Source organism: Haliotis asinina, chromosome 1, assembly GCF_037392515.1.
Source record: "Haliotis asinina isolate JCU_RB_2024 chromosome 1, JCU_Hal_asi_v2, whole genome shotgun sequence".
NCBI lineage: Eukaryota > Metazoa > Mollusca > Gastropoda > Lepetellida > Haliotidae > Haliotis > Haliotis asinina.
Genome location: NC_090280.1, coordinates 14,677,748 through 14,749,836, shown reverse-complemented (window position 1 = coordinate 14,749,836; position 72,089 = coordinate 14,677,748). Strand labels below are relative to the sequence as shown.

Here is a 72,089-nt window from a genome sequence, read left to right as displayed (position 1 = left end):
TAACGTGCACTCCTCCTCATTGGCTAACTATAACGTGCACTCCTCCTCAATGGCTCACTATAACGTGCACTCCTCCTCATTGACTAACTATAACGTGCACTCCTCCTCATTGGCTCACTATAAAGTGCACTCCTCCTCATTGGATCACTATAAAGTGCACTCCTCCTCATTGGCTCACTATAAAGTGCACTCCTCCTCATTGGCTAACTATAACGTGCACTCCTCCTCATTGGCTAACTATAACGTGCACTCCTCCTCATTGACTAACTACAACGTGCACTCCTCCTCATTGACTAACTATAACGTGCACTCCTCCTCATTGGCTCACTATAAAGTGCACTCCTCCTCATTGGCTCACTATAACGTGCACTCCTCCTCATTGACTAACTATAACGTGCACTCCTCCTCATTGGCTCACTATAACGTGCACTCCTCCTCATTGGCTCACTATAAAGTGCACTCCTCCTCATTGGCTAACTATAACGTGCACTCCTCCTCATTGGCTCACAATAAAGTGCCCTCCTCCTCATTGGCTCACTATAACGTGCACTCCTCCTCATTGGCTCACTATAAAGTGCACTCCTCCTCATTGGCTCACTATAAAGTGCACTCCTCCTCATTGGCTAACTATGAAGTGCACTCCTCCTCATTGGCTCACTATAAAGTGCACTCCTCCTCATTGGCTCACTATAACGTGCACTCCTCCTCATTGGCTCACTATAAAGTGCACTCCTCCTCATTGGCTCACTATAAAGTGCACTCCTCCTCATTGACTAACTATAACGTGCACTCCTCCTCATTGGCTCACTATAACGTGCACTCCTCCTCATTGGCTAACTATAACGTGCACTCCTCCTCAATGGCTCACTATAACGTGCACTCCTCCTCATTGACTAACTATAACGTGCACTCCTCCTCATTGGCTCACTATAAAGTGCACTCCTCCTCATTGGCTCACTATAAAGTGCACTCCTCCTCATTGGCTCACTATAAAGTGCACTCCTCCTCATTGGCTAACTATAACGTGCACTCCTCCTCATTGGCTAACTATAACGTGCACTCCTCCTCATTGACTAACTATAACGTGCACTCCTCCTCATTGACTAACTATAACGTGCACTCCTCCTCATTGGCTCACTATAAAGTGCACTCCTCCTCATTGGCTCACTATAACGTGCACTCCTCCTCATTGACTAACTATAACGTGCACTCCTCCTCATTGGCTCACTATAACGTGCACTACTCCTCATTGGCTCACTATAAAGTGCACTCCTCCTCATTGGCTAACTATAACGTGCACTCCTCCTCATTGGCTCACTATAACGTGCACTCCTCCTCATTGGCTCACTATAAAGTGCACTCCTCCTCATTGGCTCACTATAACGTGCACTCCTCCCCATTGACTAACTATAACGTGCACTCCTCCTCATTGCCTAACTATAACGTGCACTCCTCCTCATTGGCTATCTATAAAGTGCACTCCTCCTCATTGGCTCACTATAAAGTGCACTCCTCCTCATTGGCTCACTATAAAGTGCACTCCTCCTCATTGGCTAACTATAACGTGCACTCCTCCTCATTGACTAACTATAACGTGCACTCCTCCTCATTGACTAACTATAACGTGCACTCCTCCTCATTGGCTCACTATAAAGTGCACTCCTCCTCATTGGCTCACTATAACGTGCACTCCTCCTCATTGACTAACTATAACGTGCACTCCTCCTCATTGGCTCACTATAACGTGCACTACTCCTCATTGGCTCACTATAAAGTGCACTCCTCCTCATTGGCTAACTATAACGTGCACTCCTCCTCATTGGCTCACTATAACGTGCACTCCTCCTCATTGGCTCACTATAAAGTGCACTCCTCCTCATTGGCTCACTATAACGTGCACTCCTCCCCATTGACTAACTATAACGTGCACTCCTCCTCATTGCCTAACTATAACGTGCACTCCTCCTCATTGGCTATCTATAAAGTGCACTCCTCCTCATTGGCTCACTATAAAGTGCACTCCTCCTCATTGGCTCACTATAAAGTGCACTCCTCCTCATTGGCTCACTATAAAGTGCACTCCTCCTCATTGGCTAACTATAACGTGCACTCCTCCTCATTGGCTAACTATAACGTGCACTCCTCCTCATTGGCTCACTATAAAGTGCACTCCTCCTCATTGGCTCACTATAAAGTGCACTCCTCCTCATTGGCTCACTATAACGTGCACTCCTCCTCATTGACTAACTATAACGTGCACTCCTCCTCATTGGCTCACTATAAAGTGCACTCCTCCTCATTGGCTCACTATAAAGTGCACTCCTCCTCATTGACTAACTATAACGTGCACTCCTCCTCATTGACTAACTATAACGTGCACTCCTCCTCATTGGCTAACTATAACGTGCACTCCTCCTCATTGGCTCACTATAACGTGCACTCCTCCTCATTGGCTAACTATAACGTGCACTCCTCCTCATTGGCTCACTATAACGTGCACTCCTCCTCATTGGCTCACTATAACGTGCACTCCTCCTCATTGGCTAACTATAACGTGCCCTCCTCCTCATTGGCTCACTATAACGTGCACTCCTCCTCATTGGCTCACTATAACGTGCACTCCTCCTCATTGGCTAACTATAACGTGCACTCCTCCTCATTGGCTCACTATAAAGTGCACTCCTCCTCATTGGCTCACTATAACGTGCACTCCTCCTCATTGGCTAACTATAACGTGCACTCCTCCTCATTGGCTAACTATAACGTGCACTCCTCCTCATTGGCTCACTATAACGTGCACTCCTCCTCATTGGCTCACTATAACGTGCACTCCTCCTCATTGGCTAACTATAACGTGCACTCCTCCTCATTGGCTCACTATAACGTGCACTCCTCCTCATTGGCTCACTATAACGTGCACTCCTCCTCATTGGCTAACTATAACGTGCACTCCTCCTCATTGGCTCACTATAAAGTGCACTCCTCCTCATTGGCTCACTATAAAGTGCACTCCTCCTCATTGACTAACTATAAAGTGCACTCCTCCTCATTGGCTCACTATAAAGTGCACTCCTCCTCATTGGCTAACTATAACGTGCACTCCTCCTCATTGGCTAACTATAACGTGCACTCCTCCTCATTGGCTCACTATAAAGTGCACTCCTCCTCATTGGCTCACTATAACGTGCACTCCTCCTCATTGACTAACTATAACGTGCACTCCTCCTCATTGGCTCACTATAGAGAGCACTCCTCCTCATTGGCTCACTATAAAGTGCACTCCTCACATCGTGGTGTGGGAAACAAGGTCCTCTCCTCCACAGGTAGCTGCCTCCCTCCTCACAACTTACCATCAACCCCCTGTCAGTAACAGAGGACCATTGGTACTGCTGATTCAGTATTAGTGACCAGATGTAACCGACCTCCCATACTGTAACCGACCTCCCATACTGTAACCGACCTCCCATACTGTAGCCGACCTCCCATACTGTAGCCGACCTCCCATACTGTAACCGACCTCTCATACTGTAACCGAATGGCTTGGCAAAAAGGCCCCTGTCAGTAACAGAGGACCATTGGTACTGCTGATTCAGTATTAGTGACCAGATGTATCCGACCTCCCATACTGTAACCGACCTCCCATACTGTAACCGACCTCCCATACTGTAACCGACCTCCCATACTGTAACCGACCTCCCATACTGTAGCCGACCTCCCATACTGTAGCCGACCTCCCATACTGTATCCGACCTCCCATACTGTAACCGACCTCCCATACTGTAACCGACCTCCCATACTGTAACCGACCTCCCATACTGTAACCGAATGGCTTGGCAAAAAGGCCCCTGTCAGTAACAGAGGACCATTGGCACTGCTGATTCAGTATTAGTGACCAGATGTAACCGACCTCCCATACTGTAACCGACCTCCCATACTGTAACCGACCTCCCATGCTGTAACCGACCTCCCATACTGTAGCCGACCTCCCATACTGTAACCGACCTCCCATACTGTAGCCGACCTCCCATACTGTAACCGACCTCCCATACTGTAACCGACCTCCCATACTGTAACCGACCTCCCATACTGTAACCGAATGGCTTGGCAAAAAGGCCCCTGTCAGTAACAGAGGACCATTGGCACTGCTGATTCAGTATTAGTGACCAGATATAACCGACCTCCCATACTGTAACCGACCTCCCATACTGTAACCGACCTCCCATACTGTAACCGACCTCCCATACTGTAACCGAATGGCTTGGCAAAAAGGCCCCTGTCAGTAACAGAGGACCATTGGCACTGCTGATTCAGTATTAGTGACCAGATGTAACCGACCTCCTATACTGTAACCGAATGGCTTGGCAAAAAGGCATTGATCAACTCATTCATCTCTTACTGACGTGACTAAATCTAAATACCTATACTTTGAATGTATTGATTACATTTTTTTTCATTCTTAAAGTGATTGTATCACTCACTCACTAACTAATATGTTTTAGCGTCCAGAGGTCATGTGTCTGTTTTCAGTGTCGGAACCGTTCACGAAATTCTCATAAAATAGTTATAAGCACATCTGGATATGAAGTACCGAGACAGAAGTAAATAAAATATGACAATTTTGTTACCTATTTCCTGTGAAAATTCCACAAAGATAATTCAGATTCAGAACAAAAGGTTCCTACCGCTGTACAGTGTGAGGTTGTCACTGCAGACGCCGTGTGTGTCGTCCAGGTCTACGTCCACTACCTCGACGTATACTCGGGCACCTGTCGTCATGGGATACAGTCTCCAGCTGCAGGACGCTCCACTACAAGAGGAGGGAGTTCATGGCTGATGCTGCACGTATTTGTACTTCCGGTGTGTTGTTAATGTACTATTAGGCAACACTTACACAGTGGGTCAGGTCCATAATTAATCTCTGAATCACTGCCACCACATGTTTTCCAAGTCAGTAGTCAATCACCCTGTCATCAGGCTACCAGCTAATTCCTGTATCATCAGGGCAATAGTCAATTCCTGTATCATCGGGCCAATAGTTAATTCCTGTATTACCAGGTCAGTAATTAATTTCTGTATCATCAGGTCAATAGTGAATTCCTGTATCATCAAGTCAGTAGTTAATTCCTGTATAATCAGGTCAACAATTAATTCCTGTATCATCGTGTCAGTAGTTAATTCCTGTATTACCAGGTCAGTAGACTAAGTTAATTTCTGCATCATCAGGTCAATAGTGAATTCCTGTATCATCAAGTCAGTAGTTAATTCCTGTATAATCAGGTCAACAATTAATTCCTGTATCATCAAGTCAGTAGTTAATTCCTGTATTACCAGGTCAGTAGTTAATTTCTGTATCATCAGGTCAATAGTGAATTCCTGTATCATCAAGTCAGTAGTTAATTCCTGTATAATCAGGTCAACAATTAATTCCTGTATCATCGTGTCAGTAGTTATTTGCTGTATAATCAGGTCAGTAGTTATTTTCTATATAATCAGGTCAGTAGTTAATTTCTGTATCAATATGTTAATAGTTAGTTCCTGTATTATCAGATCAATAGTTAATTTCTCTGTCGTGAGGTTAATAGTAATTCCCGTATCATTGGGTACAACATATATCTCTATTTCATCAGAAATAATCAATGTCTTTATCATTTAGGCCACAGTTAATTTCTGCTATATGGTTTGGACAATAATAATTTTCTGTATTATAACAAATCGTTAGATATCTGGTTCGAACTGCACACCAACTCCGAGCAGACACTCTGTCAACTATACCACGGGGTCCGTGTTACAGACAGTAATCTCTTGCTGTTTTACTCACTTGTCGTAGCTGCTGGGATAGTTTGTGGAGAAGATGCTGGCCTGTTGGACCGTGGCTGCCAACTCCACATGGCCCGCACAGCCGTCCACTGAAATAAGCATAACACATTGGTTTCCTTACGTTTCTGATTCGTGACGTCAATCGCTAGTGACAAATTCAAGTGTATAATTTAACATAGCATTTTTCCCGTGTGATGAAAGAAGCTGTTTCTAACACGTACAGTCACACATATACACACAACATCGTGGCTGTTTCACCCTCAAGTCTCGTAGCTTTAAAAATAAAACGGCAAAACACTCAACAGAACGGGTGTGTTTTGGATAAATACTGAATGCTACAAACATACGTTAATTTACGTGTAACCTCCAGTTGGCGTTCTTGGGATTTTAACAGTTTTCATTCTGTATGCTTCAGCATCCATACATCTTGGACCTATACTTGCACCAGTTCTTGACAGCCCACGGCTGGTCTAGTGGTTAAAGTGAGTGAGTGATTTTAGTTTTACACTGCACTCAGCACTAATCAGCTATATGGAGGCGACCCAAGTGGTGAAAGTGTGCGCTCATGCTCATTCCCCATATAGGTACATAGTGTGAAGCCCATTTACTGTGTCCCAAGTCTTAATATTGCGAGAATATTGCTGAAAGCGGCGTAAAATGACACTCACTCCAAAAGACACTCACTAGACAAAACGCTACGCATAACACTGCAGAGATTCAATGTTTTGGCTGCCTTCGTTATTCATAACAGCGCGGTTGGAATAGACTTCTTATCGTGTTTCATCCACGTTCTTTGTTCAGGAATCAGTGATGCATACTGCAGGTTTCAACATGGGTATCATATACTCCTGTATTATAAAGCCATAGTTTAGAATCAGAGACCATCACTGAAGGTGGGGCGTTCTCTGACAACACCCCTGTACACCTTGGTATCTTGAATGACGCCAGGAACACATCCTGGGTTTTATTGTGAGAATTTCTAAACACTCGATCAATCAATGACAGAAACCCGATCTGCACCTGTGTATAAATACACTGTAACGCTCCATAGAGCCCTGGTTAACTGGTGTATACATTAAACTTTTGTAGCAACACAGGCACATGTAACTGGCTATAGGCATTTGATTACAGAAACATGACAAACAATAGGTATATTTGCTACTGATGTACAGTGACGTCATCCAATCATTCAGTGAACCATCGATAGTAAGGATCCAAGATTTTACGACAGAGTGTGAGTGAGTATAGTTTTACGAAGCCGTTAGTTATATTTCAACACCAGAAATGGGCTTCACACACTGAACCCTTGTGGAGAATCGAACCCGGGTCTTCGGCATGACGAGCGAAAGCGTTAACCACAAGGATACCCCACCTTCCCTTAAATCAAGACAGTGACGTGGTGGGTGTTCAGCGTTTTGGTGGATCGCACCACCTGTGTTAGAAAGTAACATTACAGGATGTCGTGCACTAATACGGAGTATGGAAATAGGTTGGTGGGGAACGCATTCAAACCCATACCACCTCGAGTTACAATAATTTCAGTACTGCCTAACGTTGCTATATTTATTCGACTGTAACCATTACCCGTGTGTATGTTGGTCCCGGGCATAGCGTACCGACTGAGTAAACTTTCAAAGGCACACAAGACACAAAAGATCATAAAGTCTTTCACATGCGAATACCAGTTCATAAACAACCTACCTGCCGGCTTTACGTAAATGCACACGAAAACCAGGGACCATACCACCTTCTGGAAACGCATGCTGCAGGCGAATAAGATCGCTCGTGATATAACGGAGTATGTACACCTACCTCTCCGAGTCACCATACATACATGGGCTGTGTTGTGGTCTTGCTTCATCTACCCTGGGTGGGCGGGTAATGTCTTTAACCCTTTCAGTTTCAAACAAACAGAATGCGAATGCCAGTAAACAGAAAAACATTGTGGAAGTTGTCGACAGTCGTTTGTTTCGTTCTTTGTCGCGCTGTTGATGATGCAGTTGCTGTTATGCTGTTGTTTTGTTGTAATTACTGGTGTTGTTGTCGTAGTTGGTGTTGTTGAAGTTACCGATGTCGTTATAGTTCCTGTTGTTGCTGGTGTTGGTGGTTGTGGCGGTTATGGTGATTGTGATGGTGATTGTCACCTTTGTGTCACAAGGCTGCTGGGTGGAAGTTAAAATATTGTTAACGTTTTTCACGTAAAATTACAATTTACAGTTATTCGTCCACGTTAAAGTAATTAAATATCCCAAAATCATTGTTTGCGCAGCGCATGTAGGGCGAAAGTGTTAACACTGACGTCGTGTGCTTCGGATCCTTGTATTTATCTTTAAATATAAAAGCAACAGTCCCCGGCGATTCAGCATTTGTCCGACACCTCTGACCTGTGTACTATCTGTCCCGCCCTCACTCAATAGAGTCATTGACAGAATTTGTCAACACTGGACGAGATGTCTATACCTCCACAGGCGTTATGAATACATCAACGTTTGGTCAGAGTTAAACGTTCCTTTCAGACCTTTGACAGCCAACTTTTTATGAGTCAAGTTAAGTGTTTATTTCTAGTACGAAGGCCTCAGGCCCATATACAATGCAGAGTATACAGCTGTATATACTATGTATGTTATATATTTTATGGTACTCATATACTGTCTATGTGATATCTATCTATTATCTAAAGTTGTACATGTATTTTCTCTTAATTTATATGCATGCCATAGGAATTTACTTAAGCTTTTTAAAACTACTACATTATCCGTTGATAGAAGGGATCTAAATTTGTACATATTCGGATTTTGATAATACACAGAAGGGAGGTACTTAATTCGTAGCGTGCTATATAATGTGCAAATGAATACAAAATGGTACTCGTCTTCAGCAGCTAAATTACAATGTGAACATAAACGCTGCGATTTATCTATTCCTAACCATCTCCCTTCGTTACATTTTAATCTTAATAAACCACATCTAAACTTAACAAATATATTCCTTAGTCGTTTGTCAATAGTACAATCTAGATATTTCTCAAAAGCTAAAATGCTTTTATATTCACGATATAAACAATATCTGGAGCTATTATTCAGAGTACAAGTCCAAGACTGGAAAAACATATTAATAGCAACATTTTTAAAGGCATTAATAAATGAGGATATATCTCCTACAGATTGGAACATCCACACATAACCAAACCCATGTGAGAACAGGATCTTACGAATATACGATGCATAAGTCGTGTAACCACAGTTAGAATAATATAATTGCATTTCATATACCTTGAGAGGTATCCGGTTTTCATGCATAACTAAATGACATTCCTAGTTGTTTGGTCGGGTCAGTAACTATATGTACACACACAACGTCGCTATTCTTTAGGACAATTTTCTGCGTTTTGTGAAATTTATAGCAGTGATCTTGGACATCCAGAATTTTACTTTGACCCCAGAACTTGCACATGCTAAACGACCCATTATACTGCCAGGCACACCTAGTCTGGTGGTATTCGCTTATATAGTAATGAACCCCCTAAAGTCTGTCGTGTATGAATGGATTTTGTTTTACGACTCAACAACGATTTTCCAGCTGTTTCACTGCGAGATGTCTGGAAACGTTACTGTTTTCAGCTGATGGCTGACAATACTCAAAAGGGAGGTTACGATGAGGCTTGATAGACGATGAACTGTCTTTCCGAGAGTTAACAGTGTAGTGTTAATGTGTTATCGGGGCGGCACACTGACTCGATTCGTAATGACGGAATACATAAATAACGATACTCCAATTTAGTGACCACTCGATCTTTATTCTCAGCTCCCTGGGAAGTATACAACCCATGTTGCCTCTGAGACGCTTGATGGTTAACAGGACATATTTACTGGAGGGTACAGGGGTACATTGCGAAAACACTGAAGCCTCTTCAAGGTGGTATCTCGTGTAATACGTGACACTCTCTCGGACACTTCCATCCGCCAAGCTGCTCATCCAATCCATCAGTTCTCTGCTATTGATTCTTTTAAGGCCTTATTGTTAAGCCGTCACGTCGAAGGCCAGGGTTCGATTCCAAACATATTGCTAAAAGAGGCGGAAAACCCAACTCACTCACTCAGTCAGTCATCTGTCATATCACCCGAGCTTTGTGCATCATCTGTCCACCACAAATCAGCAATACTTAGCTGGTGTCCTCTACTACAGTGTGGGAAACCGGAAACTAATGGTCTTCTTTCTGTTACATTTCTATAACGACTCTTTCTTCTTTCTTCGATCAACTGCTTTCAATAAAAAGAGTTACTTTTGTGCACAGAACCACAAATGAAATCATTTTGTGAAACGAGGCCCATGCAGTAAGCACATCGTGTTCCGTTACTATACTATTCCTGTGTTACAGTATAGGGACCAACCTTGTGTGGCTCAGTTTTTGTGCAGATCTTTAATTTCTGGATTCATTCATTCATTTATTCATTCGTTCATTCGTTCGTTCGTTCACCCATCCATCTGTCCATCTTTCCTTTCTTTCCTTTCTTTCTTCCTTTGTTTAATACATCTCTCAACAATATCGCAGAAAGACTGCGATCTTTTAGTAATTGCCAAGACATGTTGCAGTTGACAGCTTACTCACGCAATAGAGATACAATGGCATTTGTCAACCACGTCAGCTGGCCTGACCTTCCGATCCCGTTACCTCACGAAACCCTGGTTGTTGAAAACCGGTTGCAGTCGGGGTCTAAACGGGGCTAACCTCTTTCTCGCTCACCTGCTTACTCCACTGTGCAGGTTTAAGAGCGACACGTGGCGTGTGACTGACGGCTACTTGCGGTTGCGATGTCACCTACAACGTATGTCTCTGTTTATATCACATCTTACATTAACACACCTAATAAACATGCGTGGGTTCAGCGATTGTGCTTTTACTAGGAGAAAACACGTTTGTTGTGATCAAACGTTTACACGATCTATGTACTAGATCACAAGTCATTGATTGTTTGATTCCCTATCAATCTGTTGTAAAAGAAACACTCAGATAGTCACACAATTCGCCGAATATCTAATTAAGTATCACGATTAATTCTCTTTCATTCATTTAGCGAGCGGCAGGATAATTTTGTCAATACCGCTAAACTATGGCGCTAACTGTTCGGCAGCCAGTATCCAACAATATCGTATTTATTAATTTGATACAAATCAGTGAGATAATTGTTTAAGAAGCAACCATGTTGTCATGCATAGAAACAGACATCTTCAATGGGTGAGGCACAAAGGTAGGAGGACACAAACGCGTACTGGTCGTGCACCAGAACGGTACCGGGAATGACAGCATCAGAGCATTGAGAATTTTAGTTGCTCATGTCACAACCATCCTCGTGTAAAATGATTGTGTCAAAGCTGATAGTCACAATTATAAGTGGGACTGCTGCTTGTTGAAATGTTTCACGTCACCAGTGTCTTGACCTTCTCATTCACGACTTAGTAACGTCACCAGTGTCTTGACCTTCTCATTCACGACTTAGTAACGTCACCAGTGTCTTGACCTTCTCGTTCACGACTTTAGTAACGTCACCAGTGTTTTGACCTTCTCGTTGACGAAAACACAGCCTGCCACGTACTGTTACCCGACCAAGGGATTCATTTACATTCTATTCAACGTCCTTTACTTTAAATGTTGTGTTTAATCGTCCAACGTCAATTTGGCGATAAACAAAACTAACGAGTTCTCATAGCAATAGTATGGGCGAAAATCCTAAGTCCATGCAACCGCAGATTTTCTCAAAGAGGAAAACGTTTATAACCAGGCTCCATCTCGGATTTTCATCCCGTATCAAAATTACACTTAGCGATATAACTGGAATTTCCACTGTTCTACGAAATCTAGATATGTAGTTATTTTACACGAATGGGGTGCGTACATGTGATTGTATGAAATAATTGTACTACGGCCGATGGCCTACACACACCAGAATATAGAGAGCCCACCATTCAAATAATCACTGAAGCAAACCCAGTCACTTCAGTTCGGGAAGAAACAGGAAAGGTATTCCATGACTGTCCACCAAGTTCAACGGCTGCGAAATGCTTGATTCTCAACGACAGCTCCTGTTATTTCAGATGGGGCAGAAATGTGAAATAAACTCATAGATACAATATTAGAAAGTCAGAAAAATCTTATTAAAAGTGATGGCTCTCAAGAAATCATACTTAATTACAGTGTAAGTAGAAAATGCATGCTGTTTAATGAGAGTTAAATGTATTGTAAATCAATACATGTATGGTATCCGTTAACATGCGCCGAGGATGACGTTGTACACGCTGTCATATTTACATGTTTACAGTCAAGTGTAATCAGCAGCATCTTAATGTGGATAATTCTTGGCGATTACTAAAACAATACCACGTGCCATGTATGATATCCTATTAAACCAAACCCACCCGTTATGTGACTATGTTTATACACTGGATACTCAGTCAGGTTACAAAGCTTGCCCACAGTTGTTACTGGGTGAATATTACTGACTATAATGATGTTAGTAGTAGTAGTACTTTATATTGCCATTGTTATTTGTACTGCCGCTTAATAGTACAACTGACAGTTGTCTGTCATTTTGATTAGTCTCCAATAATTCAGATTGGTCTGTTAACCAAGATAATGAGAGAAAAACTGTTGTAGTAATATGAATTTGTTGGGTTTTGTCTTTTGAACTTTTTTTACGAACATACGTCTGTGTGAATCTGGCTGCTTATTGTGGTGATCACGAAGTCGACAATTAACAGCGAGCACACAGTACGTATATCCGAATATCTACGATGTGTTTGGCACGTCATTGATAGGTTACAACTGATCCTCGGTAACTCAATACTTGCCGTACGAGGCGACTAACGGAATCGGATGGTCAGGCTGACTTGTCAAAGTATCTCTGTTGCACGGACCGATGCTCATGCTGTTGAACACTGGATTATCTGGTCCAGCCTCGGCTATGTACAGACCGCAGTCATATAGGTGGAATATTGTTGAGTCTGGCACTAGACAATACACCATGCAACTAGTGAACGCTGTTACTACACCACTGACGGAATAAAACACCCGTAGTTATAATGCATAGATATGTGCGCAAAGCTGAAAGTTGTAAGTCACGACGCTAAGTTTACAAAAAAATAGCTTTTATAACACAAAACTATTATATTTTTCACATATTTGGCCAAAGTAATCTCCAACAAAATCACGATGGCATTATTCAAGAATATGTGGGCTGTGACGACCAGTCGACAACAGCATGATAACGGTGACAGTGTTTATGTGGTACCTGTCATCTATCATGTCGTTAATGAACAATACGTCACAATGCGCATGTACACAAGTCACGAGTGTTACGTAATTCTATATATGCATGATACATCGTGACAAGTATATCTATATACACCCACACATCATGTTCGGGATTAACACTGACAGAACATTATTAATGAAGATAGGTATTTTTGTTGTGATAAACGCTGTGGTTTGATGCTATCGTCAATGAAAATAACAAATTTTGTAGCAATGTTGACGTAGCGAGAAGCGACTTTCTCAGTCGCACTTTTCAAAGAAACTCTCGTTGTTTCAAGCAATGTACATGTATAAATATGACATGTAAGTATAAATTACACAAAATGCAGTGAATGGCGAGTTAGTATTTTCTCAAAACTGGCGAGATTTATGACAATATGTAATTTTCAGTTTATTTGCCCAACACTTAATGAGTGGATGATATCATAGAAAAACTAATTTCAAACAAAATTCAAAACTGCAAAATGCATTTATTCTTCGTGATGTACAGAGTCGCCCAGATGTATTCGACACTTGACGTAATTTCCAAAGACGTACATGTTGATTTAGAGTAGCATAAAATATTTTCATGAATTTAATTTTCGTAAGATCCATATCAAATTTTGCACATTTGTGGAGAATCATCTAACCTACAATCACACAATTTCTGTTTAATTCCCGTTGCTTATTGCATGGCAACAATTTTATCAACGTATGTGCAGTGTCCTAAACTCCTTTAATATGGCGGCCTATGAGATGGTCCATTGTAGAACCATACGTTAGTTGAAAAATGTGATGTCGTTAGTTAAATAGTGGTCGGAAAATAGAACTGAATTTATATCATGATTTCAAATTTGCCTGTCTAATTTTGCAAATATCCATCCTAAACTGACTTAATCAAAATTATTTATGCTACACTAAAATGAGATGTAAGTCTGTGGACATGACGTCAAGTTGCCGAATCCTTTTTGCATTTGGATATGGTTTCGACATCAAAGTGAGGTCGGAAAGGGAGGGGCACACATTGTATGATATATGAAGGAATTATGTAGTAAACATTCACCGATGGGAAGCTCACTGAAGCCATATACGTTCTAGCTTTGCTGAAAGAAGATACTTGGAAAGTCGACCGACTCCAGTTGAATGTTATGTACGATTTGGTTGCATGGTTTCGTGGTATCAGCGTTTTGGAAGTTTTCTTCAAACTACTGACTCCTGGGCAACAGCTGGATTAAAAGGGTAGCCTGCGCATCGAGACACAAGAACCATGCCTATACCTAGAACACGTGAAATGGGTCCAATAAGTTCTAACAACTTCATTCAGTGAAGTCATTTCCAATGACGTCATTTCCAAGGGACGTAATCCATGATGTGTTTATTATGGACATCAAAATCTCGGTTAATGGTGTAATCTGAATCGATGTAATGCAAACTATAAATCAGCTACTTCTGATGTCTGTACCGTTTGGACTATAAAACTACCTGACAAACACTATTTATGATGAAAAAAAGCGAGACGAACGGTAAATTTTCGTGTACACTTGTCCTTTAAGTAAAAAAATGGAGAAATAATATAAACCGTGCAATTTCCTTGTAACATATCTTATCTTATTCAGCTCAACTGTTTATTACATAAACAGTTTTGCAATAACTTTCAAAACCTCTTCTTCCAAATGCATATTCCAGCTACACGTTTTCGCATCATTGTGAGAAGTTTGGAGATTGGTAACGCCTTGTCAGAAGGTTGTCACAACGTTAGTATTACGCCATTTTATAACGCTACTTAACAACGTCATAGCAACGTCACATACAGTCAAACCCCGTTGTGTCGAACTCGTTGGGTCCAAGGGGAAAGTTCGACTTATCCGAGTGTTCGACACATCCGTCAGCATTGAAAAGACCAAGAACCAACACGACCACGTTGCTTAACACATCGTTATTTTGCAGTAGGATACACATACGAACAGATAATTTTCGCTTTTTAGGTGTAACATGCGATCCAGTTATCCCCCCGGGCTGATCGGGTCCTTCGCTGAATTGCCCTGCCATGTTACTAACCGTACTGGTTAAAAATATTGATCCTACATCTTAAATACTAAACCAAAAACAAAACATCAATTTAGATAATCCAACTCCGTTTTCCTCACTTCTCATTTTGTATATACGTTGTCAAGACGCTGTGTATCGACTATTTTCTGTAACACTTGTGACTTGAGGTTCTTTCGTATTCAGATACAGCTTTAGAAAACACACGCAAACTGGCGAATAACCTTTGAAGTGAATATCCCATGTACTGTTCACTACTGAGAAGACTACTAGTATTCAAAGTTTAACGTTAAGTGGAGCGTTAGGAGAATGTGAAATACCTTAGCATCAAATAACTCTAGCATTGTGACGACGTGCAAATGACTTCTCACAACGTCACGTCACAACGGTGTGACAACCTACATGAGTTCACAGACTAACGCTGTAACAACGTGAAATTGATAGCTGAGTGTATATCAGGTTCATAACCCAACGACTTTTCCCATCATACAGCATGCCCACATCACTGTCCCCGTCATACAACATGCCCCATCACTGTCCCCGTCATACAACATGCCCCATCACTGTCCCCGTCATACAACATAGCCCACATCACTGTCCCCGTCATACAACATGCCCACATCACTGTCCCCGTCAAACAACATGCCCACATCACTGTCCCCGTCATATAACATGCCCACATCACTGTCCCCATCATACAACATGCCCACATCACTGTCCCCGTCATACAACATGCCCACATCACTGTCCCCGTCATACAACATGCCCACATCACTGTCCCCGTCATATAGCATGCCCACATCATTGTCCCCGTCATACAGCATGCCCACATCACTGTCCCCGTCATACAACATGCCCACATCACTGTCCCCGTCATACAACATGCCCACATCACTGTCCCCGTCATACAACATGCCCCATCACTGTCCCCGTCATACAACATGCCCACATCACTGTCCCTGTCATACAACATGCCCACATCACTGTCCCCGTCATACAACATGCCCACATCACTGTCCCCGTCATACAACATGCCCACATCACTGTCCCCATCATACAGCATGCCCACATCACTGTCCCCGTCATACAACATGCCCACATCACTGTCCCCATCATACAGCATGCCCACATCACTGTCCCTGTCATACAATATGCCCACATCACTGTCCCCGTCATACAACATGCCCACATCACTGTCCCCGTCATATAACATGCCCACATCACTGTCCCCGTCATACAACATGCCCACATCACTGTCCCCGTCATACAACATGACCACATCACTGTCCCCATCATACAGCATGCCCACATCACTGTCCCCGTCATACAACATGCCCACATCACTGTCCCCGTCATATAACATGCCCACATCACTGTCCCCGTCATACAACATGCCCCATCACTGTCCCCGTCATACAACATGCCCACATCACTGTCCCCGTCATATAACATGCCCACATCACTGTCCCCGTCATACAACATGCCCACATCACATGCCCACATCACTGTCCCCGTCATACAACATGCCCCATCACTGTCCCCGTCATACAACATGCCCACATCACTGTCCCCGTCATATAACATGCCCACATCACTGTCCCCGTCATACAACATGCCCACATCACTGTCCCCGTCATACAACATGCCCACATCACTGTCCCCGTCATACAGCATGCCCACATCACTGTCCCCGTCATACAACATGCCCACATCACTGTCCCCGTCATACAACATGACCACATCACTGTCCCCGTCATACAACATGCCCCATCACTGTCCCCGTCATACAACATGCCCACATCACTGTCCCCGTCATATAACATGCACCCATCTTTTTCACGTCATACAACATGTCCCGATCACTTTTCCCTTCATATGACGTGCCCCTCCCCCTCCCATCACTTTCCCCGTCATACAACATGCCCCCATCACTGTCCCTGTCATGCAACATGCCCCAATCACTTTCCCCACCATTTAACATGCCCCAAACACTTTTCCCGGTCCCAGTCACTCTCATGTCACATGCTTCCCGTGTAAACATTCACCCAACAAAATGTTCCATGATACATCACGTCGTCACATAAATGTCATGCTGTATACCGGCCACACAGAGGAACATGTCCGTCTACGCATCAGGTCGACGGCAGGTCTTCACATGAAAGGAGGGTGAAGTAAAAAAGATACCGATGACAATAAAACCTTGAGTGCTTCTGTACCGGGTCAGCAGTTCACTCACGTCTAACTCATCAACATTAACAACCTTCTCGCACCTCACAGTTCTTGTATACTCCAATGGCATTGAGGATTATTTTGGACACTACCAAACCTAAGAACCACGTTGTTTATGCGAGGCATTGAGAAAACATGGATCAAAATATGTTTTGCCAGTCAGTACACTTAATCACAAAATGTATAGGAACTGGCGAAGCAAAAGAAAGTGCACAGGTGTTTCTTCCAATAAGATAAAAATAACAAAACCTTTTGATGAAATGGAAAATGTATGTTGAAGCACACTACAATACACGTGGTTTATCAGCGAAATCACATTGTAATAGTTAACAGTGATGTAGTTATGAGCACTGCAGTTCCTACGATGCCGGAAGGTCAAGGTCATTCCACGCAACGGTCAGTAGCCCATGTGCCAGCAGCAAGTCGTCTTGCCACTGTGAATCGGCTCATGCGATGACCCAATAATGTAGCTGATCATGACGTCACCATCAACATCCGGTTATGTAGGTGAATAACTCGCAGAGAGCGATCGCCTTGGATTTTCCTGACTTTGGGATGTCCACTTTTGGGTCGGTCACATACATGTCTGGTTTTTCATATTGAAGCGGTTGAAGAGCCGAATTAAGGTCCGTCTTGCGCAACCCAATGTCCTTGCAAGATGGTTATTGGAAGCATCCTTTTGTGACATTCCTGTGATCCGTTCTCGTTGCGCTGGTATTTTCTTGTGATATGTTAGTCAAGTGATTGTTCGTTCTTCGAGGGAAACAGGTTTTATACCCTCTGTACGAAGAGTGCTTGTGCATGGGGCAGTAATCACAATATTACCGCAATATTTCGCAATACGACATTTGAGGCAATACACAGCCCTTATATACGTGTGTATGTTGTTGTTTTTGTCTTCTTCTGTTTTGTTTTTGTTGTTGTTTATTTTTTGGGGGGGGGGTGTGTTTTGTTTTTGTTTGTTTGTTTTGGGTTTTTCTGGGGGGGTAGGGGGGTGGTTATGTTTGTTGTTTTTGTTTGGTTGGTTGTGTTTTTTTGTTTGGTTTTGGTTTTGTTATTTTGTTTATGGTCTGTTTGTTTGTTTGTTTGATTGTCTGTTTGTGTGTGTGTCTGTGTGCGTGTGTGCGTGTGTGTGCGTGTGTGTGCGTGTGTGTGCGTGCGTGTGCGTGCGTGTGTGTGTGTGTGTGTGTGTGTGCACATACATACCATACAGATACCGCGATGGTATTCGCCAGTAGCAGGAAACTCGTCACCAGACCGGTTGTGTTGCTGCAGTAATGACGACCAACGTGTCGAAACGTCATGCACATCACTATGAATATATGATCTGGTCTGACACTGTGACCTATGGGCATTAATCAGCCAGAGATCACGATGTACGGAACTTAGCTTTATATGTATACTCATAGATTAAAAAAGGCAACATAAGGAAAAGACGTTTACTGAGGTCTGATTATGAAAGACTGAACAAACTAGATTGAATAATACTAATAGTTTATTTTGGTGCCATGTGTACAAATAGATAATATACACTGTATTATCATTTTCAACACACCGGGGGCATTACTGGCCGGAATGACATCTAGGCACATTCGTTTAAAAGAGCACATACATGAAACTCAATTTCACAACATCCAGATACAGACTGACTAGCTCTGACACCCAAACCAGCCACCTCCCATACCCGTCACATCCACAATATCCGCAGTCACATCGCCCGGATACAGTCCGAGACACACACACATCCCAGGTGATAAGATTAACCACCCCACGTCTCACAGCATCCCTACCCACTTACCAACACACGCACGCACACACACACACACACACACACACACACACACACACGCATGCATGCATGCATGCACACACACATGCACTCCCTGGCATACTCCGCGCTTCAACCCGTCCCCTCACACTCCAGCTGACTCTCTTCACTGGCTCTCAAAGTACATTTTCTAATCAAAAGCCATCTTAACGAATCATACGCCTACATAAGTCAAATTTACATTTTAATAATAGTTTGTTAAACAACTTATTTTATTCTTAGGTCAAAAATTACGCAAAAACCTCACAGAGTTGGTATGATGATGTGATTATGATCAGCGTTTCACTGAGCATGTTTAATAGTTTTCGAGTTCGATCCGCTTTTGAGACAAGAGGGCTATAAGACACACTATTTTTTATCCTAGCATATAGCTTACACGGGTTACAAATGAAAAGGATACACAGAATATTGTAACCAAGCATAGCTAGGAGTGGGCTTATTTTTATAGTTTCATATAACAATAACAAAGCCCAGCATTCTTGAGATTGAGATAATACTATCATAATAGTTATTAAGGTATGCACAAACGCACAAGCGTCAGCTACTGTACATAGTGTGTAAGCACATTTATGGTCGATAACTGTCAACGTCCAACTTATCCAATATTGCAATACAGGTCATATAATAACCATAAGTGGTTATGATACACTATCTATCGTCCAAGCAAACAGTTTACACTTACAAATGACGGTGTTACAAATGACATGCAGCATATTGCAACCAAGCATAGTTGGGAGTAACATTACTTCTGCTGTTTGAACAAACACCTCCCAAAGTCAACTTGACAAACAAGCAACAAATATGACTGAACAAACACGTCACAAAGTAGATTGAACAAACATGCCATAAAGTAGACTGAACAAACACGTCACAAATTAGACTGAACAAACATGTCATGAAGCACACTGAACAAACACTGCACAAAGTAGACGGAACAATTACCTCGCAAGACAGACTGGAAAAACACGCCACAAAGAAATATTAAGCACGGGGGGTGGGGAGGTTGTGAAACGATTCTTGAATCTAAAATAGCAATTACATGCTTAAACATTTACTCTGCAGTATCTGACTACCACACCTTATATTGACCTAATAGCGCGGACTTGCCGCAGGCATCAGTGTAGTGGGGTGGATCTGTTTTATCACTGATTCCATGGCGGACACATGTTGATGCCTGCAGCTGTTCATTTTTGTCTCCATTTCTTTTGTGTGTGTTTGTTTTAATTTCCGGGGTATTATCTGTCCTTGTTCATTTGAATTTTCTTTTTAATGGGACGGTGCTTTTCTTTTGTTGTTAAGTTGGGGTTTTGTGTGTGTTGCAGTTATACTGCCAGATGTATACACATTCTTTATTTCTTCGACATTTGTCTATTGCAAAAGAAATCATGCAAAGATTTGTTAGTACATTGTGTACATTGTGTTATCATCAAGGGGACATGGGTAAAACTAATTTACCAGTCTCGATCTTTAGACTTGGTTTGTTGCATCTTCGCCGACAGAGTGGGGCGTAGATCAAAATCTCAATTTGTTTTTCAGTTTGATATTGTCTGTTACCTTTTGACTGTCATCAAATATACATTTCCACATACATTATGTTCATCACTATCTTGTACAACATATACAAACAAGTCGTGTCAACCTATTACCTGGAGAGGTACTTAAACAAACAAGCTGTGTCAACTCATTACATGGAGAGGTACTTACACAAACAAGCCGTGTCAACTCAAACAAGCCTTGTCAACTCATTACCTAGTGAACTTTTTTACACAAACAAGCCTTGTCAACTCATTACCTGAAGAGGTATTTACACAAGCAAGCGGTGTCAACTAATTACCTGGAGAGGTACTTACACAAACAAGTTTTGAAGTTTTACCGATAGAAATTTCTTTGGAAATAAAAATATGTTTAAACCTTATATTATATCAGTTGTACATTTCTAACATCTAAATTACCGTTATGCCAAGAGAGGGTGCATTTTCCCTGTATCTTGGCTTGGGACGTATCGGGTTTTCGTCAGTGAGTTTAGTTTTACACGGCACTGAGGATTATTAATTTAAACAATATTTTATTTCCATTAATGTTTACATACTTATTCCCATGTACCACCACATAACATAATGGGAAATGGATCAGAAAACAAGCCATAGGGCATACATCAATGCTTCTCCGCAAAAAGTACTTATTACATCTTGACAAAATTCCATGGAGCAGACATTAAAACATTAACGAAAGAGCAATATTCCAGCTATATTTCGACTGTCTGTAAATAATCGAGTGTGGACCAGACAATCACAACAACGATTACCAGTATGAACATCGATCTAAGTTATTTGGATTCGGTGACATGATTGTGTGAACAAAGTCAGCCAGCCTGACCACCCGACCCTGTTAGGAGTAGGTAATTGGCAGATAATAAATCTTTTGAGTCGATCTTACAAATTCACTTCGGAAAAATTTTAACGTCTGTGCAAACTGTAGAGTAAAAGTTGAAACCACTGCCACGTCCAAGTTAAACTCGCGCCAGTCAAATGGGTTTGATGTTTGCAGCATGGCGACATGGTACGATATGATGAATGACGGAAGTATGTTGAACCGTACCAATCAATTGTAAGGAATCTGTGATATGAAAAATCAAGGAAAATGTTTCTGACAGTTTTACTTTTGCTCGGAAATGTGTTTCCTGTGAGATGAGCGTAAAAGATTAATATTTTGTTTTCCTTATTTATGCATGTTTTATTGCCACGTCAGTGTCACATATGATGAATGTCCCACACGCACATTTCCAAGTTTGTCACTGGCTCTCTGGAACAACTCAGATTAGCGTGTCGGGGCATGCGCAGAACCACCTCGATTTACCCAACTATGCAAAACTGGCCAGTCGTCACGTGACCACTGACCAATTATAACGGACGTGAGACGTCGGCTCAAGACACAAACGCCCGAGACAGTTGAGTGACGAGTGACTCACAGACAGACATGATCCTAGCTAATGGCCTGTCCAGATACCTGGCGATTTTGCTGTTTACAGGTGAGAGATTTTTTATCGTTTCGGATGTTATTTAAATAGAGACAAAGATCCTTCGTTCCACTTACTAATCCTACAGTCAGGTCTGCAGCCATGTCGGTCTTTCTGATCCTCTACTCTTTTGGTAAGTACCAGACCTATCTTCCGTATCAGAGGATCAAACTGGAAACACTGGCGTTTCGATGATTTTGTGACGAAGGTTTAGAAATTATGCCCAGACAATACCATCTGTATTTAGAATATTGGATGAAGATGTGTGTCTTAGTGTGATCATGCAACTGATTGTCTGGTCAACCCCCGAACGTTTGCTTTACTCTATGGAAAGACAGCCTCACACAAAAAGGGTTACTTTCAAAATGTAATATGAATAGGGAATTCGTTTCTGCATGCTTAATTGTAGTGTCAATTTTTCAGTGAATTTTCAGTTTTCAGTGAATCAGTCAAGTCCTTTTCACGAATGTTTTGGAGTGTTTGCTTCTTGTTTTAAGGGGTTTTGTTGTTATTTGCGTCTACAAAACTATGGGTTTTTAGCACATCGGTACTGTTTGTCTTCTGGGATTAACGTAGAGGTGAATGCTAGACTGGGGGAAGCGAGTAGGGAAGTGGTATTATCACTGCAGTTATTCAGGTATAAGATGCGCGTGTGTGTGTGTATATATGGAGGAAGAACCGACATATGTATGAACTCCTGAGAAGACGAGCGACTAAAGCGCTCGGTCGCTCAGGAGTTTGTTTGTTCGACTCTCAATAATTTATTTGTCACATTTGGGAATAATGCTGATTATTAACACAATCTCCCAATTTTCTCTCCTCTCTTAGGGCGTCTAAGTCGTAACTTGGCGGAGTATGGCAGATGTCCATAGTAGTAGTCGGGCTCTGGATCAGATGCTAACAATCAAAATCATGTTTCAGTCAATAATTTCTGCAACCATTAGTAACAGTAGGTCATTTTGATATCATTACCATCGCTCAGCAGAAATAGCGGTTGTATTCATTGTTGTTAATATCTCACTGTCCATCTCATATATCCAATTTGATTTACCGTGGGTTTTTTCCATATATGTTTAGCTAAAAATTAAATAGAAATGTGTGATGTTTCTCTGTATTTCCTAAATATACGCTAATAGCAATAGCTGTATTCTATTCAGGGAATCAATGTTCGCTAAAAAATAACTAACTTCCAGACAAAATGCAATGATTATTGTTCTAATATAAACACCTCGCATGTTTAGATACCCGTCCTATGAGTATACCCTCCACAAGAAGAATGCTGATGTCCCCTGTCTTAGGACAGCTTTATTTGAATTTTTCTTGTTTATGGATGTACGTAACAACGCGACCCAAATTAAAATGACATACTATATCTATCGTCCAGGCAAACAGTTTACACTTACAAATGACGGTTTTACGAATGACATTCAGCATATTGTAACCAAAAGTAGTTGGGAGTAACATTACTTCTGATGTTTGAACAAACATGACGAACAAGCAACGATAGAATTACTTTATACAGCTCAGAGGTCCAAACAGTCTGATTGCCCTGTTTCGTCATCATCTTCTTGGATAGGTTTGCACTCCATGGCGGGCTGTGAAGTTAACAGTTATTAAATTATGGCAGTATTATCACATCGAGTACCAATCTTTTTGTTGGCTGAACAGCGGTTCCTTTGGGTTAAATCTAACAAAATATTCCTATCTGTACGACTGTTGTGTTTTATTTTTCATAATCTCTAACATGCTTGGTAACACATTTGATTCCATGTTTGACTAGGTACTGCCATTGCCATACCGATCACACAAGATGAAACAACGCCCTTGGACCCTGCATTGACAAGGGGAGGTAACGCTGTGGCCAACATCCTCTCATCCATCCGTTCCGCCTTGGGTGCCAGTAATGATTCGACCACTCTGGCAGGTAGATACAAAAGCATCCTTCACAACGGTCTCCATACGACCGCGGACCAGTTCTCACGGGAACTGCAGCTCCATGTGCTGTTTGTCAGCAGTACGCACGAGCTGATCAGTATTGGTGGCTGGTGCCCTAAAGATCCAAATATCACTTTTGTATTCTTTAGTTCTTTATGTTCACACAAAGCCATGCAGTAGTACACATGCGCCTTCTTTGAAAATCGCTGCGTCACATCGGACTTTACTCCGACATCACTAGGACAAGATGTGATGTAGGTTCTTGAGACGTCATTTAGAAGTCGGTATTCTAATATACGACAAAATGTTATGGATGTCAACTTCTTCTATATTGTTTTCATTTCTAGATTATTCCTTGTCCCTTCGTCAGGTCCATAACATAACATTTTGTCGTGTAAGCTGAATCATTGCTACTAAGCAACTGACTCAGTCACCACGTCCACACTAAGCTGTGGCTGTGTCAAAACTGGTAAAAGCGGAGCTGAACTCAACTCACGCGCACCGACGTGCTTTTTGGCTCGTTTCTGCGCAACACAATCAGAGCTACTCTCATGTTGGGCCCTCTCAGGCAGACACGAAATACAAACACATTAGTTCTCAAATTCAGTCATTTTCAATATAAAGTTCTGTATAAACCAGGAACCAGTGAGTCGATGTTATTTCAAAATCATACACATGTAAGGTTTAACTTTCCATTTGATCCGCTTCAAGAACTGATTTCAAACTATGCGTTAATCACTGTTAAACACGCCAGCAAGCGTTCAGCAGACCCAGAAACGCTCTATCAGATATTAAAAAATTAACAGAATCGGAAAGTTCCTGATGACACCGCGTGTGTATAAGACAATTACTGCTGCTTGCATATCGTTAGTAATTTTGGCCTGTCGTAGGAATTAGAGCATGTGTTCCCTGGGGTGGTAAATGGAGGCACTAGAGTGAGTGAGTTTAGTATTACGCTTCTGCATTAGAACTGCATGGAATATCGTTAAGTGATGCAAATAATGAAGTGTTGCATTCTCGTCTTGTCGCCCTCTCGAGATTTAGTAATTTGTGCCGCTCCTGCATGATGTCCTGCTTCATGTCCAAATATTGTATTCTTGTCATGAACTTTGGTGGAAAATATTGTTGTACACGCTTAGAAATAACCAACCGCGAGATGTGGCCAAATCGCAATGTCGCACTCTCGCTTTTCTGGTACGTCTCGAGAATGTCCCGTGCAGTACCGATGGGAAGGTAATGTCGCACGATACTCGGTATCATTGTGTTGTCTGCTGACCCCAAGCTATCACTCGAACACCATTCTGAAGCATAAAAACACAAGCAGAATTACCGATGTGAGAGCTTCCTACATAACCGACATAGGGTCAAGGTGAGGTCAACATATCTCAGCAGCCGAGATCACCTCACACATTCATCACTGTAAGAGTCCAGTTAGACATCGTCTTGACATAAGTAGACATTAACTTGCCTTTTCGTAGGTGCCTTCATCCTTGGAATCTTCAACAGCTTGGCTATATTCCATTGTTTATGTTCTGAAACATTAATTCCAAATAAGTCTGTCGAGCAATGATTTGTCTGACTGGTTATACCTGACATCCCCGAAGTTGTAATTTGTGTAATTGCATAAAGAAGCGTCAGAAATTGTTGTTCATGGATTATAAACCTAAGATGTCATGTAATGTCGGTCATATATGGAGCCGTGTATCTGCCACGCCATATTTCAGGAAAACTTGGAACCGCGTGTTGATTGTATGTTAGGATTAATATCGGTAATTATTAACAATATTATGTAAACAGGTATATACCATTTCTTTGAGTGGCATTTAGAAGCTGACATAATGGAAAGTAGGGGTTTCTTTGCTGTCAAAGAAGCTTCACAGAAAATTTGTTCCTGTTCAGGTACATGACGATGTCAGGTATATGCGAATATATATTAGGCATACTGCAGGTAAATATTAGGTCAATTATCATTTCTCAGGTATATACTGGGTATATAGCATGTATATATTAGAGATATCATTACGCTGCATTTATATATTAGAGAGCGCATTTGGTGTCAATTATACAGCAGGCACATACCAGATATATATTAGAGAAAGCATTCGGTGTCAGGTATCTTAGGTAAGTCATATAGTTCCAAAGGCAACCACTCACTTACGAAGAGTGCTGGATGACATGTCCGAAGCGCTATACCACGCTTTCCTGTAAAGAGACATGACTTCTCGACTACCTCTACAAAACCTGATATATTTTGAGGTGAGATGAAATGGGGTTTAATGTCAATTTTAGAATATTTCGCACATATGACGATGTTCATGCGTGTCTTTGTGCGGCTGCTTGTGTAAGCCCAGATTTTAATTAAATCTGCAAGTGTAATACATTTCGGAAAAAACACCCCACGGAGATGTATATTTCATGTCAGACAATTCCTATTCTAGTGCAAAGCACGTTTGTTTTGAGCGTTTTGTTTTCCACTATAATCTCTTTAGGCTTCTCCCAGCATCGTAATATGTAACTAACCCCCGTAAGTCCCCTGATAGGTACGAGAGATTGAATTGTCACACAGCGATACTGTAACTTGTGACAAATATATGCCTTGAGTCAGCGGCCGTCAAGTGTGTGACTGGCGGTAGACAAGTCACTCTGGATGTGGTAAATCCCCTTGTGACTCATGTAACTGTAATTTAATATTCAATGGAGTTTTGAACACAGGACTTCCGTGTGTTCAAGATGTACAACATCAAACGACTGATTTCGTTGCCCATGCTTAATGGTTGGCTTGTAGGATTAAGTTGCCGCAAACACTGTCATAGCTTACATGCGCTCGGACATACACAAGTGAGCATGGTTTTACGCCGCTTTTAGCAATATTACAGCAACATCGCGGCGGGGGACAATAGAAATGGGCTTCACACATTGTTCACAGCATGACGGTGTGTCGTCATAAACAACCACGTTGAACGGCTCTCAGCATATCAACCATTGGTAATTCTAATTACAGACAACCGTAACCGACGACGGACAAAAAGGCACCTATTTTCGACATCTGACGTGCTTTAAACATCAATCATCGCATTCTGGTATCCCCTTACACGTATTGCTGTAAGTCGCGTAAAACTAAACTCTATGTCTGTTTCAGATAAAGTTGCCGACATCGCCGACGACCTCACGGAAGCGGATGTCGATGATCTTCTAGATGATGGCGACGAACCCGCTGACGATCCAGAACAGGATGATGACATGCACGACGACCTTACAGATATGGACATTGATGATCTGTTGGATGAGGACGACGATGATGAAGAAAAGAAAGACGGCGGTAGATCGATTGCCATGACCGATGATAGCATCGAAAAGACATCTGCTCATGATGACATTTGGGATGATCTGACTGATGCCGATGTTGATGACCTGCTTGATGATGACAGCTATGACGACCACTACGACGACCATAGCGATGAAGATGAACACTACGATGACATGAGGGAAGATCTGGCTGAAACAGATGTTGATGACTTGTATGATGAAGATGATGAAGATGATGACGATGAAGATGGCGAGGATGAGGAGGGCAGCATCTATAGCAAGATAAAGGAAGTCCGTGACAACATTAAGGAACGGCTAGCAGATGCTGGCAGCCCTGAAGGTGGCGACGACAGATCCAATACGGAGTCTTCATCTGACAGAGATCTTGATGATTTCCTTGGGGATATCGACAGGTTGTTGCTCGATATGGAGAGCAGCCATGATGATGGGGATGAGCAACTTGATGAAGACTTTAACAAATTCATGAAAGATTTCAAATCTCTTGCTGCCAACGGCAGGATCAGAAAAACTATCGAGATATCCGATGACGATATTGATGAATTGTTTGATGAGGTTGATGACAACATGGAAGAAGGTGACGAACAAGGTACTCTGAAGGAGAGGGTGGCTCGTATGAAGGAAAGAATAGCGCGAATGAAATCCCTTGATGGTGATGATAGTGATAATAAAGAACTTTCTAGTTCGCAGGAAAATTGGGCTGACATGGAAGAAAGAATAGCAGAAATGAATGAAGGCGATGATGATGATGATGATGATGATGATGATGACGACGACGACGACAATAATCTCAACGAACGGATCGAAGACATGAAAGAAAGGATAGAAGACATGAATTCAGGTAATGATGATGATGATGACAAATCTAACCTCTACGAACGAATGGAAGAAATAAGAGAAAGAATAGAAGACATGAATTCCAGCATTGATAGTGATGAAGAAAGGTCTAATCTCAGAGAACGAATGGAAGATATAGGAGAGAGTATAGAAGAAATGAATTCAGATAGTGATGATGATGATGATGATGACAAATCTAACCTCTACGAACGAATGGAAGAAATAAGAGAAAGAATAGAAGACATGAATTCAGACAATGATAATGATGACGATAACGATGATGATAATGAAGAAAAAACCAATCTCAACGAACGAATGAAAGATATAAGAGAAAGGATAGAAGATATGAAAGCTGCTGATGCTGGTGAAACATTCAGTCTTAGCAACAGGGTAGAAGAAATGAAAGAAAGAATAGAAGAAATGAAAGCCAGTGTTGTTGATGATGATGATGGTGATGATGACGATGTTGATGACGATGATGATGACGATGCAGCGTCCGATGCACAGAGCACTATCAGTAACAGGATGAAGTCAATCAAGGAAAAGTTAGAAAATCTCAGAAACAAAAGTGATGACGACGATGACATACAGACGCCACAACCAACGCGTCTCGAGCTGCTGAGTCAGAGGGTCAGGGAATCCCGAAAACGGTTGGGTGACCTCAAAGAAACTTTCCACGACCTCACTGCGTCTAATGAAGATGAAGATGACGACAAGGATAACGTTGGCAGCCACGACGACAACGACTACGATATCCTCGGCAGTCGTGACTACGACACCGATGAAGATGATGATGCCTATGGTAGATACGACAGTACCCGATTCAGACTGATGCACCGTTTACAATCCCAACGCTTCTTCCATGATGATGACAACGAAACGTCGCCGGCAATGACAATGTACGACGACGACGACGATACTGACGATAAAGGTAAACTGATTTTATGAATCAAGCATAGTCTATTCCCCTAAGGTTTCAAAACTCGCTTGAAGAGTTGTGCTTCTTTACTTGTCATCTTATGAGTGAGTTTAGTTTTTTGACGCTTTAACCAATCTCCCAGCAATATCTTTTCATTGTCAAGTGTCATTATTTGTTTGTAGGATATTTATATAGCGCACATATCCACACAACTAAATCATGCTGAAATAGCTTCAACTGAAATGTTTGAGGTTTACTCCTAGCTTAGGTTCACACATCAGGATGTAATTAAAATGCAAGCAGCTTTAAGCACATCTCATTCGTTTAGATACGTACATTGTTTCACACTGGACTTTCGGAAACTCTGGGAGATTTAAAGTATATATGCAATCCTCAGACAAACCATAGCAGTTACACGAAGGAGTATTAAAGGTATTGGAAACGCATTCATTTTACCCACCCCCAGATAATTTGCATTCCAAAATCAGTATTACGATTGTGTTTATTCCCTGACCAAACACATCCAGAGTTGGGTTTTCACCAATTACAAACATTAATCTTTCTCGGTGTGTGAGTCCCACATGTTTCTCGCCGTGTGAGTCCCACATGTTTCTCGCCGTGTGAGTCCCACATGTTTCTCGCCGTGTGAGTCCCACATGTTTCTCGCCGTGTGAGTCCCACGTGTTTCTCGCCGTGTGAGTCCCACGTGTTTCTCGCCGTGTGAGTCCCACATGTTTCTCGCCGTGTGAGTCCCACATGTTTCTCGCCGTGTGAGTCCCACGTGTTTCTCTGATCTGACTTGATTACCCATACCCATCAGAGATACATGTAATAATAACGTCTCACTAAACTAGTTTTTATTCACGTGTCACGATTTAATTAGAGTACAAATGAGATTTAACTGAACTTACTTCACATGACCTGACTACTTTGAACATCGTGTGATAAAAACGTGTAAAATGAGATGCATCGGACGTGATTCTAGAAAATTAACATGACGTGCACAGGAGATAGGGCAGCCACTACACAGTCATCAATCATGCCTAGGTCACCATGACCCGTTTGTCCATCACACACATTGTTTATTGCACGGACTCGGTTAAGTAGACGAGAAGAATGTGACTTCACGATACGTCTAATCAAGAAAGGAAACATTTGTCAAACGCCGAGAGATTTGACAAATGACGTAAGAATATGTTTCGGGTTATCACATAGCCAGAATATTACAGAAATACATGACGTTTAATCACACGAACAAGAGCGAAATGTGTTTTAAACGAACGAGCTTAACTGCAATAAAGATCTTGTTGTTTATGATCCACCTGCTGTAAGTCGAAATACATACTGCGGCTTTAACAAATTCGAGGTCCAATTCCATTCATTATATACGTAGTTTACGATGTATCTGTTATATCATATAGGGGCACCATGTCGTGTTGACATTTACTCGTTGGTATATCAATACTGATAGATATATCTTTACCTTGGAGGCGCACCAAAATATCACCTTATTTTCAATTTTCAGATTAAGTCATTGTACACAGATTCATCAATAGCAGCATTGTGTCTCAGCATGTTACTATAGGAACATCATAAACATTTGAATGTGCCTACTGCACTATGTGACAACAGACATATATGCGTCACCGTCAATACGTAACACCAGTTATTATTTGACGGGGGATATATCTGTGACGCCGTCAGTATTTGGCGGGTGTACATGGGTCAGTATCAACATGCGACGGTACATATATATGTGACACCGGCAATCTAACATCTCCTTTCAGACATATGTCCAGCCTTCCCTGTGAAGATAAAAAAGAACGTAATCACTGTCTCCACTGGAAACGGGTGTGAAATGTAAGTATTTTTTCAAAGATCTTCCAAAAACTCGTATGTTGTGAGTGCATGAAGAGCCCTCGGTGTAAAATGCGATTTTGAGAACAAAGTTTTAATTCAGTCCTTTTGGAATATAATAACATCAGCAAAAATATGTAAGTAAGTCCATTTGGGACAAGTTTCATTATCGAGTAGGTGACTAAAATCGATGTCACCAATGTCTGGTTGCTATATAAACCTGATCGTAGGCCTTGTTGGTCACCGTTTGGGGCGGCCTACAGCTTGTTTAGTTTTGTCAATTCTTGTATCAGAGAGTCAAGATTGCCCGCATTACAGATGTTTTATGCCACATAGCATGCAACCAACCAACTCGTGATTGATATTTTGAGCAAATTTCGAATATCACGACCTACATCTCACGTGGCGATCAGCATAGGCCTTGAGCGAAATGTCCAAACGGTGTTACTTCCGTGTTACTACAATCATTTATTACTCGTCTTTCTGATAGACATGTATCTCCACTATGCATTTTTGATACCAAAGGATATGCATGTGTACGGCTGAGGGTAGTTCGGCTGAAATCCTTCGAAAACTCTCCACATTCCTGGGCATATTAATTGTCATTGTGTGAAGAGACAATAGATCACTGTGATGAGCCCACGCACACTCGCTGACATCAACAACCCCGTTCCAAATCTGTCGTTACTGTTTCACTGGCTCAACTTGTGACATTAAAATTTTCTCAAATTAACTCAAAGGGTTTTATGAGGTCTTTGAAACCTTTTTTGCGCAGTCTTCTGAAGAAAGACGGATGTGAGTTAAAACTTTACATTGTCAACTTTAAACATCTGAAGGTGTAGTTTTCAACATTTTTTCTACTTAGTCAGATTGTGATATGGATTAAGTAAATGCAGTTTGCAATGTTCTATTCAACCGCTTGTTGTAGTCTGTGGAGGAGTAGACACTGTTCAACATGTTTTAAAAGCCATGTGATAAATTGTAAACGAGCTTGTGTGTGATGCAAATTTGTATTCTATATTTCTGGTGTCCGAAATACGGCGTTATTGATGATATATACTGTATAAGCATGGTATCTTTCTCCCCAGTGTCATCGAGTTGTCGGGTCCAAGCAAGGGAAACGTCATAGTACGGAAGCGAAACTGAAGATCACGTGACATGAGGAACACCTGCAGAACATTCGTAAGCAATGGTGTACTTCCGGAAAGTAACGAATGGTTACGACAGCCGACGGCTGGGATGGTGTTCAGACTGGGTGAATAGTGTTGGGAGAGAGCACGCGTCTTTCAGATTTTAACCACAGAAGTAGCCCGACAATCATTTTCCAACATTCACTTTCTGTGCAAAGTCGAACATACGGCCGCTGTTACGGGTCAAGGTTACAGTTGTGTTCATAGTGTTTGTGTGTGGCTGAAGCTTGATGGTGGTCATTAAGATTTGTAAACCTGTACATAATCATAAGGCCAGCGGTTTGTATTTCATCTTATTTTACAGAATAAATATTTCTACAAAGTGTTAATATTGTTTGCTTTATGTCTGAACTGAGTGACGTAATTTGAGAGGGTAGACAGACTGGGTGACGTCATCCACCCCAAGTGCGAGGTCGTCCCAACAGACATTTTTATCATTGTGGATGCGGCTGTGTTGGTAACCACTGCATCAATTGAATCAACTGAATCATTTTAATATATTTCACACCGCCATTTTGATTTTCAACATTATCTGGAAATCTTCAAAGTTGGAAAGTAAACCGAAATTAAAGTTTCATATGATAATAGTTTAGGCGCATGGCGCATGAATATTCCACTATAGTGAAGGCACGTCAGTCACGCACTGTGTGTGCGCTCGCAGGAGTGTAAACTTGATGAAACTAGGAAGTATCTTTGGGGGTCATTTGGATTGATTTTGTTTAGTGTAACGTTGATTTTGTTTAGTTTTACGCCGCCTTTAGCAATATTCAAGCAAATATCACGGCGCGTATCACCAAAAATGGGCTTCACACTCAGTACCTACGTCGGCACTCGAACCCAAATATTCGGTGTGACGAGTGAACGCGATAACCGCTAGGCTTTTCCACCGCCAGTTTAGTTTTAGAGACATGCAGCCCGATCCGACTAAAATGCAACATTCAACATTTCTGTTAAAAGGACGGATTGGTTCAACACCATTTCACAACTGCAAGACGAGTGTCATAATTAACATTCTAGTAATTTATTGACCATGAAAAACCGTCAAAATCCAGAATGGGACCCCACACACGTGTATGAGGCTACTGTGTTGTGTATGTGCATATCATAAGTTGTGTCTGTGGGTGATAATAAAGGGAAATGGCGGTGCGTTCATGAGATGTCTGTCCTTGAAACGTTTGTTAACGTTTACGCTTCCTATCCAAATAGAAAGTTCATTATCCCCTACTTTTTTAAGAGTATATATAACACGAATGTTGCACAGTGAGGTGTAAAACAACGACCACAGCACTGAACCAAGTGGGTCGTCAGTGTTATCAAGGCAGGCCCAGTGTAGATCTGTAGATAAGACTCCAGTCTACAACACCACTGTGAGGTAGGTCAACTACACATAACGGGGAATAAGAATATTCACATTTTAGCAGTTTGGGAAGAAACGTGTCTGACAATGGAAATTCGACATTCTACGCTCGTTCGTGTTACGTACATTGGTTTTATTGCCAAAGGTGGAAAGAGCGAGAATGTCCCTTACATTAGTCCATAGATAACCCAGTCTGACTTTTCTATAAACATGTCTTGATCTACATATGTGTTACATGTTGCGATGCGTTGAAGGCTACAGTCAGTTGTCTTGTTTCTTTGATATTTTCTGTCTTTCCGTCCTTGGTCGTCAACACGTAACTACCATCGGTGCCAAACAATTTTTTTTCTCATATGCATCACCCTGTAAATTTGTTATACGGTTTTGAGGGGTTTTGTTTTCTAAGACCGGGATAATATATATTAAGGACAAAATCTAGTATCTATTTGAAAACATATTTTCAGATTGCGATGTCACCTGTGTTTGTAACGTCACTTCCGTTTCTATGAAACAGTTCGATTATCGATGAATAACGTCAGTATTGGTTATTTCCAATTATTTATTAGTGAAGACATAATGGTGTCCTTGCTGACGATATTGTTGGTGGTGAGCGTGTCGGCAAGTCAACCTGGGGTGGAATTCGTAGGCGTGGGGTACAACCTGCTGACCGCAAACCCAGACGGAGGGGACAGCGTACTCGGAGGTGTCGACCCCGGTATTCTCTACACCCGGAAGGTAGTTCACGGACAAACGGACAAAAGTTCATTAGCGCCTCTCTTTTGTCTACATAAAGCAAGTTTCTATCACACGAAACATGTGAGCTAGAATATTCAGAACAATAAATTTGGGCAAAAGTGAAGAAGTAAGTACATAACAGAAAAATCTGAAAATACAATGAAGAAATCCATAAAACAATTATACACACACATATACATATATACATACATAATAAATACATACATATATATAGTATCTGTGTGTGCGTGTCGTCACGTAATACCCTGGGCTTCTATACTCACGACAGGTATTTGACATCACCCCTGGCAGCAACCCACCAGAAGTTGTGGTAGAGAAGCGTCACAGCTGCGTGCACATCCAGGAGAACCATGTGTTCTACGGCAGCAAGTCGTACCAGGATAAACTTGGCCTAGACGTCAAATCTTCCGGTAGGTGGACGTCTCGATAACTGTAAGAACTCACTCTCACTACTCAAACAGGGCATGATCCATGAAGTCCAAGAGATCTAGGTCTGGACGAAACTCCGACTACTGATTTCGACGTCTGGTAGACGCCGGACTAGACAGGAATCCTACATTTCCTAGACACAGAACTGGACAGAAGTCCGACTCCCGATCTCGACATTTTCCAGATACAGTCATGGACAGGAGTCCAACTCTTGATTTGGACGTCTGGTAGACACAGGACTAGATAAGAGTCCGACTCCTGATCTCGACATCTTCTAGACACAGGACTAGAAAAGAATCCGACTCCCGATCTCGACATCTTCTAGACACAGGACTAGATAAGAGCCCGACTCCTGATCTCGACATCTTCTAGACACAGTAATGAACAGTAGTCCGACACCTGGGGACTCTTTTACTCAGCTTAACCTTACCTCCCATTCTTTAACATTCCACTAAGGTTACCTTAGTGACTTACAATCACCTTAGTGCTTTGTGAAAGGAAACCCTGATCTTGAAGGGCGTTAGGAAGACACCATACCCCGACTCCTGATCTGGACGTCCGGTTTTCAGGGGACACTTTGGAGTTTTCGGGAGAAAGAAATGTTTTGAGGCTATGACAGAAAAATACAAAATACGTCCTGTCGTCAGTTCAGCTTGAATGTAATATTAACATGTGTGCCAAGTACTGAATGTGATGCCATTGGTTATTTCAGGTGGAGTTAGCGCCGTTCTGGCTAAGTTTGCCTTCACCCTCAGCGGACGTAAGTTTCATTTGGATGGATCTCACGTTGTAATCAGAGAGAATCTTCAGTTCAAATGACCAATTGCGCATATGCATGCAAAGGAATGTATCATGTTACTGCATTGATTCAACAGAGAAATACAGCCTGTACGCCTCTGTACATTTATCGTATGTCGGAGGATAAAAAAAAACTTTCAACCACTCAGTTTAATTAGATCTCTGGTCAGTTAAATCAACGAATCGGGGTTGCTGCTAATCAAATTAACCAATCATGGTTGACGCCAATTAAATTAACCAATCCAAGAAGCTGTGAATCACATTCACCAATCATTGATGGTGATACCTAAATTAAGCGACATAAATGTTGTTAGGTTACCAGCATGCACGTGAGGAGACCAACCAGAATCACCAGGTGTTCCTGGACAACCAGAACGTGTGCAACCTGGGACGTGCCAGGTACGCGGATGAACTGGCGCAGTCATTGGGCTTCTCCGTCAGTAGGAACTTCGCAGCTGCGGCTTGTCGACTGCCGCACGTGTACAATGAAACTAACTACATGGATTTCATAGACCAGTGGGGCACGGTAAGTGTGTCATCTGTGTACGATGGCTGGCAAAACCACCAGACAAATACTCACATAATATCAAATCAGTATAGTTTAGATACGATCTTTCGTTCCACCGCTCATGTTTAGTATTCTTTATGTCAACAACTATAGTGTTGTTTTCTATTTCGTTTCAAATCTTCCACATTTTGGATTGTCAGCACGTGACGATGGAAGTGGAGCTGGGAAGTAAGCAGATCAAGAGGTACAAGAGTACTCTCAGTCAGTTTGTCGAGCATGTCAGGAAACAGGTGAGACAAAGGGCGATACGGAGAAACATGACTGTTCATTGCAGTCTTCAAGCCAAATCGTTCGATGTGTGAATGGGTTTAGTTGTACGCCGCACTCAGCAAAAATCCAGTTATGTGGCGACGGTCTGTAAATAATCGAGTCTGCACCATACAATCAACAGCATCGGCATCGATCTAAACACCTGAGATATAATTGCATGTGTCAAACAAGTCAGTAAGCCTGACAACCCGATCCCGTTAGTCGCCTGCATGAGTTACTAAAGATCAATTCTGGGGTTTCAGGTCTACTGAACATGGGTGAGCGGATAATGTTTTATTAAAGATTATTGGTTCCTGTTCCATCTGAGGAGCGCAACTCTGTGTGTAAGTTATCACTGTCGCCCCAGGTGGTACATCCAGGTTCTTTATACGCGTAGACGGAAGTCGCTTCAACTTAAACGGCAATCACGGTACCTTGGTGTCGACACAAACGATCCGGACCTGATTTCTCGAAACAAACTAAAGTCTGACTTTAACAAAACTTAAGCTGGAGCTTTTACTCGAACTTGAGAAAACACAAGAAAATGCATTTCCCAGCATAAACTGATACTGATACTGAACCTATGCCTCTTGGACAATCTGAGTTTTAGAGATAGGTTTCTTCTGGATCTTAGAAATGCAGCTTTTTCAAATTGTTAAACTCGGTTAGAAATATGAGAAATTCGAGAAATCGGAGAAATCTCAAAAGGCGCGAGACCTTTTTAAGTAATGTGATCAGATGGTTACATCAGCGTTGTTCCCAAATCAGGAACTACACCATCAAAGACTCCTGCAAATTCTTGGTATTATCAGGGAGGGGCCGACATCTCCCTAGGAGGATCCTACATGGGGTACGGGGCGTCCCTTGCTGTCGACTTTGAGAAGTTCAAGGGTAGTGACAGCTACAAACTGCAGTTTGGGGACTTCCAGTACACCCTCGAGGCAGGAACTCCCGAACTTCCGGAACCCATCGGGGTCAAGGTCGTTACCATTGACATGGCTTTCAACTCTAAATACTGGAAGAAAATGGATGACTTCATACGTGGCCTTCAATGTGAGGATGGCATGGACAAAATGGCGCTTGGCAGTCGTCAGGCGAACGTTGCTAAGGCGCTGATGAGTTACCCTGCCTACAAAATGGCAAAAGGACCAACCGGTAAGTCTTTCATAAATACCCGATAGTGCCTGACGTTCAGGAAACTCTGTACGCTGCATTAAACGTAAGACAAGTGCATGTTAGCAAAGGTTTGTGTATGTAAGGTGATATACAGCAGACAATGCACACCTGGTGCTTTAGAATTTAAGGCAACAGTTTAAGGCAAAACATGACTGCATTGTATACTGCTATCAATTCCCTTTCATTTCCCTGCCTTACCAAGCAATTATTTTTCTGTTGATGTTGTCATAAACATAAAATACATCTACCCTTGTCCCAAAACTGTTGTTTCCTGACTTCCTGACAACAGAATGGTCGGAGCTTGAGTTGTATTGTTGCGTTGAACGATGACACTGGTTACGAAGTATAGTTTTGAGTGTTGGTAATTGAATAAGCAGTCTGTGGAGTTATTATTCGTGCACTTTGTAATAGACTCGATATAAATATCTTACTATAGTATACAGAGGCTTAAACGTCTAAACTGAGGTGCACACTTTGCGTCAATATGGTATGCAGGTGTCGACAGATTTCACTCAGGTCATACAAAAATGAGATACTCAAGAATTTCAGACCTTTTGGAGTTTATCACTGCATGGAATAGGAATTCACACATTGTACCTCTGTGAAGAACACAGTCCACAGTCCATACATTTCTACAGAGCAGCAATCACTGCGCTATAACACTCAAGAACCATTCGTTGCCTTCTTTGGGGTGCACAATTTGACAAGATAAGTATTATTTTTATAACGCAAATGTTGATTTTTTGCTGTGGCCCCTAACCCGCATCTGTTTGAGTTTTACAATTTAAGAAAAGCAAAAAGAAACACAACATATTGTTTCTTTAGCTCGGGCCCAGTAACATCAGTTCAATGGAGTGGCTATATTTCTAGGGACATCCGATCTTATTACATCAGCTTGTGTAATATGTGAGTGGAACTGACATTCAACAGATCCCCAGCTGATAATCCCTGTGACGTGGCCCCAGGGTACATATGGGTTGATGAAGGCGAGGACTGGATGCCCGGGGGGTCGGGTCACGTGGCATGAGGGATGGAGGTACGAGGACTTTGAAGACGTCATGACTCAAAACCACGCGTCGGGACAACTCCACTTAGCGGGTAGGGGAGATAACTTATCGTTAGTAATTAATTGCGGTGGTGGCATGATTTTCACAGAAATGATAAGAGCGTCCAACCCCGTTTGTTTACAAGCATTGCAGGTTTAATCGTCCGATAGGTTTCGGGACGGGTCTTGTTCTAGAAGGTTGGCTGTATCTATTTGAGTGGCAGGCGAATGTTTCATTTATTTTTTTTAAGATATTCTGTACCAATAAGAGCAGTACATGCCTGTTTTTATGACTAAGTGTGAATGCATCCAGAAGAGTGTTTCAGCTGACCTGTTTTCCTTAAGGGTCATTTGGAGACAACATGCGCTTTGACTTCTGCATGAAAGGTGATGTGAAGTCTACCGACTTCGATATGATGTGGCCTGCTGGAGATTACTGCATCCTCAAGTACGGTAGCTGCCCTTCGGGTGAGTCTGTCCTGGTGTATTTGTCCTTCGGGTGGGTGAGTCTTGGTGTGTCTGTCCTGGTGGGCCTGTCCTGGTGGGTCTGTTCTTCGGGTGGGTGTGTCCTGGTGGGTCTGTCCTTCGGTTGAGTTTTGTCTGGTGAGTATGTCCTTCTAGTGCGCCCTTAAATACGGAACGTGTCCATCTAGTGAATCTACCCTTCTGGTGAGCCTACGGTTCGGGTGAGCCTGTCCTTTCGGTGTGTCTACCTTTCTGGTACGTATGTCCTTTCCGGTGAGTCTACCACTCTGGTGAAGCTGTCCACAAAGTGAATCTACCAAACAGGTGAGTCTGTCCATCACGTGAATCTACCTTCCAGGTAGATCTGTGAACCAGGAACGTCTGCTCGTCAGACAATCTTCTATTTTAGCGTCGTTAGCTTGCACATGTTGAGGGAGTAAAAGCAGAAATCACACATGGATTGGGATACACAAGAGACCAAAGCAATAGTGTGGATTTCTTATATTCTCTTGTTTATCATGGTTTCAACTTCTAGATGTGTTGTTTCAGATTTCCAGGAAGGGTGGGTATACTGGAATGACGAGCGCCATAACAACAAGAACAATGCCGGTGGCGCACTCCCCGACGGCGTCTATAATGCCAACACGCGGATCAACTACTGCTGCAGGTATATACTTCATCTATGGTCCCTGAACCTTGTCTTTATACAAATCGCCAGGCCATGTTGTGACAGACAACGTCTATTTTTAACAATGTCAGGCATAATTAATATTTTCACGAAATTTCGCGACTCATTTTTTCTAGTTAGTCATGCCCCCTTCACCAGCAACATAAAAATGCCGACCACTGAGACACCGTCGTGACATGCCAACCATTTATACCAACTCTTACATATTTCTAAGCAAATTTCCGCTCAATTAGGATCTGCCCATTTGCTCACGTTTTGACTGGTTCGCCCTCAGAGACGACGGACTTCCAGTCCACGACATCGCTCTCCCTACGACCAAGCCATTCTTCCTCCTCAAGTACCACCGAGGGTGTCAGCACGTCTCTGGGATGACCCTGACGGAGGAATACGTGCAGACCGACACTGAGGACATCTGGGGTGACGACTCACGCGGAGGAGCACATCCGTATATTGACGGTGGCAAAAATCCCAGAATGCACTATTGCTACTATGCACCAAAAGCCAAGGTTTCACTGATTGGATGAAATAAATAGCATTGTTTGACTCGTTAAATTTCTAAAACATGCAGCAAATTACCTGGATATATAGACAAGGAAACACGGACCTAATTCAACCATTTTTGTTTCCAAAAAGGTTACAGAATTTCTGCTAAAATGGATAACAGATCGTGTAGCAGTGATGACAGACTGTAATAGGCACATTCCGCTGGTTATCCACACCAACAGCACTCATAACTAACTGCAGCTCAGCAACACTTTTAACGTAAGTCATGGTAAGAAGTAGCTGTCACATTTACTCCAAGTGCCATTGCATGAGCTATCCAAAACTAACCCGTGAAGATCTGTATTAGAGCTGATCTTCAGTAACCCATGCTTGTCGTAAGTGGCGACAAAACGGACCGTCATTGTATCAAAATAGTTTCGATCGATCGATCGATCGATCGATGCTTATGACGCTGATCACTGGATTGTTTGGTATAGACTCGATTATTTACAGACCACCGCCAAAGAGCTGGAATATTGCTGGTTCAAAACGTGTGGCGTAAATCTCACTCAACCAAACAACCAAACAACCAAAGCGGCAACTCTGCTTTGCTTAGCATTTCTGTAACGTTTTCGGAAAAGAACATTGATGCATTTTAGATCACAGAACACTGTTTGTCCCGTGTGACCATTAATAACCACACAGCTGACAAACATACTCCCTGCTCAGATTTATAACGTAAATTAAATGGAGCGTAAAACTGCGTGAAAGATAACCGACATGAAAGCATGCGCGGTAACGTGCGCGGCCTTTCCTTATCCAAGCGCACCGAGAAAACATGCCGCAAATACTGCCAACTCTAGAAAACATGCCGCAAGTACTGCCAACTCAAGAAAACATGCCGCAAGTACTGCCAACTCTAGAAAACATGCCGCAAGTACTGCCAACTCAAGAAAACATGCCGCAAGTACTGCCAACTCTAGAAAACATGCCGCAAGTACTGCCAACTCTAGAAAACATGCCGCAAGTACTGCCAACTCAAGAAAACATGCCGCAAGTACTGCCAACTCAAGAAAACATGCCGCAAGTACTGCCAACTCAAGAAAACATGCCGCAAGTACTGCCAACTCAAGAAAACATCCCGCAAGTACTGCCAACTCAAGAAAACATGCCGCAAATACTGCCAACTCAAGAAAACATCCCGCAAGTACTGCCAACTCAAGAAAACATGCCGCAAATACTGCCAACTCAAGAAAACATCCCGCAAGTACTGCCAACTCAAGAAAACATGCCGCAAATACTGCCAACTCAAGAAAACATCCCGCAAGTATTGCCAACTCAAGAAAACATGCCGCAAGTACTGCCAACTCAAGAAAACATGCTGCAAGTACTGCCAACTCAAGAAAACATGCTGCAAGTACTGCCAACTCAAGAAAACATCCCGCAAGTACTGCCAACTCAAGAAAACATGCCGCAAGTACTGCCAACTCAAGAAAACATGCTGCAAGTACTGCCAACTCAAGAAAACATGCTGCAAGTACTGCCAACTCAAGAAAACATGCCGCAAGTACTGCCAACTCAAGAAAACATGCTGCAAGTACTGCCAACTCAAGAAAACATGCCGCAAATACTGCCAACTCAAGAAAACATCCCGCAAGTACTGCCAACTCAAGAAAACATGCCGCAAGTACTGCCAACTCAAGAAAACATGCCGCAAATACTGCCAACTCAAGAAAACATCCCGCAAGTACTGCCAACTCAAGAAAACATGCTGCAAGTACTGCCAACTCAAGAAAACATGCCGCAAATACTGCCAACTCAAGAAAACATCCCGCAAGTACTGCCAACTCAAGAAAACATGCCGCAAGTACTGCCAACTCAAGAAAACATGCCGCAAGTACTGCCAACTCAAGAAAACATGCTGCAAGTACTGCCAACTCAAGAAAACATGCTGCAAGTACTGCCAACTCAAGAAAACATGCCGCAAATACTGCCAACTCAAGAAAACATGCTGCAAGTACTGCCAACTCAAGAAAACATGCTGCAAGTACTGCCAACTCTAGAAAACATGCTGCAAGTACTGCCAACTCAAGAAAACATCCCGCAAGTACTGCCCACTCAAGAAAACATCCCGCAAGTACTGCCAACTCAAGAAAACATGCTGCAAGTACTGCCAACTCAAGAAAACATGCTGCAAGTACTGCCAACTCTAGAAAACATGCCGCAAATATTGCCAACTCTAGAAAACATGCTGCAAGTACTGCCAACTCAAGAAAACATGCTGCAAGTACTGCCAACTCAAGAAAACATGCTGCAAATACTGCCAACTCTAGAAAACATGCCGCAAATACTGCCAACTCTAGAAAACATGCTGCAAGTACTGCCAACTCAAGAAAACATCCCGCAAGTACTGCCAACTCTAGAAAACATGCTGCAAGTACTGCCAACTCAAGAAAACATGCCGCAAGTACTGCCAACTCAAGAAAACATGCTGCAAGTACTGCCAACTCTAGAAAACATGCCGCAAATACTGCCAACTCAAGAAAACATGCTGCAAATACTGCCAACTCAAGAAAACATGCTGCAAGTACTGCCAACTCAAGAAAACATGCTGCAAGTACTGCCAACTCAAGAAAACATGCTGCAAGTACTGCCAACTCTAGAAAACATGCCGCAAGTACTGCCAACTCAAGAAAACATGCTGCAAGTACTGCCAACTCTAGAAAATATGCTGCAAGTACTGCCAACTCTAGAAAACATGCCGCAAGTACTGCCAACTCAAGAAAACATCCCGCAAGTACTGCCAACTCAAGAAAACATCCCGCAAGTACTGCCAACTCAAGAAAACATCCCGCAAGTACTGCCAACTCAAGAAAACATGCCGCAAGTACTGCCAACTCAAGAAAACATGCCGCAAGTACTGCCAACTCAAGAAAACATGCCGCAAGTACTGCCAACTCAAGAAAACATCCCGCAAGTACTGCCAACTCAAGAAAACATGCCGCAAATACTGCCAACTCAAGAAAACATCCCGCAAGTACTGCCAACTCAAGAAAACATGCCGCAAATACTGCCAACTCAAGAAAACATCCCGCAAGTACTGCCAACTCAAGAAAACATGCCGCAAATACTGCCAACTCAAGAAAACATCCCGCAAGTACTGCCAACTCAAGAAAACATGCTGCAAGTACTGCCAACTCTAGAAAACATGCCGCAAATATTGCCAACTCTAGAAAACATGCTGCAAGTACTGCCAACTCAAGAAAACATGCTGCAAGTACTGCCAACTCAAGAAAACATGCCGCAAGTACTGCCAACTCAAGAAAACATGCTGCAAGTACTGCCAACTCAAGAAAACATGCTGCAAGTACTGCCAACTCAAGAAAACATGCCGCAAGTACTGCCAACTCAAGAAAACATGCTGCAAGTACTGCCAACTCAAGAAAACATGCCGCAAATACTGCCAACTCAAGAAAACATCCCGCAAGTACTGCCAACTCAAGAAAACATGCCGCAAGTACTGCCAACTCAAGAAAACATGCCGCAAATACTGCCAACTCAAGAAAACATCCCGCAAGTACTGCCAACTCAAGAAAACATGCTGCAAGTACTGCCAACTCAAGAAAACATGCCGCAAATACTGCCAACTCAAGAAAACATCCCGCAAGTACTGCCAACTCAAGAAAACATGCCGCAAGTACTGCCAACTCAAGAAAACATGCCGCAAGTACTGCCAACTCAAGAAAACATGCTGCAAGTACTGCCAACTCAAGAAAACATGCTGCAAGTACTGCCAACTCAAGAAAACATGCCGCAAATACTGCCAACTCAAGAAAACATGCTGCAAGTACTGCCAACTCAAGAAAACATGCTGCAAGTACTGCCAACTCTAGAAAACATGCTGCAAGTACTGCCAACTCAAGAAAACATCCCGCAAGTACTGCCCACTCAAGAAAACATCCCGCAAGTACTGCCAACTCAAGAAAACATGCTGCAAGTACTGCCAACTCAAGAAAACATGCTGCAAGTACTGCCAACTCTAGAAAACATGCCGCAAATATTGCCAACTCTAGAAAACATGCTGCAAGTACTGCCAACTCAAGAAAACATGCTGCAAGTACTGCCAACTCAAGAAAACATGCTGCAAATACTGCCAACTCTAGAAAACATGCCGCAAATACTGCCAACTCTAGAAAACATGCTGCAAGTACTGCCAACTCAAGAAAACATCCCGCAAGTACTGCCAACTCTAGAAAACATGCTGCAAGTACTGCCAACTCAAGAAAACATGCCGCAAGTACTGCCAACTCAAGAAAACATGCTGCAAGTACTGCCAACTCTAGAAAACATGCCGCAAATACTGCCAACTCAAGAAAACATGCTGCAAATACTGCCAACTCAAGAAAACATGCTGCAAGTACTGCCAACTCAAGAAAACATGCTGCAAGTACTGCCAACTCAAGAAAACATGCTGCAAGTACTGCCAACTCTAGAAAACATGCCGCAAGTACTGCCAACTCAAGAAAACATGCTGCAAGTACTGCCAACTCTAGAAAATATGCTGCAAGTACTGCCAACTCTAGAAAACATGCCGCAAGTACTGCCAACTCAAGAAAACATCCCGCAAGTACTGCCAACTCAAGAAAACATCCCGCAAGTACTGCCAACTCAAGAAAACATCCCGCAAGTACTGCCAACTCAAGAAAACATGCCGCAAGTACTGCCAACTCAAGAAAACATGCCGCAAGTACTGCCAACTCAAGAAAACATGCCGCAAGTACTGCCAACTCAAGAAAACATCCCGCAAGTACTGCCAACTCAAGAAAACATGCCGCAAATACTGCCAACTCAAGAAAACATCCCGCAAGTACTGCCAACTCAAGAAAACATGCCGCAAATACTGCCAACTCAAGAAAACATCCCGCAAGTACTGCCAACTCAAGAAAACATGCCGCAAATACTGCCAACTCAAGAAAACATCCCGCAAGTACTGCCAACTCAAGAAAACATGCTGCAAGTACTGCCAACTCTAGAAAACATGCCGCAAATATTGCCAACTCTAGAAAACATGCTGCAAGTACTGCCAACTCAAGAAAACATGCTGCAAGTACTGCCAACTCAAGAAAACATGCTGCAAATACTGCCAACTCTAGAAAACATGCCGCAAATACTGCCAACTCTAGAAAACATGCTGCAAGTACTGCCAACTCAAGAAAACATCCCGCAAGTACTGCCAACTCTAGAAAACATGCTGCAAGTACTGCCAACTCAAGAAAACATGCCGCAAGTACTGCCAACTCAAGAAAACATGCTGCAAGTACTGCCAACTCTAGAAAACATGCCGCAAATACTGCCAACTCAAGAAAACATGCTGCAAATACTGCCAACTCAAGAAAACATGCTGCAAGTACTGCCAACTCAAGAAAACATGCTGCAAGTACTGCCAACTCAAGAAAACATGCTGCAAGTACTGCCAACTCTAGAAAACATGCCGCAAGTACTGCCAACTCAAGAAAACATGCTGCAAGTACTGCCAACTCTAGAAAATATGCTGCAAGTACTGCCAACTCTAGAAAACATGCCGCAAGTACTGCCAACTCAAGAAAACATCCCGCAAGTACTGCCAACTCAAGAAAACATCCCGCAAGTACTGCCAACTCAAGAAAACATCCCGCAAGTACTGCCAACTCAAGAAAACATGCCGCAAGTACTGCCAACTCAAGAAAACATGCCGCAAGTACTGCCAACTCAAGAAAACATGCCGCAAGTACTGCCAACTCAAGAAAACATCCCGCAAGTACTGCCAACTCAAGAAAACATGCCGCAAATACTGCCAACTCAAGAAAACATCCCGCAAGTACTGCCAACTCAAGAAAACATGCCGCAAATACTGCCAACTCAAGAAAACATCCCGCAAGTACTGCCAACTCAAGAAAACATGCCGCAAATACTGCCAACTCAAGAAAACATCCCGCAAGTACTGCCAACTCAAGAAAACATGCCGCAAGTACTGCCAACTCAAGAAAACATGCTGCAAGTACTGCCAACTCAAGAAAACATGCTGCAAGTACTGCCAACTCAAGAAAACATCCCGCAAGTACTGCCAACTCAAGAAAACATGCCGCAAGTACTGCCAACTCAAGAAAACATGCTGCAAGTACTGCCAACTCAAGAAAACATGCTGCAAGTACTGCCAACTCAAGAAAACATGCCGCAAGTACTGCCAACTCAAGAAAACATGCTGCAAGTACTGCCAACTCAAGAAAACATGCCGCAAATACTGCCAACTCAAGAAAACATCCCGCAAGTACTGCCAACTCAAGAAAACATGCCGCAAGTACTGCCAACTCTAGAAAACATGCCGCAAGTACTGCCAACTCTAGAAAACATGCCGCAAGTACTGCCAACTCAAGAAAACATGCCGCAAGTACTGCCAACTCAAGAAAACATGCCGCAAGTACTGCCAACTCAAGAAAACATGCCGCAAGTACTGCCAACTCAAGAAAACATCCCGCAAGTACTGCCAACTCAAGAAAACATGCCGCAAATACTGCCAACTCAAGAAAACATCCCGCAAGTACTGCCAACTCAAGAAAACATGCCGCAAATACTGCCAACTCAAGAAAACATCCCGCAAGTACTGCCAACTCAAGAAAACATGCCGCAAATACTGCCAACTCAAGAAAACATCCCGCAAGTACTGCCAACTCAAGAAAACATGCCGCAAGTACTGCCAACTCAAGAAAACATGCTGCAAGTACTGCCAACTCAAGAAAACATGCTGCAAGTACTGCCAACTCAAGAAAACATCCCGCAAGTACTGCCAACTCAAGAAAACATGCCGCAAGTACTGCCAACTCAAGAAAACATGCTGCAAGTACTGCCAACTCAAGAAAACATGCTGCAAGTACTGCCAACTCAAGAAAACATGCCGCAAGTACTGCCAACTCAAGAAAACATGCTGCAAGTACTGCCAACTCAAGAAAACATGCCGCAAATACTGCCAACTCAAGAAAACATCCCGCAAGTACTGCCAACTCAAGAAAACATGCCGCAAGTACTGCCAACTCAAGAAAACATGCCGCAAATACTGCCAACTCAAGAAAACATCCCGCAAGTACTGCCAACTCAAGAAAACATGCTGCAAGTACTGCCAACTCAAGAAAACATGCCGCAAATACTGCCAACTCAAGAAAACATCCCGCAAGTACTGCCAACTCAAGAAAACATGCCGCAAGTACTGCCAACTCAAGAAAACATGCCGCAAGTACTGCCAACTCAAGAAAACATGCTGCAAGTACTGCCAACTCAAGAAAACATGCTGCAAGTACTGCCAACTCAAGAAAACATGCCGCAAATACTGCCAACTCAAGAAAACATGCTGCAAGTACTGCCAACTCAAGAAAACATGCTGCAAGTACTGCCAACTCTAGAAAACATGCTGCAAGTACTGCCAACTCAAGAAAACATCCCGCAAGTACTGCCCACTCAAGAAAACATCCCGCAAGTACTGCCAACTCAAGAAAACATGCTGCAAGTACTGCCAACTCAAGAAAACATGCTGCAAGTACTGCCAACTCTAGAAAACATGCCGCAAATATTGCCAACTCTAGAAAACATGCTGCAAGTACTGCCAACTCAAGAAAACATGCTGCAAGTACTGCCAACTCAAGAAAACATGCTGCAAATACTGCCAACTCTAGAAAACATGCCGCAAATACTGCCAACTCTAGAAAACATGCTGCAAGTACTGCCAACTCAAGAAAACATCCCGCAAGTACTGCCAACTCTAGAAAACATGCTGCAAGTACTGCCAACTCAAGAAAACATGCCGCAAGTACTGCCAACTCAAGAAAACATGCTGCAAGTACTGCCAACTCTAGAAAACATGCCGCAAATACTGCCAACTCAAGAAAACATGCTGCAAATACTGCCAACTCAAGAAAACATGCTGCAAGTACTGCCAACTCAAGAAAACATGCTGCAAGTACTGCCAACTCAAGAAAACATGCTGCAAGTACTGCCAACTCAAGAAAACATGCCGCAAGTACTGCCAACTCAAGAAAACATCCCGCAAGTACTGCCAACTCAAGAAAACATGCCGCAAATACTGCCAACTCAAGAAAACATCCCGCAAGTACTGCCAACTCAAGAAAACATGCCGCAAATACTGCCAACTCAAGAAAACATCCCGCAAGTACTGCCAACTCAAGAAAACATGCCGCAAATACTGCCAACTCAAGAAAACATCCCGCAAGTACTGCCAACTCAAGAAAACATGCCGCAAGTACTGCCAACTCAAGAAAACATGCTGCAAGTACTGCCAACTCAAGAAAACATGCTGCAAGTACTGCCAACTCAAGAAAACATCCCGCAAGTACTGCCAACTCAAGAAAACATGCCGCAAGTACTGCCAACTCAAGAAAACATGCTGCAAGTACTGCCAACTCAAGAAAACATGCTGCAAGTACTGCCAACTCAAGAAAACAGGCCGCAAGTACTGCCAACTCAAGAAAACATGCTGCAAGTACTGCCAACTCAAGAAAACATGCCGCAAATACTGCCAACTCAAGAAAACATCCCGCAAGTACTGCCAACTCAAGAAAACATGCCGCAAGTACTGCCAACTCAAGAAAACATGCCGCAAATACTGCCAACTCAAGAAAACATCCCGCAAGTACTGCCAACTCAAGAAAACATGCTGCAAGTACTGCCAACTCAAGAAAACATGCCGCAAATACTGCCAACTCAAGAAAACATCCCGCAAGTACTGCCAACTCAAGAAAACATGCCGCAAGTACTGCCAACTCAAGAAAACATGCCGCAAGTACTGCCAACTCAAGAAAACATGCTGCAAGTACTGCCAACTCAAGAAAACATGCTGCAAGTACTGCCAACTCAAGAAAACATGCCGCAAATACTGCCAACTCAAGAAAACATGCTGCAAGTACTGCCAACTCAAGAAAACATGCTGCAAGTACTGCCAACTCTAGAAAACATGCTGCAAGTACTACCAACTCAAGAAAACATCCCGCAAGTACTGCCCACTCAAGAAAACATCCCGCAAGTACTGCCAACTCAAGAAAACATGCTGCAAGTACTGCCAACTCAACAAAACATGCTGCAAGTACTGCCAACTCTAGAAAACATGCCGCAAATATTGCCAACTCTAGAAAACATGCTGCAAGTACTGCCAACTCTAGAAAACATGCTGCAAGTACTGCCAACTCAAGAAAACATGCTGCAAATACTGCCAACTCTAGAAAACATGCCGCAAATACTGCCAACTCTAGAAAACATGCTGCAAGTACTGCCAACTCAAGAAAACATCCCGCAAGTACTGCCAACTCTAGAAAACATGCTGCAAGTACTGCCAACTCAAGAAAACATGCCGCAAGTACTGCCAACTCAAGAAAACATGCTGCAAGTACTGCCAACTCTAGAAAACATGCCGCAAATACTGCCAACTCAAGAAAACATGCTGCAAATACTGCCAACTCAAGAAAACATGCTGCAAGTACTGCCAACTCAAGAAAACATGCTGCAAGTACTGCCAACTCAAGAAAACATGCTGCAAGTACTGCCAACTCTAGAAAACATGCCGCAAGTACTGCCAACTCAAGAAAACATGCTGCAAGTACTGCCAACTCTAGAAAATATGCTGCAAGTACTGCCAACTCTAGAAAACATGCCGCAAGTACTGCCAACTCAAGAAAACATCCCGCAAGTACTGCCAACTCAAGAAAACATCCCGCAAGTACTGCCAACTCAAGAAAACATCCCGCAAGTACTGCCTACTCAAGAAAACATGCCGCAAGTACTGCCAACTCAAGAAAACATGCCGCAAGTACTGCCAACTCAAGAAAACATGCCGCAAGTACTGCCAACTCAAGAAAACATCCCGCAAGTACTGCCAACTCAAGAAAACATGCCGCAAATACTGCCAACTCAAGAAAACATCCCGCAAGTACTGCCAACTCAAGAAAACATGCCGCAAATACTGCCAACTCAAGAAAACATCCCGCAAGTACTGCCAACTCAAGAAAACATGCCGCAAATACTGCCAACTCAAGAAAACATCCCGCAAGTACTGCCAACTCAAGAAAACATGCTGCAAGTACTGCCAACTCTAGAAAACATGCCGCAAATATTGCCAACTCTAGAAAACATGCTGCAAGTACTGCCAACTCAAGAAAACATGCTGCAAGTACTGCCAACTCAAGAAAACATGCTGCAAATACTGCCAACTCTAGAAAACATGCCGCAAATACTGCCAACTCTAGAAAACATGCTGCAAGTACTGCCAACTCAAGAAAACATCCCGCAAGTACTGCCAACTCTAGAAAACATGCTGCAAGTACTGCCAACTCAAGAAAACATGCCGCAAGTACTGCCAACTCAAGAAAACATGCTGCAAGTACTGCCAACTCTAGAAAACATGCCGCAAATACTGCCAACTCAAGAAAACATGCTGCAAATACTGCCAACTCAAGAAAACATGCTGCAAGTACTGCCAACTCAAGAAAACATGCTGCAAGTACTGCCAACTCAAGAAAACATGCTGCAAGTACTGCCAACTCTAGAAAACATGCCGCAAGTACTGCCAACTCAAGAAAACATGCTGCAAGTACTGCCAACTCTAGAAAATATGCTGCAAGTACTGCCAACTCAAGAAAACATCCCGCAAGTACTGCCAACTCAAGAAAACATGCCGCAAGTACTGCCAACTCAAGAAAACATGCTGCAAGTACTGCCAACTCAAGAAAACATGCTGCAAGTACTGCCAACTCAAGAAAACATCCCGCAAGTACTGCCAACTCAAGAAAACATGCCGCAAGTACTGCCAACTCAAGAAAACATGCTGCAAGTACTGCCAACTCAAGAAAACATGCTGCAAGTACTGCCAACTCAAGAAAACATGCCGCAAGTACTGCCAACTCAAGAAAACATGCTGCAAGTACTGCCAACTCAAGAAAACATGCCGCAAATACTGCCAACTCAAGAAAACATCCCGCAAGTACTGCCAACTCAAGAAAACATGCCGCAAATACTGCCAACTCAAGAAAACATCCCGCAAGTACTGCCAACTCAAGAAAACATGCCGCAAGTACTGCCAACTCAAGAAAACATGCTGCAAGTACTGCCAACTCAAGAAAACATGCTGCAAGTACTGCCAACTCAAGAAAACATGCCGCAAATACTGCCAACTCAAGAAAACATGCTGCAAGTACTGCCAACTCAAGAAAACATGCTGCAAGTACTGCCAACTCTAGAAAACATGCTGCAAGTACTGCCAACTCAAGAAAACATCCCGCAAGTACTGCCCACTCAAGAAAACATCCCGCAAGTACTGCCAACTCAAGAAAACATGCTGCAAGTACTGCCAACTCAAGAAAACATGCTGCAAGTACTGCCAACTCTAGAAAACATGCCGCAAATACTGCCAACTCTAGAAAACATGCTGCAAGTACTGCCAACTCAAGAAAACATGCTGCAAGTACTGCCAACTCAAGAAAACATGCTGCAAATACTGCCAACTCTAGAAAACATGCCGCAAATACTGCCAACTCTAGAAAACATGCTGCAAGTAATGCCAACTCAAGAAAACATCCCGCAAGTACTGCCAACTCTAGAAAACATGCTGCAAGTACTGCCAACTCAAGAAAACATCCCGCAAGTACTGCCAACTCAAGAAAACATGCTGCAAGTACTGCCAACTCTAGAAAACATGCCGCAAATACTGCCAACTCAAGAAAACATGCTGCAAATACTGCCAACTCAAGAAAACATGCTGCAAGTACTGCCAACTCAAGAAAACATGCTGCAAGTACTGCCAACTCAAGAAAACATGCTGCAAGTACTGCCAACTCTAGAAAACATGCCGCAAGTACTGCCAACTCAAGAAAACATGCTGCAAGTACTGCCAACTCTAGAAAATATGCTGCAAGTACTGCCAACTCTAGAAAACATGCCGCAAGTACTGCCAACTCTAGAAAACATGCTGCAAGTACTGCCAACTCAAGAAAACATGCCGCAAGTACTGCCAACTCAAGAAAACATCCCGCAAGTACTGCCAACTCAAGAAAACATGCTGCAAGTACTGCCAACTCTAGAAAATATGCTGCAAGTACTGCCAACTCTAGAAAACATGCCGCAAGTACAGCCAACTCAAGAAAACATCCCGCAAGTACTGCCAACTCAAGAAAACATCCCGCAAGTACTGCCAACTCAAGAAAACATGCTGCAAGTACTGCCAACTCTAGAAAACATGCCGCAAGTACTGCCAACTCAAGAAAACATCCCGCAAGTACTGCCAACTCAAGAAAACATGCTGCAAGTACTGCCAACTCAAGAAAACATCCCGCAAGTACTGCCAACTCAAGAAAACATGCTGCAAGTACTGCCAACTCTAGAAAACATGCCGCAAGTACTGCCAACTCAAGAAAACATCCCGCAAGTACTGCCAACTCAAGAAAACATGCCGCAAGTACTGCCAACTCAAGAAAACATGCTGCAAGTACTGCCAACTCAAGAAAACATGCCGCAAGTACTGCCAACTCAAGAAAACATGCTGCAAGTACTGCCAACTCAAGAAAACATGCCGCAAGTACTGCCAACTCAAGAAAACATGCTGCAAGTACTGCCAACTCAAGAAAACATGCCGCAAGTACTGCCAACTCAAGAAAACATGCTGCAAGTACTGCCAACTCAACAAAACATGCTGCAAGTACTGCCAACTCAACAAAACATGCTGCAAGTACTGCCAACTCAAGAAAACATGCTGCAAGTACTGCCAACTCAAGAAAACATGCCGCAAGTACTGCCAACTCAAGAAAACATGCCGCAAGTACTGCCAACTCAAGAAAACATGCCGCAAGTACTGCCAACTCTAGAAAACATGCCGCAAGTACTGCCAACTCAAGAAAACATGCCGCAAGTACTGCCAACTCTAGAAAACATGCCGCAAGTACTGCCAACTCTAGAAAACATGCCGCAAGTACTGCCAACTCAAGAAAACATGCCGCAAGTACTGCCAACTCAAGAAAACATGCCGCAAGTACTGCCAACTCAAGAAAACATGCCGCAAGTACTGCCAACTCAAGAAAACATCCCGCAAGTACTGCCAACTCAAGAAAACATGCCGCAAATACTGCCAACTCAAGAAAACATCCCGCAAGTACTGCCAACTCAAGAAAACATGCCGCAAATACTGCCAACTCAAGAAAACATCCCGCAAGTACTGCCAACTCAAGAAAACATGCCGCAAATACTGCCAACTCAAGAAAACATCCCGCAAGTACTGCCAACTCAAGAAAACATGCCGCAAGTACTGCCAACTCAAGAAAACATGCTGCAAGTACTGCCAACTCAAGAAAACATGCTGCAAGTACTGCCAACTCAAGAAAACATCCCGCAAGTACTGCCAACTCAAGAAAACATGCCGCAAGTACTGCCAACTCAAGAAAACATGCTGCAAGTACTGCCAACTCAAGAAAACATGCTGCAAGTACTGCCAACTCAAGAAAACATGCCGCAAGTACTGCCAACTCAAGAAAACATGCTGCAAGTACTGCCAACTCAAGAAAACATGCCGCAAATACTGCCAACTCAAGAAAACATCCCGCAAGTACTGCCAACTCAAGAAAACATCCCGCAAGTACTGCCAACTCAAGAAAACATGCCGCAAATACTGCCAACTCAAGAAAACATGCTGCAAGTACTGCCAACTCAAGAAAACATGCTGCAAGTACTGCCAACTCAAGAAAACATGCCGCAAATACTGCCAACTCAAGAAAACATGCCGCAAGTACTGCCAACTCAAGAAAACATGCCGCAAGTACTGCCAACTCAAGAAAACATGCCGCAAGTACTGCCAACTCAAGAAAACATGCTGCAAGTACTGCCAACTCAAGAAAACATGCTGCAAGTACTGCCAACTCAAGAAAACATGCCGCAAATACTGCCAACTCAAGAAAACATGCTGCAAGTACTGCCAACTCAAGAAAACATGCTGCAAGTACTGCCAACTCTAGAAAACATGCTGCAAGTACTGCCAACTCAAGAAAACATCCCGCAAGTACTGCCCACTCAAGAAAACATCCCGCAAGTACTGCCAACTCAAGAAAACATGCTGCAAGTACTGCCAACTCAAGAAAACATGCTGCAAGTACTGCCAACTCTAGAAAACATGCCGCAAATATTGCCAACTCTAGAAAACATGCTGCAAGTACTGCCAACTCAAGAAAACATGCTGCAAGTACTGCCAACTCAAGAAAACATGCTGCAAATACTGCCAACTCTAGAAAACATGCCGCAAATACTGCCAACTCTAGAAAACATGCTGCAAGTACTGCCAACTCAAGAAAACATCCCGCAAGTACTGCCAACTCTAGAAAACATGCTGCAAGTACTGCCAACTCAAGAAAACATGCCGCAAGTACTGCCAACTCAAGAAAACATGCTGCAAGTACTGCCAACTCTAGAAAACATGCCGCAAATACTGCCAACTCAAGAAAACATGCTGCAAATACTGCCAACTCAAGAAAACATGCTGCAAGTACTGCCAACTCAAGAAAACATGCTGCAAGTACTGCCAACTCAAGAAAACATGCTGCAAGTACTGCCAACTCTAGAAAACATGCCGCAAGTACTGCCAACTCAAGAAAACATGCTGCAAGTACTGCCAACTCTAGAAAATATGCTGCAAGTACTGCCAACTCTAGAAAACATGCCGCAAGTACTGCCAACTCAAGAAAACATCCCGCAAGTACTGCCAACTCAAGAAAACATCCCGCAAGTACTGCCAACTCAAGAAAACATCCCGCAAGTACTGCCAACTCAAGAAAACATGCCGCAAGTACTGCCAACTCAAGAAAACATGCCGCAAGTACTGCCAACTCAAGAAAACATGCCGCAAGTACTGCCAACTCAAGAAAACATCCCGCAAGTACTGCCAACTCAAGAAAACATGCCGCAAATACTGCCAACTCAAGAAAACATCCCGCAAGTACTGCCAACTCAAGAAAACATGCCGCAAATACTGCCAACTCAAGAAAACATCCCGCAAGTACTGCCAACTCAAGAAAACATGCCGCAAATACTGCCAACTCAAGAAAACATCCCGCAAGTACTGCCAACTCAAGAAAACATGCCGCAAGTACTGCCAACTCAAGAAAACATGCTGCAAGTACTGCCAACTCAAGAAAACATGCTGCAAGTACTGCCAACTCAAGAAAACATCCCGCAAGTACTGCCAACTCAAGAAAACATGCCGCAAGTACTGCCAACTCAAGAAAACATGCTGCAAGTACTGCCAACTCAACAAAACATGCTGCAAGTACTGCCAACTCAAGAAAACATGCCGCAAGTACTGCCAACTCAAGAAAACATGCTGCAAGTACTGCCAACTCAAGAAAACATGCCGCAAATACTGCCAACTCAAGAAAACATCCCGCAAGTACTGCCAACTCAAGAAAACATCCCGCAAATACTGCCAACTCAAGAAAACATCCCGCAAGTACTGCCAACTCAAGAAAACATGCCGCAAGTACTGCCAACTCAAGAAAACATGCTGCAAGTACTGCCAACTCAAGAAAACATGCTGCAAGTACTGCCAACTCAAGAAAACATGCCGCAAATACTGCCAACTCAAGAAAACATGCTGCAAGTACTGCCAACTCAAGAAAACATGCTGCAAGTACTGCCAACTCTAGAAAACATGCTGCAAGTACTGCCAACTCAAGAAAACATCCCGCAAGTACTGCCCACTCAAGAAAACATCCCGCAAGTACTGCCAACTCAAGAAAACATGCTGCAAGTACTGCCAACTCAAGAAAACATGCTGCAAGTACTGCCAACTCTAGAAAACATGCCGCAAATACTGCCAACTCTAGAAAACATGCTGCAAGTACTGCCAACTCAAGAAAACATGCTGCAAGTACTGCCAACTCAAGAAAACATGCTGCAAATACTGCCAACTCTAGAAAACATGCCGCAAATACTGCCAACTCTAGAAAACATGCTGCAAGTAATGCCAACTCAAGAAAACATCCCGCAAGTACTGCCAACTCTAGAAAACATGCTGCAAGTACTGCCAACTCAAGAAAACATCCCGCAAGTACTGCCAACTCAAGAAAACATGCTGCAAGTACTGCCAACTCTAGAAAACATGCCGCAAATACTGCCAACTCAAGAAAACATGCTGCAAATACTGCCAACTCAAGAAAACATGCTGCAAGTACTGCCAACTCAAGAAAACATGCTGCAAGTACTGCCAACTCAAGAAAACATGCTGCAAGTACTGCCAACTCTAGAAAACATGCCGCAAGTACTGCCAACTCAAGAAAACATGCTGCAAGTACTGCCAACTCTAGAAAATATGCTGCAAGTACTGCCAACTCTAGAAAACATGCCGCAAGTACTGCCAACTCTAGAAAACATGCTGCAAGTACTGCCAACTCAAGAAAACATGCCGCAAGTACTGCCAACTCAAGAAAACATCCCGCAAGTACTGCCAACTCAAGAAAACATGCTGCAAGTACTGCCAACTCTAGAAAATATGCTGCAAGTACTGCCAACTCTAGAAAACATGCCGCAAGTACAGCCAACTCAAGAAAACATCCCGCAAGTACTGCCAACTCAAGAAAACATCCCGCAAGTACTGCCAACTCAAGAAAACATCCCGCAAGTACTGCCAACTCAAGAAAACATGCTGCAAGTACTGCCAACTCAAGAAAACATGCTGCAAGTACTGCCAACTCTAGAAAACATGCCGCAAGTACTGCCAACTCAAGAAAACATGCCGCAAGTACTGCCAACTCAAGAAAACATGCTGCAAGTACTGCCAACTCAAGAAAACATGCCGCAAGTACTGCCAACTCAAGAAAACATGCTGCAAGTACTGCCAACTCTAGAAAACATGCCGCAAGTACTGCCAACTCAAGAAAACATGCTGCAAGTACTGCCAACTCAAGAAAACATGCCGCAAGTACTGCCAACTCAAGAAAATATGCCGCAAGTACTGCCAACTCAAGAAAACATGCCGCAAGTACTGCCAACTCTAGAAAACATGCCGCAAGTACTGCCAACTCAAGAAAACATGCCGCAAGTACTGCCAACTCTAGAAAACATGCTGCAAATACTGCCAACTCAAGAAAACATCCCGCAAGTACTGCCAACTCAAGAAAACATGCTGCAAGTACTGCCAACTCTAGAAAACATGCCGCAAGTACTGCCAACTCAAGAAAACATCCCGCAAGTACTGCCAACTCAAGAAAACATGCTGCAAGTACTGCCAACTCAAGAAAACATCCCGCAAGTACTGCCAACTCAAGAAAACATGCTGCAAGTACTGCCAACTCTAGAAAACATGCCGCAAGTACTGCCAACTCAAGAAAACATCCCGCAAGTACTGCCAACTCAAGAAAACATGCCGCAAGTACTGCCAACTCAAGAAAACATGCCGCAAGTACTGCCAACTCAAGAAAACATGCCGCAAGTACTGCCAACTCAAGAAAACATGCTGCAAGTACTGCCAACTCAAGAAAACATGCCGCAAGTACTGCCAACTCAAGAAAACATGCTGCAAGTACTGCCAACTCAAGAAAACATGCCGCAAGTACTGCCAACTCAAGAAAACATGCTGCAAGTACTGCCAACTCAACAAAACATGCTGCAAGTACTGCCAACTCAACAAAACATGCTGCAAGTACTGCCAACTCAAGAAAACATGCTGCAAGTACTGCCAACTCAAGAAAACATGCCGCAAGTACTGCCAACTCAAGAAAACATGCTGCAAGTACTGCCAACTCAAGAAAACATGCTGCAAGTACTGCCAACTCTAGAAAACATGCCGCAAATACTGCCAACTCAAGAAAACATGCCGCAAATACTGCCAACTCAAGAAAACATGCTGCAAGTACTGCCAACTCAAGAAAGCATGCCGCAAGTACTGCCAACTCAAGAAAACATGCTGCAAGTACTGCCAACTCAAGAAAACATGCTGCAAGTACTGCCAACTCAAGAAAACATGCCGCAAGTACTGCCAACTCAAGAAAACATGCTGCAAGTACTGCCAACTCTAGAAAACATGCTGCAAGTACTGCCAACTCAACAAAACATGCTGCAAGTACTGCCAACTCTAGAAAACATGCTGCAAGTACTGCCAACTCAAGAAAACATGCTGCAAGTACTGCCAACTCTAGAAAACATGCTGCAAGTACTGCCAACTCAACAAAACATGCTGCAAGTACTGCCAACTCAACAAAACATGCTGCAAGTACTGCCAACTCAAGAAAACATGCTGCAAGTACTGCCAACTCAAGAAAACATGCCGCAAGTACTGCCAACTCAAGAAAACATGCTGCAAGTACTGCCAACTCAAGAAAACATGCTGCAAGTACTGCCAACTCAAGAAAACATGCTGCAAGTACTGCCAACTCAAGAAAACATGCCGCAAGTACTGCCAACTCAAGAAAACATGCCGCAAGTACTGCCAACTCAAGAAAACATGCTGCAAGTACTGCCAACTCAAGAAAACATGCTGCAAGTACTGCCAACTCAAGAAAACATGCCGCAAGTACTGCCAACTCAACATACTGACTACTGATGTGGACAATAACTAGGTGAGCTAATCCTTCAGGTGACGATCGTTGGAGAGAGGACAAAAACAGTATTTTGGCAGTTGCATTTTATTCAATTATTAATGACAAAGTACAGGTTTTCAAAACTCTTTTACGCAAGATATTGCTAAGCATTCATATTTCACTTAATGTTTGCTTGATGTGCTACTGAATAAATCGAGTTCTCCAGGTCTACAGTGTCTCTACAGACAGGTCACCCACAATTAACCTCACCTGTCCTTCCTTGGATTCAACCAAGTCATTACTGTTACAGTGGAACACCTTCCCCTCTAGCCCAAGAAGGAGACAGATTACACAATATATATACCTACTGACCTTCAGTCTGTTCTGAAGAACAAGGTGGGGTAGCCTAGTGGTTAAGGCGTTCGCTTGTCACACCAAAGACTCGGGTTCAATTTCCCACAAGAGCACAATGCATCATGCTCATTTCTGTTGTTCCCCACTGTGATATTGCTGAAATTTGCTAAATGTGGTGTAAAACTAAACTCACTCACTCACTTACTCGTTCTGAAGAACGACCTTCAAACCTGATTAACCTCATTGTTCATAACACTGTTCAGATAAATCATGTAGCCCATCTGATTCATGAACATTCAGGCATGGAGTGAGTGAGTTAGTTTAGTCCTACACCACTTTAAGCAATACATGTATTCCAGCAATATCACAGCGGGAAAAACCAGAAATGGGCTTCACACACTGTACCCATGTGGGGACCAGACCCCGGGTCTTCAGCATGACAAGCGAAGACTTTAACCATGAAGCTACACCATCACCCATATTCAGGCATGGAAACCAGAGTTGAACTTCACAATATAAGAACTTGGGAATCATTAAAAAATTTCACCATTCTTGAAGAAAAGCATGACATTGCTGTCATGACATGACTAAGTTTCAAGACAAGAACAGCCAATATACAATAAAACAGTGCCTCTGAAATGATACACCCCATCACCTTGAATAAACATGTGACTGTGAATATTCAGTATTGGAGAATGGCACATTAACAAGTTGACAGGAAGAAGTACTAATGAACATCACATCATCAGGAAACAATCATCCTCATGAGAGTCCAGGATTTATAGGTAATACCCTGATCAGCCATAAAATCTGCATCAGGCTTACATGTGTCAGTAAGGAACCTTTATCATGCCTTAAGGTGTTCCTGATGAAACCTAGTCCATACATCGACTATCAAAAACAAACTGTCATCGTAACTCACGATACACATGAATATATCCAAATGATTTTCTGTTTGGATTTTGCGAGCTGTGCATGTCAGGATGTACATTATGAAATAGACATTTTCACAAAATATTTTACTTCAGTAATCTAATCACTGTCAACTCGCATTCAAGGTTCAACAATGACCACCTCTTTGGAAACTCTCAGTCTAGACTGCAGTGACAAAATGTCCCAATGAAAGTTTCAACAAATTCAGTTCTTTTGGGATGAAATACTATTATCCTCTTTCAGTGTCCCTTTTGACAATAAAAAGTATAATGTGTAATAAAGCAATAAATATTTCCTAGGCGTGTGTGATTTCACTTGGCGGCTGTGTCTTTGTGTGTCACTGCTCCCTTCTGTATCAAGTCGGGTACTTCCACCGCCAGCCACGGCCCCAGCTGAAACACAAGTAACTAGAGTAAATCACAGTACATGACACACTTGCTACTAGTGCTGGGCCTAAAATTTCAAAACTTTCTTAGCGCTATGATAGTCGTAAGTGCCCTACATTAACATGAATGTATGACTGTCTTACAGCTAAGAGAGCTTTGAAAATCTAGGCCCTGGTATCAGCATACAACCTGTAATACGATATGATACATCACAACACAAACATTTTAGTCACAACAATATAGTGCCAAAGTATTCTGCAATTAATCTGTGATGTGATATGAATCCCAATATAAGGGTGGCAATACAGTCTGTAAGACCTTTAGACACAACAATAAAAAACCTTAACATCAAAACAAAAACAATCTTCAAATGAAAGAAATTTTTCAAAAATCACATTAGGCAGTTTTTTAAAAACAAGAACAAAATACATAAAACATAACACTGTTATAAACAGAAAACATAGATCAAAAACTGCTTGTTGCTGGATGCTGTCACTGCAGTTAAATAATAGAATCAAATTTGAGCTGATTCAAAACACTGTAACTTGACAGATATCGTAATTCGGTAATATTCAAAGTTAAACATCAATGTATATGACAAAATACATCTTTGTATTGATTCACTGTATCAATGAACAACGGATCAATGCATTGATGCGTATAAATGAATCATCGCGCCACTACTTGCTGCAGCTGAGCATCACTTCATGTAAGTCGTGGTAAGGAGTAGCCGTCACACTTACCCCAAGTGCCATTGCATGAGCTATCCCAAACTTCGGTACATTTCGGGCCCACAGTGGTTTAAAGTGATCCGTCAAGCAGATTTTACCTCCCCTGTTAATTACACAAAACATCAAACCATTTAAGGAAGTCAGGTAAGTTTACTCATTCTGTTGCCATAGTAGCACGTACACACAGTATTAGCACCTGCAACAAGGTTTTAGCACCTTGAGTACTATTTTGTCATGATCATCATAACAATAACAATCTTCTATCATAAACACCATTTACAGACAAAGGATATCATGTTGCCATGGTTACCTGTACATCTTGGCTGTCTTGCCATCTAGCTCTGGCAGTGCTATTTCTGGTGCTGTTGTTGGGTAGGTCACAGGAATCTGGAAGATGATCAAGAATGGTATTTTTGAGGTGGTTCATATTTTTTCATATATTGAACTAAATACATTAAACCTGCATGAATCAGCATGAATCAGCCACAGGCCACCTCAGGAAAAGCAGCATGTACTCATGGAAATAAGGAAACACATGTAAATAGAAGTGTTCCTTTATTCTTTTTCAGGTTTGTTCACAAGGTATGTATTCCTAGAAATAATTCAAGTAACGCTTGTACTTTCATGTGTTTCCTTATTAATTCCTGTCAGTATATTTAAGTCAATAATGAATTGTATCTACTCTGCACAACCTACATCATCCAGGGACTCCTATCAGGAATGAAATTAACATCTTGCCAAAACTAACAATTCTGGGTAACACTTACAATTCCAATCAATTAATTCACCATTCAAGTAGCACTAGAGTCGAGTTCCCCATGGGTGGTAATAATAATAATAGTGCACATTTATAATGCACTCATTTCCACGCCTTCAGCAAGGGGCAATAATCAAGGAAGTACAATGGAATGGGAGATGACAAAGTTAGCAAAATTCGTAGAACTGGCGGAAAAGATAGGTTTTGAGACTAACTTTGAATGAACCAAACGTTGGAGAAAGTTTCAGATCTTGGGGGAGAAAGTTCCACATATATGGGGCATAATGTTCAAAAGATCTCTAAACCAAAGGACTCGAGTTTGTATTGTGGCACCGTCAGTAGGTTCTGGTGTTGAGATCTCAGTTGACATGCTGGGACATAGGCTGATAACACCTCAGATATGTATGAAGGAGTTTGCTTGTGAAGAGATTTATATGTCACAAAGAAAATTTTGAATTGGATCCTTCATGTTTGTCAAACTTGGACTGACCTCCAAAGATGAGGAAATGAAAAGAGAATCAAGTTTCCAAACCTGATGCAGTTCGAGATAATTATGTTTTAAGTGGTTTGGCATGCAAGGAATGTAATCTTGAGTGTCCTCATGCCATCCTGTACCAAACCTGATGCAGTTCGAGATAAATATGTTTTAAGTAGTTTGGCACGCAAGGAATGTAATCTTGAGTGTCCTCATGTTATCCTGTACCAAACGTTTTTTTACAGCTTTCACACTGTTCTCTGTTTAGTGGTCGTAGGAAGTAACTTCACAGCAAAGTACATTGCATGAAAGGAGCTGACTGGTAATTTTTGGGCTGACTAAAATGATCAGTAATCAGAATTACTGTCCATTGGGCAAAATTATTAACAATGAATGATATGTATGAGCAACCCATGAACATAGACCTAACATTGTGTATTGTCTGTGTAAATTAAAACTTGATTTCATCACAATTTTTTTAATGTTCAGAATGATATGACTTCAGTAACTTAAGCCTAAATATGTTAGGCTAAATAAAAAAGTGACATATTTCTCGGGCATCCCTTTTATTTGTGTGTGTAACAATTTTTTTTTGCCATTTAAAACTTATGTTTTTCACTTGGCTGTGTCCCAAGCATCCATTTGTCCGCTGTAAGAATGAGTGTCTGTAAGAACGAGTGTGACTGAATCTACAACTCATTAACATGTGCTTCACTTCCCAAGGGGTATTTTTGAGAGAAAAAGCTAAAGATGTGTTAATCACACATCATTTATTTTTTTCATTTAAACTTTTTTTAAATGTGCACAAGAAACATTTATATTTTATGCAGCCTTACCACTAACCTGAATGCAAAGTATGTTTTCAGATTTAAGGGCATTTTTGCTCAAAATTACTTCTCCAATATTTCTCAACAATCTATCAATATTCAGTTAATGATTAGAGATCACTACACTGAAGCCAGCCATAGCTAATACATAAACTTTGCTAAATACTTGATTATTTACAGACCGTCACCATATGGCTGGAATATTGCTGAGTGTTGCGAAAACAAACAAGATTGCTGAAGAATTAAGATGTATATAAATGTATGTAAAGTATGTTTTCATTTTTGCAGACTAAAAACAAAAGTAACCTTGGAATTTATCTCACCTCACACATAAATGTCATTTTCTGATTGGCTAAGACCTCTTCCATTTCTTCAAAGTACCCCACTTACGAGCAAGGTACATTTCAATGTACCCCGCTGCTAATACCAACTCATTCGGTACTTCGTGGTAGTACTTCTTTATCTCAAATAACATTGAATCTCGAATTATGCAAGGAAATTACCAATGGAAAGGAAAGGAAAATTTTTTGGTACCCATCACTAGATTTTTCTCTTGTGTCATCTGCGAAATCTAGCGATGGCTACCAAAACATTTGCCTCATATTCCAATCAATAAAATTTTGATAAAACGTTCAAATGTACATGAAAACTAAGTTGGGGAATTATACCATGTGAGAAAACCAGCAAGATGCAAGATTCAAATCATTTGATTCAAAGGGCTCAGGGAATATAAACTAAAGTCGTGGGTACTCCGGCTCGAGGAATATAACCTTACTCAGGACTGATAAAACCCTGTATTTCCCTCGACACAATGTGAAAACGCATTCATCTAGCTGAATGTTTGCACTAAATCAAAACAAAACAACACGCATTGAATCGACTTGCTACCATGTTGACACCAGCTGATTGTTTGAACCGCTCATGGATCGTGATGGATGTACATGGTATTTTATCAGAGTCACGTGGACCAATCAAAACTCGACATTCTTACATGAGGCTAGATAACAGCCCATGCCCCCATCGTGACCAGTGAACAACTTATGATATGTTATTTGCTTGAACCACTGTTACAGTTGCAGATTCTGTAAGGTGCATGACAGACAGTGAAATATTTACTTACATCAAATTCTACATCAAACTCATACTTGAGCAGTTCGTGGATATACCAACATTTCCCAAACCAACGTGTTCCCTCCTTGTTTGACTCCAGTCGAAACCAGTCATTGTCTCCCTCCTTGTTGTTCTGTACATACTGGAAACATACACAGACACTGTACGTATGGTAACACTATGAGTAAGTTACCACAACTTTACTTTGTTGTTAGGTTCCAATATTTCATAGTATACAAACACAATGACACGACAAAATGACGGCTCATTTAATGCCTCCAATGACAAGATGAAATGATGGTTCATTTACTGCCTCAAAAAGATTTCATAGACTTTAAATCCATAATGATGTACGGAATAATCTCTAATCTTCTGTTGCTCTGCTTGGACTGTGTTTACCACATACACCAGGTATTTGAAATATCAATGACCATTTGCAAAATAGTTTTGAGCACATTATTGCTTTTTCCAGATATTTTATTGCAAAAGAAATTGCTCAGTCACATTTTAGATTTCAGACGAGAAAACATCCTGTTTGCATACATTAGATCAGGGTACTAAAATACAGCTGCAAATGGTGTGCAAAGCATGGATATTAAGGCATGTGGGTCCATTTCTGTCAGCTAACATTCATTTCCAGGTAATAACAGCAGTAATCAGAGAGTGGTTGAAGTAAAGACTGAAAGAGTCACACACAATTTCGATGAACAAATATTTTAGGAAATTTTTATTGCAATTCATACAATGAATCACAAACATAAATCTTATTATTTGTTGTAAAATGTATGTGTAATATCATGATAACCATCGGTTTGATGTCGGATGCTACATGATAAATTGCAATATGGTTGTTGTGTAGGTCATGAGACACAATTGTGCATATTTGGCTCTTCTGGTAATCACTGGTAATAGAAATTCACTGTCAAGATGCAGAAACTGAATATCATGATAACTGAAGCAGTCATCATATTTATGGTTACAGCTATTTCACTCCACACAAATTCTGCTGGCTACGACTCCAAAACGTTTTTACTTCTCAACTGTCCCAAACAGTGTTCAGTGTAGCACCAACCAGTGAACCAGTTAATCTTTTCATTATACTTTTCTACGTCCTTCTGCTGCGTTCGGGCCATGTCTGTACAAGACAACAGACATTACCTTCAAACATTGTACCTATGTCAGTATGTGGGCGTGGTTAAGAGTCGTACACGAGACTCTGATGTTTTTCATAGAGACCACTTGTTCAGCCATAACATCATTTCAGCTTTAACAAACATCAGGCAAGCTACAATCAGGCAAAGTTCGATTAGGTGAACCTTGTACATTGACACATTGGCGCTACCATATGGTGTCCAGCCACTACCTGGGTTCAATGGGCTGGACACAATACAACGTTTAAAGTAAGAGCCAAATATAACCTTTATCAACGCTTGATATTCCTCCTTTAAACGCTGTATCCACAATTCTCCATCACGTGGGCTGGCTTTTGTTTTCAACAGGGGAATCTGCGCTAAAGTTTTCTTGGTGACTTCGTCAACCATGTTGATTTCTTCAAGGAAGTAACAAGAGTTATCTTCCTTGTATGTAGATACTCCATACAGCGATAAGGATGCAAAGGTTATGTGTGCTGTGCAGAGTTTGCGCAATCAGATCCGAAATTACACGCATTATAGAATATAAGACTTATCCCGGTGTGAGGGGTTTTCGACGATGAAAGACAAGAACGTAATTTTTATCTTTAACATCATTTAAAGTTTTGATTTTGCTAACCTTGCGTTTTACAGACAGATTAATCACATAAAATAACACGTGCCTCCTACGACATTTTTTAGTGTTGATGACATCGTATCGACGGAACTTGCCATGTCCAGGTATTTTGTTTGTGTTTTCGACGATGAGCCATACTTTCCCCCTCCGCACTGCGAGTGTTTTGATCACGTGGCCTCTTCTTTTATACATACCCTGTCACTAGCAGACGACTGATTTTGGTGAATTTCGCTCACTATTTTTAGTTATGGTTGCAATTAAATTTGCATCTGAAGTGGTATTAACGATAAATAATATTGACGTATATTTGCACTTTACATAATTTAACTTCCGGATGTCAATTGTCAATAAAACGTCTCACGACAGATTCGACAGAAACTGGGTATCTGCCCTACCGATGAAACTGTGCACTCCGATCGCGCACGTACCTCCCGGATATAGCGCTAGCAATGCAGTCATCAAAATCAGCAGAACGTCGAATTCAGCTATCTTTGGGATAGAATATTATATAGCGCATATGTCCACGCCATAGTGCATGTTCAAGGCGCTGGTGTTTTTCCCTCGATCACAGGATGTCAATCTCAACAGCACATCGTATTGTCAATCTCAACTCCATTGGGAGTATACAACTCATGCAACACAGAGGTTTTGTGGCTTTCTAATCCTAACGAGGTATACCCATTCACAGCTGGGTGGACTGGGACACATAGTCACAGTACTTTGTCCAAGTTTACTGTACGTTGCTGTACCCGCAACTAGGTGTTTGAACGTATTCATGTGGCCACCATCTGGTCATATTCCAGCGGATCGTGGGTTCTTTTAAATACACAGGGTTTTGTACTGTACACAATGGGCTGTGACAACACTGAAAGGGCCTGCACACAAAGTTGACTCAAGGTTTTCACCTCTGGTCACAGGTGGGCTCGATCCCGATACGTCAACCCTGCTGGAGCAAAAGGACCTAAGGGAGGTCAGTTGGGCCACAAAAGGGTCAGATTTTTAGAAAATAGTAAGATTAAAAGAAATTTATTACATGTTGTTGCAGTAGTTCTAATTTAATCCTAAACATCCTAAACATATCAGAGAGTAAAATTAACAGTAGTGGTTAAGTGTTTAGTCAACCATGCAACTGTTTATGTACTAGTCAGTAATCTAAACAAGACAAACTTTATTTTGTTGTGAGGTTTAAATATGTCATGCGTGTCAATTAACCAGTCAGTAACCTGATTTGTTGTGATTGACTTCTTTGATTGGCATCCTAGTAGTTGGGAAGATGAAGGATGAGGATCTTTATGGATATACCTCTTTATTCTGTATAGGCGACATTTCTCCATAGATTTTATAATTAATGTCGGTGTCAAGCAAGTGGCATGACAATAGTCCTCACTCTTTAGTTGTGATTGATCTCGTGGCGCAAAATATATAAAAGACGAACATTTCAAATTTAATTACCTTATCATATGTCATCAGATCAAATATTGTAACTTCAGGTCCATTTCAGTGTATGATGATCACACTATAAATTATTACTTTTGATACTATTTACACATTAATACAAATAGACATATAAATATTTATAAATATTAATATGATCAAACATGATGTTTGTGTATGGCCCTTTTGACTTTATGGCGGCCCTCTTGACTTCCCTTTGGCCCTTTTGTCCTTGGGTCCTTTCATTATTAAAATTGACCCGTGAAGATTTCTGTTACATTGCCTTTTAAACAATCACTCCGTATCTTAAGGTTAGACAGGCGAACTGACTTGTTTGAACCAAGATATCGCTCTTACAAATAAATACATTGTCACACGCCTTACGTGGTGCAAGAAAAGAGAGCACGGGATTGGCATTTGCGTGCCCGTTCACATCTGATCAGCCGAACTGCTTGTAGCTGACGCGGCAGGATGCCTGCTGCTTTCGCCAGCACGTTGGCTCCCGCTTGTGAGCGGAGCTATCTCACGCTGTGCTGTTGATGTCAGCGACTTGTACTGAACTTCGCTGCTTAATCTGCGGATCCGCGGAATGCTCGGGAAGAGGGGCGTGAGTGTACCTCTTGTGAGGTAGGTTTGACGCGGCGGCTCAAGATTTTGCGTCGACATACTTGATCGTCAAATTTTATATGCGATCCGAAATAACAATGAAAAGTTATGAGAAGTAGCTAGCATGACTGTTGGGCTCAGATTAAGCTGCGCGAGCAGGGCGTAAGACCCGGTTTGTCGACCATACGCGAGCATAACGTGTAACAAGTGTCCAAATTTTCGAGGATTCTCTCCATCAAGCAGTTTTCCCCACGGATCCGATATTACTACTGAACAAACCTTACCGCTTAGAAGATCCGAAATTTCACTAATGATCCGAAGAAAATACGTCACAACCAGGCAACGGGCTCGCGGCCCATCTCTACGTGGTCACGATACTCGTCGCCGTAGATTAAGCAGCGTTTGAAATCCGAGAAAACGCAGAAAACAACTATGGTAAAGCGAATCCGAAAACCGACGGCAAAATCCGAGATATTTGCTTCTGTTTCGTCATAGGTACCTGACAATCATCAATGTGAAGACCGACATCGCTTTCATTCTCGTCTTTTCCTGTGGCAAGGGATCCGAAAAAAATACTGCCCTCCACTTTCAAAAAAAAAACCAACGTTTTTTTCCCCTCCATGTGACCCCAAAAGATATTAGACAAGACCCTCCTCATCTCCGTGACCTATGCAGGACAACATAATGAATGAACAATGAACGTCGTTCGCGCATGTGTCAGGTGGAGGTGGGGGAATAGGAAAAGATTACTGAGGTGTACGTTGTGATGAAGGGGGGGAAATAAAGTGCTGAAATGAATGAAGATCATTCCAATGAACCTGATTTACTTAATAAGCATGATTGTCATTCCTCACAATCAACGCGGTGGGTTACGATTGATTATCATTTTTTTATAGTAAATTGCATTCGCCCTAGCATCAATGGTCCAGTTGTTGCTGTTGTTGTTGTTGTTGCACGCACGCACGCACGCACGCACGCACGCACGCACGCACGCACGCACGCACGCACGCACGCACGCACGCACGCACGCACGCACGCACGCACGCACGCACGCACGCACGCACGCACGCACGCACGCACGCACGCACGCACTATTATATCTGTCCGATCAAACCAAACTGGCCACGGGATCCGAAACTAACCAGACATTCGACGTGCATGCACAGAAATTATTCTCGTGAGCGAGATTAAGCTTGCCGTAATGGACGCTAACTTCCACCACTACCAGCTGGCATGTAGTCGCCGATCCCGACGTTCAAAAATCAGCGAAGTTTCTATGAGTCATGCAGTTTTCCCCACCTGTCCGATATTATCAATGAAGCTGCATAGGGAGACGGCATATCCGAAATTTGTTTGTCGCTAGCACTTCCTGGTGGTTTCGCTGAAGCTGTCGTGCCCGCTCCCGAGCATTCTCGACAGTCCCCCGTGCCATGTGGTCACGATGGTCGGTTTAACGCACCTCTATTGCATATTTTGTCCCGGATCCGAAATTAGAGCGTGAACAAAGTTTTGCCCAGTGGGATCCGATGCTAAGCGCGGTATTCGTTCCTATTTGCCAATGTCCTAAACATGCCGAACAAATCGCCACAGTCACGGCGTTGAGCGGAGGGATTCCTGAAAAGATCGACTTGAATTCGCACTTCTGCACCGATCCGACGTTATCAAATAATCAACGTAAAGTGCCGGGAGATCCGAAATTATGTGTGTAACCTGAGCTGGTTCATGTGCCCCGCGGGAATAACGGTTTAGTAGCTGTGTTCTGTAGCATGAGGTCTGTCAAAATGGACTGTCCTTAGGTTGCTTGTTACGTCAACCACCTAGCGATGTGGCACAGCAATACGTTCCTGAAACAACAAAATCAGAATCCCCACAGTGACTTGAAATAGATTATCTGTCACACAGTCCACTGAAAGACAGTTTGTACAGAAAGTTAACGATGGATGAGCTTTGATTTGAAAACACTGGACGAACTGAAATGTTCAACCAATACAAAATATTTTGCTCTAAACCTCCATATTAATTATGAATAAGCTAATAAACATTTGTTAGGCGGTTAAGGTGGAGTTTAATAACACAGGTAAACAAGCGGCAGAGATGGTCACACAGACCAACATCGATTTCAAATACTGTACACGCCACAGACACCATAATCATAGCATTGAAGTACTCACAGAGCTATGAATTATAAGCGACAAGATATCGACGATGAGATTAGATCTAAATTCATTTAGGATGAACCAATGTGTCATGAGGTTGAGTAAAACTCTCATAATATGTATGACCAATGGTACAGAGGGAGGGTGATGAAACATTTTACCAGATGCGGGGTGGGGAAAGGCGGCACACCCAGGGCCAGGTGGAGAGTAGAGGACGAATACGTGGTAAAGGATTCAGCAGAGTATTCCTGTTGCTATGCAAATTAGACGTCACTACAGCGACTACACACAATTTTTGCAATTGCATCAATCACTAATATTTTCATTATCGCAATCCATACTCATAGCTGCAACGTTGTGCTCAGTAAAGCCAATAAATTACTGTAGGCAGCCTGATGGTCACTAGCAGAAAAAAACCTTCCTTAGAAAGTTTAGCATTTCCATCTTTAATGACAGTCAATATCGGGTGTATTAATTAACCAAGTCATATATTATGTTTGTGTATGTCAGTCGCTCGTTAACTTCGTGGACAGGACAGAGGATGTTCGATGAACCCGCCCAAAGAATCACTCGCGGCGTCAAAGGCGATCCGAAGTTATCAGGAAGGCTTGCGTTCTCGTATCGCGTGCCGTGTTTTCCGAATCATGTGTCGACCCACATCAGCTGCCCGCCGTTCGGCCATGGACTCCAGCGTTTGTCTCTACGTAACAGGGCCGCGGTCCACGTACAGCCTATTCATGTAACTTCGCGCAGCCCGTGATTCCGCGGGATCCGAATTTCCGTAAAGCAACCGCCAAAGTCAATGAGGACTATTTTCCTCCGTCTTTACGTGTGCTCCTTAACCATGCGGAGCGTGTATTTTCCGGGCAAACATACATCATCCTCATTGATTAAGAAATCCGAAGTTACAGACAGTCGCAGTCAGCAATGCATACGGATCCGAAAATACTCAGGGATCCGAAAAATGTCAGCTTTCTCCGAGCCCAACGACGCTCATTTGCCCGATATTTGTAACGCGTTCTTCTCAAGAACTGAGGTCCCCAAAATCCCACAGGTTCGTGCCGATCCGAAGTTACAACGAAACTGCGAGGCATTGGCAACCCAGTGCATTGTTGTAGCCCGACCAGGGACTACGTGAACTAACTACACCCCGAGGGCACTACAGACGTTTTCTTTAGTTAGTAGTAGAACAACATTAAATTCTTAGATTTGTTTTGCAATTAATTGATTGGGCCAAATTGGTGTAAAAACGAATCGATTAATAAGTTTTAATAATAAACTCCAACATTCCACATTCTTTAATCTTCAAAATGACATTTTAAAGTCTAAATGGGAAACGGCATTTAGAACTTTTAAAACGGAACGGCTAATAAAAAGTTATTACAACTGACTTATTTTAGTGAGTGAGTTTAGTTTTACACCGCACTCAGCAATATTACAGCTATATGGCGGCGGTCTGTAAATAATCGAGTCTGGACCAAACAATCCAGTGATCAACAACATGAGCATCGATCTGCGCAATTGGGAACCGATGACATGTGTCAACCAAGTCAGCGAGCCTGACCACCCGATCCCGTTAGTCGCCTCTTACGACAAGCTGAGTCGCCTTTTATGGCAAGCATGGGTTGCTGAAGGCCTATTCTACCCCGGGACCTTCACGGGTCGACTT

At 42.4% G+C, this 72,089-nt stretch overlaps 5 protein-coding genes across 7 annotated transcripts in view; 2 read left to right on the top strand and 3 right to left on the bottom strand.

Annotated features, from left to right (window-relative positions):
- The window catches only part of LOC137287387 (cubilin-like), a 25,318-nt gene extending 17,604 nt beyond the window's left edge, over positions 1 to 7,714 (bottom strand). Inside the window, exons 1-3 of one of the 2 annotated variants that reach the window (XM_067819658.1) lie at positions 7,630 to 7,714; positions 5,819 to 5,906; positions 4,683 to 4,807 (exon numbers count right to left, since the gene is read on the bottom strand). In XM_067819658.1, coding sequence (XP_067675759.1) covers positions 4,683 to 4,807; positions 5,819 to 5,906; positions 7,630 to 7,678 — 262 coding nt within the window. In that variant the 5' untranslated portion in view covers positions 7,679 to 7,714. Of the gene's footprint in view, positions 1 to 4,682; positions 4,808 to 5,818; positions 5,907 to 7,518 lie in introns of both variants that reach the window. The other variant, XM_067819650.1, reaches the window with a different exon arrangement.
- Positions 7,715 to 15,723: 8,009 nt separating this feature from the next.
- On the bottom strand, positions 15,724 to 16,915 carry LOC137296069 (fibrinogen-binding protein-like). The gene is made up of 3 exons (XM_067827764.1): positions 16,569 to 16,915; positions 16,090 to 16,524; positions 15,724 to 16,045 (listed from the first exon to the last, which is right to left on the bottom strand). Exons 1-3 carry the CDS (start codon positions 16,913 to 16,915, stop codon positions 15,724 to 15,726), a joined length of 1,104 nt encoding a protein of 367 aa, XP_067683865.1.
- Positions 16,916 to 22,094: 5,179 nt separating this feature from the next.
- On the top strand, positions 22,095 to 32,615 carry LOC137284362 (protein starmaker-like). Of its 2 annotated transcripts, none has more exons than XM_067816180.1 (5): positions 22,095 to 22,236; positions 24,005 to 24,148; positions 27,299 to 29,251; positions 31,027 to 31,099; positions 32,185 to 32,615. In XM_067816180.1, the coding sequence occupies exons 1-5, from the start codon at positions 22,185 to 22,187 to the stop codon at positions 32,240 to 32,242; spliced, it is 2,280 nt and encodes a 759-aa protein (XP_067672281.1). In that variant the 5' UTR covers positions 22,095 to 22,184; the 3' UTR covers positions 32,243 to 32,615. The 2 variants fall into 2 exon arrangements, with proteins under 2 accessions (XP_067672281.1, XP_067672360.1); XM_067816259.1 differs by lacking the exon at positions 22,095 to 22,236 and adding an exon at positions 22,318 to 22,357.
- Positions 32,616 to 33,561: 946 nt separating this feature from the next.
- LOC137284274 (uncharacterized) lies at positions 33,562 to 40,378 on the top strand. The gene is made up of 11 exons (XM_067816064.1): positions 33,562 to 33,658; positions 34,210 to 34,378; positions 34,668 to 34,809; positions 35,541 to 35,588; positions 35,941 to 36,152; positions 36,335 to 36,424; positions 37,256 to 37,598; positions 38,550 to 38,717; positions 39,010 to 39,132; positions 39,679 to 39,796; positions 40,092 to 40,378. The coding sequence occupies exons 2-11, from the start codon at positions 34,220 to 34,222 to the stop codon at positions 40,339 to 40,341; spliced, it is 1,653 nt and encodes a 550-aa protein (XP_067672165.1). The 5' UTR covers positions 33,562 to 33,658; positions 34,210 to 34,219; the 3' UTR covers positions 40,342 to 40,378.
- Positions 40,379 to 58,973: 18,595 nt separating this feature from the next.
- Positions 58,974 to 66,041, bottom strand: LOC137287377 (ubiquitin-fold modifier-conjugating enzyme 1). The gene is made up of 5 exons (XM_067819638.1): positions 65,876 to 66,041; positions 64,468 to 64,599; positions 61,599 to 61,675; positions 61,301 to 61,391; positions 58,974 to 60,563 (listed from the first exon to the last, which is right to left on the bottom strand). The coding sequence occupies exons 1-5, from the start codon at positions 65,996 to 65,998 to the stop codon at positions 60,483 to 60,485; spliced, it is 504 nt and encodes a 167-aa protein (XP_067675739.1). The 5' UTR covers positions 65,999 to 66,041; the 3' UTR covers positions 58,974 to 60,482.
- Between the last annotated feature and the right edge of the window lie 6,048 nt (positions 66,042 to 72,089).

Bases quoted from the DNA above. Each gene is read 5' to 3' on its own strand.
- LOC137296069 (XM_067827764.1), bottom strand. From the start codon at position 16,915: ATGTTGTATGACGGGGACAGTGATGTGGTCATGTTGTATGACGGGGAC. The intron at 16,525-16,568 runs GTATGACGGGGA...TGACGGGGACAG, and splicing joins GACAGTGATGTGGGCATGTT to TGATGTGGGCATGTTATATG. The intron at 16,046-16,089 runs GTATGACGGGGA...TGACGGGGACAG, and splicing joins GACAGTGATGTGGGCATGTT to TGATGTGGGCATGTTGTATG.
- LOC137284362 (XM_067816180.1), top strand. From the start codon at position 22,185: ATGATCCTAGCTAATGGCCTGTCCAGATACCTGGCGATTTTGCTGTTT. The intron at 22,237-24,004 runs GTGAGAGATTTT...ATGTTTGACTAG, and splicing joins GGCGATTTTGCTGTTTACAG to GTACTGCCATTGCCATACCG. The intron at 29,252-31,026 runs GTAAACTGATTT...ATCTCCTTTCAG, and splicing joins CGACGATACTGACGATAAAG to ACATATGTCCAGCCTTCCCT.
- LOC137284274 (XM_067816064.1), top strand. From the start codon at position 34,220: ATGGTGTCCTTGCTGACGATATTGTTGGTGGTGAGCGTGTCGGCAAGT. The intron at 36,153-36,334 runs GTAAGTGTGTCA...TTGGATTGTCAG, and splicing joins TCATAGACCAGTGGGGCACG to CACGTGACGATGGAAGTGGA. The intron at 39,133-39,678 runs GTGAGTCTGTCC...GTGTTGTTTCAG, and splicing joins GTACGGTAGCTGCCCTTCGG to ATTTCCAGGAAGGGTGGGTA.
- LOC137287377 (XM_067819638.1), bottom strand. From the start codon at position 65,998: ATGGTTGACGAAGTCACCAAGAAAACTTTAGCGCAGATTCCCCTGTTG. The intron at 64,600-65,875 runs GTTATATTTGGC...GTATGTTTCCAG, and splicing joins AATATCAAGCGTTGATAAAG to TATGTACAGAACAACAAGGA. The intron at 61,676-64,467 runs GTAAGTAAATAT...ATCATCTTCCAG, and splicing joins AGTTTGATGTAGAATTTGAT to ATTCCTGTGACCTACCCAAC.